We start from the raw sequence: 71,563 nt of genomic DNA on the forward strand, positions 1-71,563 counted from the left end.
AAAACAAAAAAAAAAACGTTCGTTTCTCTACTGCTTCTGTGAAAAAAGAAAACCAGTTGTACTTGTATTAGACAATGGCAACGAAAGAAAATCAAAGCAAACTTGTCTTTTCTATTTCCAATGTCCTTGCAGAAGTTTCTTGGTTCATTTCTTGATGTTTAATTTCTATGGAATACTCCACTGACGAAATCTTTGCTTCCTATAACAACAAAAAAGAACAATTTGAAGATATTCTCTTTAAGTCTACTAACCATTGCATAACATTGATTTCTTTTTAGCAGAGAATAAAGCCTGGAAAAAAAAAAAAAAAATTGAGGCAATAGTCAAGCTTGAACGGGATTCAAAACTATGACCGCTACTATATCGGTGCAGTGCTTTACCAACTGAGTTATCAAGTCAACTGTGAGCTGATCGATTATTTCTGTGTTCATTGTCGTAATATATTCGCAGATGATGAATACAGTTTGTTTCTTGAACTGATGGTATACGCGCCCTATCATCTCTTAAACGTAAGTACCAAATGTTAGGTAGATAAATCACAAGAATAAGGGATCTGATTGCCTTACAAGAAAGTTTTCTGTTAAAAGAAAACATTTTCTCAGTAATTGGAATTGAAAATATGTTGATACACTGTAGCTGCTTTTTATACACAGCTAGATGTTGCCCGTTTAAACACAAAAGCAGAAACTTTTTAAGTTATATTGGTAACCAACGAAGCACATTCCTAAAATCTTTTCTTCGCTAGTGGAAACATACCTTTATTTTTCAAACGCAAATGTGACGTCATCTCCAATCAGCATAAACGGTGCCCATCTGGAAACCTTGGTAAAGCCGTGATCTCTCAACCACTTCATGGCCGCGTGAAGAGATACACTGGCACTTTCTCCACGAACAAGGTGCTCGTAAAAGCGACTCATCAACTTCTTTGTTGTACTGTCGTCTAGAGCCCACAGTGCCACCAACACTGAGCGTGCACCGGCTCCTAGAAACGCGCGAGCGATTCCAACAACTCCCTCGGCTCTAATTTGTCCACGGCCACTGTGACAACAGCTTAGTACCACCAGTTTAGCTCGCACTTTCACTTTTGAAATGTCGGACACTTTCAAAAGGTAGTCGTCTTCTAGTGGAACCCCGGTGGTGGAACGTGGAGGAGAAAGAGCAATTTCTCCTCTTTCAGCATTACCATGTGCAGCAATATGTATCAGACTCACTGAATTTAGCTTCTCAAGTACCGCTTGCTTGGTTGCGTCCTGTCCTAACAAAGGCCAAACGCCCAGCCGTCGTGCGATCATCTCTGCTTCCTTTCTCGCACCAGGCAAAGGTACGAACTCTTTATTGACTTCTTCTCTGTAAATCACCGCACCAACATCAGGATCACCCACTACCAGAGCACCAGTCTCACAGTGATAGTCTGCAGGACTGTCCTGAATGAGCTTCAGAGTCGACAAAGAAGGAACCACGCGGATTCTGAAACGCTCCGATAAATATTTCCCACTTCCATTGAGTAAAGCTGGAAATGGAACACGGTACAGGTTGCGATCAGGAACAATGATGATTTCAGGTTGGTCAAGTAAGTCGGATACAGGATTGACGAGCAGTTCGTAGAACAAAGTTTGACTCGGTTCGGGATCATCCGTATTCCTAGGCTTACCTTGTCGCAAAGTTGTGAGGTTCTCTTCTTGACAAGATTCAGGATTTGTTTCAATGTCATTGCCATTCAAGGATCGATCTTCGCACACCCCCTCGGGTAACTTACCAAAATCTTGGAAGCTTTTAGCCATGATAGCAAAAAATTCATCCAAATCTTCAGCAACCTTTGTTAATCTTGTGTGAAGAGTCTTTTTATCCACATCAAGTTTTCGGAACTGAATAACTCCGCTTGTCTTGAGAATCCACAAAAACACTGTTTGTTCAAAATAAGAAATGTACAGACAAGTAGAGTTACTTTCTTTCTTCATGACATTTTCAACAACAGTCCATGACTGCGGGTCAGCTGATACACGATTTTCAACAGAGTACTGAGTTGCCATCAAGTCCGCTAAGGCTCTAGCTCGTCCAAGCTCTGCAACATAAAGAGCATCCTTAGGATTTCCAGCGAGACGAAACAATTCAGTGAGCAGCTGATAGGGAAAAACATGCTCGTCTGCAAAGCATATCTTAATTTGATCGCTGCCTTGAAGAAAACCTCGCATTGTTTCGGATTGTTCAATACTTCGTAACAAAAAGGAAAAAGCTTCTTGAAAGTTGTGTTGTCGTAACTTCGTCAGTGAAAGATTACAATAGCAAGAAAACTCAATTTCAGCTTTTCCAATATTTTCACTTATGGAGAGTGCCTTGTCAAGATATTCCTCGGCCACGTCATGATCACCGCCAGATTGAAGCACTTCCCCAAGCCTGAGGTAACTTGATGCTTCTAATCCTCTGTTACCAATTTCAACTGCAATCGCAAGTCCTTTCTCGAAGCAGGCTTTAGCTTTATCTTTATCACCGAGAGATTTATGAAAACAACCTTCTTTTAAGTAATAACGTCCTTGTCCTTCTTTATCACCAGTTTTCATGATGATCTCAAGCGCATTATCACAAGATAATTTACTCTGCCTATATTCCCTAAGATCAAGAAACACAGTTGCCAGGGATAGGTAGGTGTGTGCTTGGTCTGTCTGGTTACCAATTTCCCTACTGATCGCAAGTGCTTTTTCGTAATCTTCTTTAGCCTTGACATATTCACCGAGAGAATCAAACACACTTCCTAAGTTTCCATACCAAGTTCCTTCTCCTTGTCTGTCACCAATTTCCATGCTGATCGCAAGTGCTTTTTCATAATATTCTTTAGCCTTGACATATTCACCGAGAGAAAAAAACACATTTCCTAAGTTTCCATACCATGTTCCTTCTCCTTCTCTGTCACCAATTTCCATGCTGATCGCAAGTGCTTTTTCATAATATTCTTTAGCCTTGACATATTCACCGAGAGAACGAAACACATTTCCTAAGTTTCCATACGATGATCCTTCATTCGCTCTGTCACCAATTTCCATGCTAATCGCAAGTGCTTTTTCATAATATTCTTTAGCCTTGACAAATTCAGCGAGATGACGAAACACATTTCCTAGGCTTCCATACCATGTTCCTTCTCCTTCTCTGTCACCAATTTCCATGCTGATCGCAAGTGCTTTTTCATAATATTCTTTAGCCTTGACAAATTCAGCGAGAGAAAAAAACACATTTCCTAGGCTTCCATACGATGTTCCTTCTCCTACTCTGTAACCAATTTCCATGCTGATCGCAAGTGCTTTTTCATAATATTCTTTAGCCTTGACAAATTCAGCGAGATGACGAAACAAATTTCCTAGGCTTCCATACCATGTTCCTTCTCCTTCTCTGTCACCAATTTCCATGCTGATCGCAAGTGCTTTTTCATAATATTCTTTAGCCTTGACAAATGCAGCGAGAGAAAGAAACACATTTCCTAGGGTTCCATAGCATGCTTGTTCTCCTTCTCTGTCACCAATTTCCATGCTGATCGCAAGTGCTTTTTCATAATATTCTTTAGCCTTGACATATTCACCGAGACAACAAAACACAGTTCCTAGGTTTCCATAGCATGCTTCTTCTCCTCCTCTGTCACCAATTTCCATGCTGATCGCAAGTGTCTTTTCATAATATTCTTTAGCCTTGACATATTCACCGAGAGAACGAAACACATTTCCTAAGTTTCCATACCATGTTCCTTCTCCTTCTCTGTCACCAATTTCCATGCTGATCGCAAGTGCTTTTTCAAAATATTCTTTGGCCTTGAGATATTTACAGAGAGAAATGAACACAGTTCCTAGGCCTCCATAAGCCACTCCTTTTCCTCCCCTGTTACCAGTTTTTTGCATCATAGTGACCGCTCTCTCATAAAGTTCTTTTGCCTCAGCATACATAAATTGATTCTGGTATATCTGTGCCAGATTTATGCTAAGCATACCTTCTTGGACAGTATCACCACACTCGAGTTTCCAGCCGCACGCTATTGCATTTGAGTGATCGCTAACACGACGGTACGCCTCAAATATGGTATGATAGATTTGTCTGTAAATTGTTCGCTGTAATGGCTTCTTTACACTCAGCACTTTGTTACTGAGCAAAACTAAGCTTTCTCTGCATAAGTCGATGGCTTTTAAGGCACGACTAGTGTTGAGAAGGAAATTTGCAACAACTATGGCTAAAAAGATAGCATGTAAAATTTCTTCTGCGTAGTTCATGACGCTTTCCGAAGTAGGTCTTGTAACTGAAAAATAAATCAAATAAGGCTGAGTGTAGAATTTTTGCCGTATTACGTAATAAGCTTTTTCAGGAGCCATAATAAGGGACGGAGAAGTCTTGGGATCCGCGCTCACCTATGATATGGGACAATTTTTCTATTTTTAGAACAAATTGCGCCATCCTGACGTCATATATCCGCGCGGATCCACGCATACGTCGGGGGCTCTCGCGTGGATGCTGTCATGTTGCGTGATAAAATGGTGAGAGTTGCGAGATTCTCTTGCAGCGATGGCAGGGAATAAGGCACGAAATAAGAACCCGGACTGTTATATGTAGTTTTACGCTCTTATAGAAAAGGTGAGTTTTTCAGGGTCGAAAACAAGTCTCAATTTCGCGCTGTCAATGGATAATATCTGCTCGCGCTAGTTGTACGAGTAAGATTTTGCGTTTGTTCTGTAAAGAAAAGTTATGCAAAAAAACTCTTTACTCTGGTATCGAGTTAATTTGTGCGTTTCCCAAACAATGCTTAATCATAACCAAACCCTGTTTTTGATAGTTTCTTATTGTTTCTGTTTGTTTGGCGAATTTGAAAAAGGTTTTGAAAGGAAAGTCTGACGCGTACGTTAAGTAGCTCATTTGCATAGTGCAGCGCGAGCACTTTCAAATCCGAGTCGGTGTTTTCAATTGTCAACAAATCTTGACAAAGGTTTCTTTCGTTATCTTTTGTGCTGAGATGCTGCAACAGTTTTCACCAACGCCAAAACGCTCCAACCTCATGTGTGTTTCTTTAACATAGTAAAATTTTACACTGCCAAAATAAAATAGACAAGGAGTTTTAATAACTCAACCAACGAAATCGAAATCGTTATTCGAGTTGATTAAAGAACTCGTCATCGTAACTTTGCTGATTATTTCTGCTGTATTCACATATTTTCAGCTAAGCTTTTAATATGTTCTCAAACATTTATCTTAAACATATTTAAGAACAAGAGATACTATATGAGTTCGATGTATGTTTTCAATTTCACACGAAAGTGCAGAAGTCCAATTTGTCATGTTATATTGACTGTACAAAACACGCATCGGCGTGCGCTCTTCTTCATCGACAACAGACAATTTATTGGATTTTTACACAAACAAAACTGAGCAGCATCTACAGACATAAACTTTATTGCCACCTATTGGCCCTTGATAAAATATCAAGCGTTGCTTACAATTCAGGCGAAACTCAAACTTGCAATTACTTTGTTTTACATTTCGGTCGAGATATACTCTGGCGAAATCGTCGCAAGCGTGTGGCAAGAGGAGGGAAACTCTGAAGTCCTGAAACGCTGCTATATCCAAATATATCCAACTAATGTTTTGCTGTGTTACGGAAAAGCTGTTAATCTTCAACAAATGTGAAACTTAGAGCGGAGTAATGTGGAGGTCTTGTAAAAGAAGCAGCGGAACACAACTTGGTCAGTGATATAAAGCTGGACATAACTAAATTAAACACTGTCTTACTTCACTCAAACTGGAACAGCTTACGACGAAAATACTGAAGCAAAATTCCAACAGACATGAACGTATTGATTTGTGGGCCAAAAGCATTAAACATTTCTGGAATTTTGGACGCCATTTCCCCGCGCTACATCCGCAAAAATCCTGGCAGCATGTATGCGCGTGTGACGCACATGATGGCGCAATTTGTCCTAAAAGTAGAAAAATCGTCCCATATCATAGGAACAGCGCCAATACTAGAAATGGCGCGCGCTTACGGTCTCCGTCCCCGATTATGGCTCCTGGCCTTGTGTTATTACGAGGAAGGTTAGGGACTCGAAAAAGCCAAGTTTGAGCAAATCAGTATTCTGAACCTGTGCATTATATCTTTAGGTCTGATCGACTAAATAAATAAATGGTAAAATAGTGCTTGCTGTAAAAGTGCCGAATTCATTTCGGGTGTACAATTGCAAGTTCAATTTCTCAATTTTGTACTTGACATTTCCGAATCAATCAATCTATAAAATATTGGAATGTACAAATCACCTTTGGAAACTTTTCATGAGTAAATTCATTCAGGTCCATTTGTGAATAAGCTTCTCAAACAGAGAGTTGAAGAATGACGTTTACGGTGAACGACAAATGAAATTAGAAAACGACAAAGGAAATTAGAAAACGAAATTTTCAAGTGTCATTTTTTTACACTTTCCAAAAAAAACTGAAATTATGAAATGTTTGTTTTTAACCTATCTACGTGTATCATTTTGGATTTACTTTGAAATGGGCGCACATAATCTTCCATCCTGAATTGTTTACATAAAAGGCATTAATCAGCGGTTTACAGATTACTGAAGTTATTCTGCTGTAGGTTAATTTCAAGTCAAGCTTATATGTTTTACGTAACCATTACTTTTAAAAAACGTTTTAAGACTTTTATCTTAAATACATTTACAGGTGCAAAAAAAATTTTTCAAACGTATTTTAGTTAAATTTTCTGGAAAATATGATATAAATTTCAACTGGAACCTGCCACCTTGCAAAAAGCATTTCATTTTTTTTTGTAAAAAGAATGATCCAAGTATTTTAGCATATTCAAAGAAGACAGATTGTCATATGACGTAAATATGACGTGAGGATGTAGACAACCCAACCACAACTTGAGTTTTCTTTTCGCATACTCTTTCGATTGAGAAGCGTAAAAAGACACGAGAACTAAAATAGTGACGCGAACTCTAAGGGAGAGGAGGAGGGGGAGGAGGAGGGCAAGGGGGAGGGGGTTAGACGCGCGTCTAAGCGTTGAACTCGACCCACAAGACTCCCGTGCGGAATCATACTGGCGGAGCAATCCATGCTTAAAGTGATCCCTGTTGGTTTAAGCACCACCAAAACGATCAGGCAATGAAAACAGATTGTTTCGACAAAGCCCCACATTCTCAAAAACATTAAATTAAAAGGAATGTATTTTCAACAAATTGTACCTTTCCGGTATGTTTCGACGGCATTTCAGGCAGTTTGGTCGAGCCATGGTTCCTATTCTGGCGAGATGCAGTCCAGTTAAAATACCCACCGAGACAAAATGAGTCTGATATGCCGCCGAAGCGCAGCAAAAAAGTTACGATTAGGTATTTACAGTACACAAATTCCGTCATCCAGCGATATATCATATCAGTGATTTGATATTGCAAGTTATCATGCCCAGAGGGTATCAACGGGGTGGTGGCTTTTACTGCTAACGGTAAATTTATTTTTCTTATGGTTAGCAGAACTCTTAATTAGAAATTTATTACCGTTGTTTTAAAAAGTTATAAATTAACTCTCAGTGTTTAAAATAGTTAATTTGATTACTATAAAACATATTTAAGGTCTTAGTACCATTCCAGGACGGAGAACGGTATTGTTATAAGAATTGTAGACTAATGTAGCTTACAAGACGCAACATGTCGTGACAAGAGATCTTGCCGGACTTTCACTTTCGTGGCTAAAATATTTTTACCGTTAACATTCTTTACGGCTAACGGTTAACTTAACAATTTTTACGCCTTACGGTTAAATTTTTGGCTCGTTTTACGCTAACGGTTATCGCCATCGAGAGCCTCTGCCCAGGACAGTAGACACGGCTTCTGAATTGCGAATCTGGCTACGGTATGATTGTACCTCAAAAATAATTTCGCCCAATTGACTATATTCTCATCACCCGTCTGCTTAAGAGCACACTAATATTGTTAGGAGAAATCAGATATTGGTCAACCTGACGCGTCTTAAAAACAGCACAGTTACAAATGATGATGCCTGCAGCCAAGAGCGGATGATCCATGAACGTCTTCCGGGGTGAATTATCCTAGATCTATAGAGTGTGTTCACGCCGCGGACGTCATCAAATTCTCAAATCCAAAACTAAAGAGTCCCCAAGGGTTTTGTCCTCATCAGGGATAGGAAGTACTAAATTTATATCTGTTTACAACTTTCCAGCTCAATAGCGTCCTTCGGTTGAAAACCAGCGCATTTTGAATTTCGGAGTCATGGCGGTGCGTGACATGAAGCTAAGATCACGTTTGTCGAAAAATATACACTTATCTCGTGATTTTTAGCCATTTTAGGAGTTAAAGTATTAGGAAAAGTGCTTTTGTAGATGTTTTTTTGGTTTGGATCAGATAATCAGTTGTCTAGATAGCCAAAGTAAGTTCCAGATGTCTTTCGGGCCGCCATATTGGAGGAGTAAGGAGGTCCTCCAGCATGGTGGCTCCATACAAGGCACTATAATTTTGTGCGGAACATTTCGACGAATATCTCAACTTTGGAACAACGCACACACCGTAAACTCGGAGAACTGTCTTCTTTATTTATCGTCTATAATATCACAATTTCTTGACTTTATCCACTTTTATTGCGTGACAATGCACACACTCTATTGACAGGGAGTGGCTATTGTAAGCGCTTAGATGCCTCACTGATATAACATTGTCGCATCTGTTGGTTTTATTTTCGTGAGGTCGCTGAAACTGAAACAATATGCGAAAAAAATCTGGTTGCCACGACATATGAGGTCACCAAAATGTGACGACGTAATATGACACAAGCGTAACGCGCACCGAAACTGAAAATAGAGTTCAAAAATTTTGCACCGGGAAGTGCGTATCGTTCTCTTAAACCGCCCTGACTTGTTGCAGCAGAAAACGTAAAACAAATTAAAGCTTCCTTTTAAACAAAGTGCGGGATGATGCAACGCAAATAGATATTCATGCACAAGGATATGATTGTTCCAAAGCTTGAAGAAGAGTTCATTGGTCACCTGTATTGGTGGTTTCACTCCGACACCGTCAGGAATACAGAAAGATATACGGCCTGATTCTGTGCCAATAGCGAAATAATATCTAAAAAGACCATAAACATAGACATCATCAACACCTTAAAATCGCTATACCTTACTACTGGATGAAATGTTTGAGTAACTTTTGCTGCGCTAACGTTGGTTCTCCCAGTAAATGGTCTATAGACAAATGCCCCATTCATACCAACTTAACAAGTTTAACTAAATCAGGTTTAGGTTTTTCCAATTTGTCGACTACGTTTTGAATTCATTTTGAAAAGTCAACTGAATTTCAAACCACCTTGCTTACATACTTTTACCGGCTAGGTTTTTACTTTGTTAATCAATTTGCGGGGTGTGTACGGCATGAGCAACCGAACTTAAGGAAGTTTGCTCGAAAATTTTCCAACATTGATTTTTTTTTCTAAAACTTTTACCACTGTAAGATGATGAGTTAGTTATATCAGAAATTTAAAAAAAATGGGGGGTCACCGACTTCGTTTTGGAGAGAATATGCCCGGAAGAACAAACTAAATCTGAAAAAATCGGGCTTCGTTAGCGAATAAGGCCACAGTGTCTGTAAGCCCAAAAATATTGCAATTAGATCTTTGAAGTGAGATGTGAAGTGATTTGATTTACACTCGCCAAATGTTTGCCTCGCAGAAATCATGAAAATTATTAATGATAATGCTCAAGTTGATAGAAAAGACAATTATAGTAAATCTTCTGTTCTGTTCTAACACAGTTTCTGACAATGTTTGTTGTTGTGGCTGGCTTTTTTAGAGTGGAGAGGAGTGAAGGATTGTGATACCAAACGTTTTGTTGTTATTTATGTTTTAGTTCAATAACGAAGCGTGCGAAGTCTAAAAATATAGAATGCAAATTATTGGAACCCCGCGAGAGTCAGACAACATAAGCGTGTTCTGAGTGAAATAAGAGGAAAATGAACGCCAAACTTTCGTTTTAAAAACTGTTTTAGGAACACTTGCTTAGGCGCTTGAAAAAGCGTCAAATCTTCCAATATTCCGTTTTGTTTGTCTGAGTTTGTCTGAGTTATGACGTCACTCGCGCGCTTCGCTATTTAACACTTACTTAGGAAATGCTGATCAGAAGGAGAAAGCCATGGGAATTTTCATATCCTTTGGGGCCTTGGCACGAGCGATTGGTCCCGACGTGAGCTGTACAGGTAAGCGGTCCGTTCTGATTAACAGTCCAGTTGGACTGCACGCGAAGTTACTAGTCGCCACCTTATTTCATACATTAACTAGAGATACTACGTGTTTCCCTTAAGGACAACATAAAGATGACGACGGAAAAGCTGAATGACATCTAGTGAAAAATGACTGTAGATTTTACCTTTAAAAGTTCCAATTGTCAGGATATGTTGAGAACGCCTGTGGCTGTTAAAAATAGCTCAGGCTAATGATGTATAGCAGCGTTCAATTCTAAATGGGAATACGAAAAATTCGCCGCCGTCGTTCGCGTCCCTAGACTACGCAAACTTAGTCATTTTGCCTAGAGTGGCTCCACATGTACGCACATCTACAGCCATTGTTGTTCTCATTATACACTCTTGTGTTTGGTGCGTTAACTTCCTGAATGCGTCCGTCCATGTATTCGACTTTTTTTGTCGCCTCGTCTGTTTATTGTGTACTGTTTTTTGCTTGTTTGTTTGTTTGCTAGTTTATTTATTTCTTTTCTATCTTTATTTAGTGAATGCATAATTCATTCATACTCTATTTGTGTCCCTCAGTCTACTGGTGTGTAGGGCCCTTCTGGTGTTACTTTGTTGGCGCTCTCCTGTTTATGCTCCCCATGAGGATCTTGGTAAAGTTACCAGCTTAACAAGAGTCAAGCAAGATAGTTTTTATTTTTCAAGAAACAGATCAAGATACGCTGTGTCGGTCTGGAGTTAGTCTTTATGACGCAAGCTGGAATAGCCCTAATTGGTAATTCCTAAACAGTTATTTGGCCCCGAAGACTGCATAATTAATTTCTTACCTCATTGTAGCTAAATTTTGCAAGAACTAGGTGACACTTTCATTGCTTGCTATCGTCGAAGTTGCACAAATCGATGTAAAAAGTTGTAAAACACAAAACTAAGAAAGAAATGGGAAGGTGGTCAACTCGTGTCACGCAATATATTTTTTACATGTGACTGTTGTAATATGCTTCTTCTTAAGCAATAGGTATCGAAGCGGGCAATACTCGTATGTACAATAATTGTGATAATAAAAGCTTCATACTTAGATGTCGTTTTTATTTTATTTTTTTATATTTTCATTTTTTTTCATTTTAGTAGTTGGCATTGTGAGAACGAAATGTTAAAATGGGGACAAGAAAACAAAAATAAATGAGAATATATGAAAGATCGTATATTTCAACTGCGGAATCTTGCGATGACGAACTACAAAATAACACAAAACAATACAATGCAATGTAATGCAATAGAAATTTATTGTGTAATACTCTTAGCTATATGTGAGGTGTGACATCACAGGAAAGATACGATGACACAAAAGTATTCCAGAGACAATCAAATTAAAAGTGATATTATAATTATGATATGCGTAAATGTTTCAAAATTTCTATATATAAGCAAGAATCATGAAATACAATCTAAAATAATCACACGTTGTGCTAAAAGGTAAAAACAATTGTCATATGTACAATCAAGCTGACGCTAGCAATGCCTGCGCAATTGACTTATTAAGACTTTCTTGCTTAAAAGAGCTTTTTGATAATTCTTTTTTTAATTTTGTCCCTTATCCGATGATTTATTTTAAAGTAATGTCATTTTATCTTACACGTTTACATTTGTTAATGAATCACAGGTTCTAAGTAATTTACATTCGCAACTGAACAGTATATCTGCGCCTAACAAAGTCTAAATTGTTATTATTCCTTATTTTGAACAAGTAGAAACTTTTTCCATCCTCTTAGAAAACCAATCAGTCGATTGGCTCGCTAAGGGAGATAAACACGTGAAAGGGGCGTGGAAGTTTCTCGAAAGAAAATTGAATGTTAAAACCCCTAAACACCTCGGGTGTGGCTTAAGCTATATTTTACCCCTTAAAGATGCAACATCTAAAAAAGGCAAATCAGAACTTTAATGACTTTCGTGACAATTTCATCCAGGGCTTTCTTCGGTGAAGACGTTTAAGTACTTCCATGCCCGGTCGATTTAAAACACTTACACAATAAGATGAAATTCAGAATTCAATGATTGCTGAGAAAATTGGCCCAAGTATTGAAAAAATTTCGCAAGAAAATTCTCCAAAAGAGACAACATAAAACATCCCCGCCTCTTTGACATGGGGACCCCTCCGTCCGCCCCATCGAACTGAGAAACTTTGCATCAATATTAGGTAACAAAGTCGCTCGACAGATGCTAGCCTTCATAAGAGATATGCGTGATTAATTTCGACAACAACATTAAGAAAAATTCGTTTGCAACCACGGCAAAAAAAAAAAAACGTTCGTTTCTCTACTGCTTCTGTGAAAAAAGAAAACCAGTTGTACTTGTATTAGACAATGGCAACGAAAGAAAATCAAAGCAAACTTGTCTTTTCTATTTCCAATGTCCTTGCAGAAGTTTCTTGGTTCATTTCTTGATGTTTAATTTCTATGGAATACTCCACTGACGAAGTCTTTCCTTCCTATAACAACAAAAAAGAACAATTTGAAGATATTATCTTTAAGTCTCCTAACCATTGTATAACATTAGTTTCTCTTTAGCAGAGAATAAAGTCTGAAAAAAAAAGGAGAAACAAAAGTCAAGCTTGAACGGGACTCAAAACTATGACCGCTACTATATCGGTGCAGTGCTTTACCAACTGAGTTATCAAGTCAACTGTGAGCTGATCGATTATTTCTGTGTTCATTGTCGTAATATATTCGCAGATGATGAATACAGTTTGTTTCTTGAACTGAAGGTATACGCGCCCTATCATCTCTTAAACGTAAGAACCGAATGTTAGGTAGATAAATCACAAGAATAAGGGATCTGATTGCCTTACAAGAAAGTTTTCTGTTAAAAGAAAACATTTTCTCAGTAATTGGAATTGAAAATATGTTGATACACTGTAGCTGCTTTACATACAACACAGCTAGATTTTGCCCTTTTAAACACAAAAGCACAAACTGAAAGTAGCGTTCTTTTAAGTAATATTGCTAACCAACGAAGCACATTCCTAAAATCTTTTCTTCGCTAGTGGAAACATACCTTTATTTTTCAAACGCAAATGTCACCTCATCTCCAATCAGCATGAACGGTGCCCAGCTGGAAACCTTGGTAAAGCCGTGATCTCTCAACCACTTCATGGCCGCGTGAAGAGATACACTGGCACTTTCTCCACGAACAAGGTGCTCGTAAAAGCGACTCATCAACTTCTTTGTTGTGCTGTCGTCTAGAGCCCACAGTGCCACCAACACTGAGCGTGCACCGGCTCCTAGAAACGCGCGAGCGATTCCAACAACTCCCTCGGCTCTAATTTGTCCACGGCCACTGTGACAACAGCTTAGTACCACCAGTTTAGCTCGCACTTTCACTTTTGAAATGTCGGACACTTTCAAAAGGTAGTCGTCTTCTAGTGGAACCCCGGTGGTGGAACGTGGAGGAGAAAGAGCAATTTCTCCTCTTTCAGCATTACCATGTGCAGCAATATGTATCAGACTCACTGAATTTAGCTTCTCAAGTACCGCTTGCTTGGTTGCGTCCTGTCCTAACAAAGGCCAAACGCCCAGCCGTCGTGCGATCATCTCTGCTTCCTTTCTCGCACCAGGCAAAGGTACGAACTTTTTATTGACTTCTTCTCTGTAAATCACCACACCAACATCAGGATCACCCACTACCAGAGCATCAGTCTGACAGTGATAGTCTGCAGGACTGTCCTGAATGAGCTTCAGAGTCGACAAAGAAGGAACCACGCGGATTCTGAAACGCTCCGATAAATATTTCCCACTTCCATTGAGTAAAGCTGGAAATGGAACACGGTACAGGTTGCGATCAGGAACAATGATGATTTCAGGTTGGTCAAGTAAGTCGGATACAGGATTGACGAGCAGTTCGTAGAACAAAGTTAGACTCGGTTCGGGATCATCCGTATTCCCAGGCTTATCTTGTCGCAAAGTTGTGAGGTTCTCTTCTTGACAAGATTCAGGATTTGTTTCAATGTCATTGCCATTCAAGGATCGATCTTCGCACACCTCCTCGGGTAAATTGCCAAAGTCTTGGAAGCTTTCAGCCATGATGGCAAAAAATTCATCCAAATTTTCAGCAACCTTTGTTAATCTTGTGTAAAGAGTCTTTTTATCCACATCAAGTTTTCGGAACTGAATGACTCCGCTTGTCTTGAGAATCCACAAAAACACTGTTTATTCAAAATAAGAAATGTACAGACAAGTAGAGTTACTTTCTTTCTTCATGACATTTTCAACAACAACCCATGATTGCGGGTCAGCTGATATACGATATTCAACAGAGTACTGAGTTGCCATCAAGTCCGCTAAGGCTCTAGCTCGTCCAAGCTCTGCAACATAAAGAGCATCCTTAGGATTTGCAGCGAGACGAAACAATTCAGTGAGCAGCTGATAGGGAAAAACATGCTTGTCTGCAAAGGATATCTTAATTTGATCGCTGCCTTGAAGAAAACCTCGCATTGTTTCGGATTTTTCAATACCTCGTAACAAAAAGGAAAAAGCTTCTTGAAAGTTGTGTTGTCCTAACTTCGTCAGTGAAAGATGACAATAGCAAGAAAACTCAATTTCAGCTTCTCCAATATTTTCACTTATTGAGAGTGCCTTGTCAAGATATTCCTCGGCTACGTCATGACCACCGCCAGATTGAAACACTTTCCCAAGGCTGAGGTAACTTGATGCTTCTAATCTTCTGTTACCAATTTCAACTGCAATCGCAAGTCCTTTCTCGAAGCAGGCTTTAGCTTTATCTTTATCACCAAGGGATTTATGAAAAGAACCTTCTGTTAAGTGATATTGTGCTTGTCCTTCTTTATCACCAATTTTCATGCTGATCTCAAGCGCATTGTCACAAGATAATTTACTCTGCCTATATTCCCTAAGATTAAGAAACACAGTTGCCAGGCATAGGTAGGTGCGTGCTTGGTCTGTCTGGTTACCAATTTCCCTACTGATCGCAAGTGCTTTTTCATAATATTCTTTAGCCTTGACATATTCACCGAGACAGTGAAACACATTTCCTAAGTTTCCATACCATGATCCTTCTCCTTCTCTGTCACCAATTTCCATGCTGATCGCAAGTGCTTTTTCATAATATTCTTTAGCCTTGACATATTCACCGAGACAGTGAAACACATTTCCTAAGTTTCCATACCATGATCCTTCTCCTTCTCTGTCACCAATTTCCATGCTGATCGCAAGTGCTTTTTCATAATATTCTTTAGCCTTGACATATTCACCGAGAGAACCAAACACAGTTTCTAAGTTTCCATACGATGATCCTTCTGTCGCTCTGTCACCAATTTCCATGCTGATCGCAAGTGCCTTTTCACAATATTCTTTAGCCTTGACATATTCACCGAGAGGAAAAAACACAGTTCCTAAGTTTCCATACAATGATCCGTCATTCGCTCTGTCACCAATTTCCATGCTGATCGCAAGTGCTTTTTCACAATATTCTTTAGCCTTGACATATTCACCGAGAGAAAAAAACACAGTTTCTAAGTTTCCATACAATGATCCTTCATTCGCTCTGTCACCAATTTCCATGCTGATCGCAAGTGCTTTTTCATAATATTCTTTAGCCTTGACATATTCACCGAGACGACGAAACACAGTTCCTAAGTTTCCATACGATGATCCTTCATTCGCTCTGTCACCAATTTCCATACTGATCGCAAGTGCTTTTTCACAATATTCTTTAGCCTTGACATATTCACCGAGACAACGAAACACAGTTCCTAAGTTTCCATACCATGATCCTTCATTCGCTCTGTCACCAATTTCCATGCTGATCGCAAGTGCTTTTTCATAATATTCTTTAGCCTTGACATATTCACCGAGAGAACGAAACACATTTCCTAAGTTTCCATACCATGATCCTTCATTCGCTCTGTCACCAATTTCCATGCTGATCGCAAGTGCTTTTTCATAATATTCTTTAGCCTTGACATATTCACCGAGACAACCAAACACAGTTCCTAAGTTTCCATACAATGATCCTTCATTCGCTCTGTCACCAATTTCCATGCTGATCGCAAGTGCTTTTTCATAATATTCTTTAGCCTTGACATATTCACCGAGACGACGAAACACAGTTCCTAAGTTTCCATACGATGATCCTTCTGTCGCTCTGTCACCAATTTCCATGCTGATCGCAAGTGCTTTTTCATAATATTCTTTAGCCTTGACATATTCACCGAGACAACGAAACACAGTTCCTAAGTTTCCATACCATGATCCTTCATTCGCTCTGTCACCAATTTCCATGCTGATCGCAAGTGCTTTTTCATAATATTCTTTAGCCTTGACATATTCACCGAGAGAACCAAACACAGTTCCTAAGTTTCCATACTGTTTTGCTTCTCCTTCTCTGTCACCAATTTCCATGCTGATCGCAAGTGCTTTTTCATAATATTCTTTAGCCTTGACATATTCACCGAGACAGTGAAACACATTTCCTAAGTTTCCATACCATGATCCTTCTCCTTCTCTGTCACCAATTTCCATGCTGATCGCAAGTGCCTTTTCACAATATTCTTTAGCCTTGACATATTCACCGAGAGAACCAAACACAGTTCCTAAGTTTCCACACAATGATCCTTCTGTCGCTCTGTCACCAATTTCCATGCTGATCGCGAGTGCCTTTTCATAATATTCTTTAGCCTTGACATATTTACCGAGAGAAATGAACACAGTTCCTAGGCCTCCATAAGCCACTCCTTCTCCTCCCCTGTTACCAGTTTTTTGCATCATAGTGACCGCTCTCTCATAAAGTTCTTTTGCTTCAGCATACATAAATTGACTCTGATATGTCTGTGCCAGATTTATGCAAAGCATACCTTCTTGGACAGTATCACCACACTCGCGGAGAATGGTGAGAAGTTTCCAGCCGCACGCTATTGCATTTGAGTGATCGCTAACACGACGGTACGCCTCAAACATGGTATGATAGATTTGTCTGTAAATTGTTCGCTGTAATGGCTTCTTTACACTCAGCACTTTGTTACTGAGCAAAACTAAGCTTTCTCTGCATAAGTCGATGGCTTCTAAGGCACGACTAGTGTTGAGAAGGAAATTTGCAACAACTATGGCTAAAAGGATAGCATGTAAAATTTCTTCTGCGTAGTTCATGACGCTTTCCGAAGTAGGTCTTGTTACTGAAAAATAAATCAAATAAGGCTGAGTGTAGAATTTTTGCCGTATTACGTAATAAGCTTTTTGAGAAGCCATAATAAGGGACGGAGAAGTCTTGGGATCCGCGCTCACCTATGATATGGGACAATTTTTCTATTTTTAGAACAAATTGCGCCATCCTGACGTCATATACCCGCACGGATCCACGCATATGTCGGAGGCTCTAGCGTGGATGTTGTCATGTTGCGTGATAAAATGGTGAGAGTTGCGAGATTCTCTTGCAGATTTTTCACAGCGATGGCAGGGAATAAGGCAGGGAATAAGAACCAGGGCTCTTATATGTAGTTTTATGCTCTGAGCTTATAGAAACGGTGAGTTTTTCAGGGTCGAAAACAAGTCTCAATTTCGCGCTGTGAATGGATAATATCTGCTCGCGCTAGTTGTACGAGTAAGATTTTGCGTTTGTTCTGTAAAGAAAAGTTATGCAAAAAAACTCTTTACCCTGGTATCGAGTCAATTTGTTCGTTTCCCAAACAATGCTTAATCATAACCAAACCCTGTTTTTGATAGTTTCTTATTGTTTCTGTTTGTTTGGCGAATTTGAAAAAGGTTTTGAAAGGAAAGTCTGACGCGTACGTTAAGTAGCTCATTTGCATAGTGCAGCGCGAGCACTTTCAAATCCGAGTCGGTGTTTTCAATTGTCAACAAATCTTGACAAAGATTTCTTTCGTTATCTTTTGTGCTGAAATGCTGCAACAGTTTTCACCAACGCCAAAAGGCTACTAACCTCATGTGTGTTTCTTTAGCATAGTAAAATTTTACACTGCGAAAATAAAATAGACAAGGAGTTTTAATAACTCAACCAACGAAATCGAAATCGTTATTCGAGTTGATTAAAGAACTCGTCATCGTAACTTTGCTGATTATTTCCGTTGTATTCACATATTTTCAGCTAAGCTTTTAATATGTTCTCAAACATTTATCAACCTTAAACATATTTAAGAACAAGAGATATTATATGAGTTCGATGTATGTTTTCAATTTCACACGAAAGTGCAGAAGTCCAATTTGTCATGTTATATTGACTGTACAAAACACGCATCGGCTGGCGCTCTTCTTCATCGACAACAGACAATTTATTGGATTTTTACACAAACAAAACTGAGCAGCATCTACAGACATAAACTTTATTGCCACTTATTGGGCCTTGATAAAATATCAAGCGTTGCTTACAATTCAGGCGAAACTCAAACTTGCAATTACTTTGTTTTACATTTCGGTCGAGATATACTCTGGCGAAATCGTCGCAAGCGTGTGGCAAGAGAAGGGAAACTCTGAAGTCCTGAAACGCTGCTATATCCAAATATATCCAACATATATGAAACTTAGAGCGGAGTAATGTGGAGGTCTTGTAAAAGAAGCAGCGGAACACAACTTGGTCAGTGATATAAAGCTGGACATAACTAAATTAAACACTGTCTTACTTCACTCAAACTGGAGCAGCTTACGACGAAAATACTGAAGCAAAATTCCAACAGGCAATGAAAACAAATTGTTTCGACAAAACCCCACATTCTCAAAAACATTAAATTAAAAGAAATGTATTTTCAACAAATCGTACCTTTCCGGTATGTTTCGACTGCATTTCAGGCGCTTGGTCGAGCCATGGTTTCTATTCTGGCGAGATGCAGTCCAGTTAAAATACCCACTGAGACGAAATGAGTCTGATATGCCGCCGAAGCGCAGCAAAAAAGGTACGATTAGGTATTTACAGTACACAAATTCCGTCATCCAGCGATATATCATATCAGTGATTTAATATTGCAAGTTGTCATGCCCAGAGGGTATCAATGGGGTGGTGGCTTTTACTGCTAGTTAAGAGAGTTAAGAGTTAATTTATTTTTCTTACGGTCAGCAGAAATCTTAACCAGAAATTTATTTCCACTGTTTCAAAAAGTTATGAATTAACTTTCAGAGTTGAAAACAGTTAATCTGATTACTGTAAAACATAGTTAAGGTCTTAGTACCATTCCAGGAAGGAGAACGGTTTTGTTATAAGAATTGTAGACTAATATAGTTTACAAGCCACAAGACAAGGCACAAAATGTCTTGACAAGAGATCTTGAGACTTTCACTTTCGTGGCTAAAATGTTTTTACCGTTAACATTTTCTACAGCTAACGGTTGACTTAACAATTTTTTCGCCTAACGGTTAAATTTTGACTCGTTTTACGGCTAACGGTTATCGCCATCGAGAGCCTCTGCCCAGGACAGTAGACACGGCTTCTGAATTGTGAATCTGGCTACGGTATGATTGTACCTCAAAAATAATGTCGGGCAATGGATTATATTCTCATCACCCGTCTGCTTAAGAGCACACTAATATTGTTAGGAGAAATCAGAAATTGGTCAACCTGGCGCGTCTTAAAACAGCACAGTGACAAATGATCATGCCTGCAGCCAAGAACGGATGATCCATGAACCTCTTCTGGGGTGAATTATCCCAAATCTATAGAGTGTGTTCACGCCGCGGACGTCATCAAATTCTCAAATCCAAAACTAAAGAGCCACTAAAGATTTTATCCTCATCAGGCATTAGAGGGACTAAATTTATATCTGTTTACAAATTTACAGTTCAATAGCGTCCTTCGGTTGGAAACCAGCGCATTTTGAATTTCGGAGTCATGGCGGTGCGTGACATGAAGCTAAGATCGCGTTTGTCGAAGAACATACACTTATCTCGTGATTTTTAGCCATTTTAGGAGGTAAAGTATTAGGAAAAGTGCTTTTGTAGATGTTTTTTGGTTTGGATCAGATAATCATTTGTCTAGATAGCCAATGTAAGTTCCAAATGTCTTTCCGGCCGCCATATTGGAGGACTAAGGAGTTCCTCCAGCATGGCGACTCCATACAAGGCACTATAATTTTGTACGGAACATTTCGACGAATATCTCAACTTTGGGACAACGCACACACCTTAAACTCGGAGAACTGTCTTCTTTATTTATCGTCTATAATATCACAATTTCTTGACATTATCCACTGAATGGCTTTTACTTTTATTTTTTATTGCGTGACAATGCACTCACTCTATTGACAGGGAGTGGCTATTGTAAGCGCTTAGATGCCTGACTGAGATAACATTGTCGCATCTGTTGGTTTTATTTTCGTGAGGTCGCTGAAAGTGAAACAATATGCGAAAAAAATCTGGTTGCCACGACATATGAGGTCACGAAAATGTGACGACGTAATATGACACAAGCGTAATGCGCACCGAAACTGAAAATAGATTTCAAAAATTTTGCACTGGGAAGTGCGAATCGTTCTCTTAAACCGCCCTGACTTGTTGCAGCAAAAAACGTAACACAAATTAAAGCTTCCTTTTTAAACAAAGCGCGGGATGATGTTTTTTTCGTACAAGCCTTTGCCTTTACATTTGAATAGATTTTCATGCACAAGGATACGATTGTTCCAAGCTTGAAGAAGAGTTCATTGGTCACCTGTACTCGTGGTTTCATTCCGACACCGTCAGGAATACAGAAAGATATACGGCCTGATTCTTTACCAATAGCAAGAAAATATCTAAAAAGACCACAAAAATAGACATCATCAACACCTTAAAAGCGCTATACTTTACTACTGGATAAAATGTTTGATTAACTTCTGCTGCGCTAACGTTGGTTGTCCCCGTGAATGATACATAAATAAAGTCTTTACTTACTTACTTATCTATAGACTAATACCCAAATCATACCAAGTTATCAAGTTTAATCAAATCGGGTTTAGGTTTTTCCAATTTTTGGACTACGTATTGAATTCATTTTGAAAAGTCAAATTTCAAACCACCTTGCTTACATATTTTTTTCAACTAGGTTTTTACTTTGTTAATCAATTTGCGGGGTGTGTAGGGTATGAGCGGCCGAACTTAAATTAGTCAACTTAGGTCTTTTTCCAGCGGTGAGAAATAGGAAGCAAGCTAGAATAAATTGTTTACGAAACTGACTTAAATCAAAATAGGCTGCTGACAGTCTGTCTGTTGTTCAGCAGGAATCCTCCGTGGGAAAAAAGATGGCGACTGGTACATATACCCATAGTTCTTAGCGCACGAAAACCGTAACAACGTTCATAAAAACGTACAGAAACGTCATAAAATCTTCAAACCTAGGTTACTTAATGAACTTGGTACAGGAACAAATATTGTAAAAGTTTGGCTTTCTTTTTGCCTTTAAGGCTCTGCTAGGTTCGCAAGGCATTGTGGTAAAATGTACAGCCGCCATCATTTTTCCTACGGTGGATTATGAGGCGAGACGCTTTAGCCTAGAGGGGAATGGGACGAGCATACCGGCCTTGTCTCGCCCTCTTCCCTACTCGGCCACGGCCATACAACCCTTTTGCGTTTGCGATGGCTGAACACTCGTCTAAGTCACCCTTAGGGGAAAAAAAACCGTCTGCCAGCGGGCCTGAATCAAAATAGGTCTTAAAGATGATTTCCAGTCCGTACTGCGCACTCTCGAGAGTTTGTTTGCATTATTTGTTTCGTCTCATGTAGGACATCACAAAGACCAAAAATTCGAAACCCTATTTGACCTGACCCTTAAATCAAAACCTTGTTTCAGACCTGCGTTATGATTGGTTCCCTAGTTCAGACCAATGTTAAGTTACCATAAACATAATTTGTGAAGGGCTTTTCTCGTTTTTCTTTTCGATAATGATGAAAAAGTGGCTTCTTCTTAAAAACTTACCCATATGAAGTACCCTGTTTATGAACAAAATGGCTGAAAAACCACACCATTTGGGGCCGCACATACCCTATATAGCCCATATAATGGAGTATCCCCCTCCCCTCCTCCGCTGACGTACCGTCGCAACTGCCAGTCCCTCTCCGCTGATTTGGAGGTAGAACATCGGGTTGTAACCGTCAACAAAAGGAGTAGACATGTGGAAGAATGTAGGGTTAATCAGGGTTTCTATGAGCTCTACAAAGAGCTCCCGATCAACTCGCTGCGATTCTTGAACGGAACACATTTGATTTACTTCGCAGCGAAGAGACTGTTGGTGAACTTCTTTCGAATGCTTTGTAAATGAAGATGGTTAAGTTAACTGGTCTCAACGCACAAGATACAGTTGCGGAATTTATGCAAGCATAGACGTCGCCAATTACTTTCAATAAAATACTTTCACAACAAAACTCGCTAGACCGTAAAATGTTAGCCTTCGTTTATCCCCTCCACTAACTATGCCGCCATTTCACAGCTATTACTGATTTCGTGCTTGCATGAGCCGAAACATTGCCATTGTTCATAGAGGCGGAGCTTAGAGTCATTAATATGCTCGCACGAGGTTCAAAATGAATCAGTTCAACTCCCAAAGGCTCTTGGGACGGCGAGGAATCAAAGAGAGAAAATGTATGTTCCAGAAATGTTGGATTTGATACTATTTCTAGACATTGGATTCCCTTCATATGTTGCATGAGTCCTTTATACGTTTTAAGAAAACATATCCATGTGGGACCCAACGAGCTGACATCTTCATTTAGAAGAAATTCGGTCTCAAAGTTATCATACAGCTATTTCCCATACTCAAATTTACCCAGAGTAGGTCAAGTTGAACACAAAATTGATAAAGGTTAACGAGATGGTACCGAGTCAAAAATGGTTGTTATTTTATTATGAAAATATTTTCTTTAAAAGCCATATGCAACCCTTTCCATATTTTATAGTCGAGCCGTGACAGAATAAAACGCAGGGGAACCTTTGCCTGTTACGGCCATTTTTCTTTATTGTGTCATGCCATTTGTCGTCTCGGTCTTTCAAATTTAGCGCCATTGCACCCGTAAATATCCCAGATGTGTCACACAATTCTGCGCGATGAGAGTCACATATAGAAGGGAAAGGGGGCAATACAATGTTACATTTTCACGACTGTTCTACATTCCATTTCCTTAGTCTATGACTCCCTGGTCAGTTCTGCTGCAGATTTCTCTTTATGCTGCAAAATTGTTTTTGTGGCTTCCATAAGGAACATCTTAGTAAACCTGCAAGTAAAAGACATGACAAAGTGGTTTTGATATTAATGCCACAACGTTAAAATCACGGTACAGTGGCCAAAGCCCGGGGGGTGACTTCGCTGTTGAAGGGGTGGGGATGCTCCTTGTCTCGTTTAGGGGTGTAAAATTGCGGTTTTTGATTTATCATACCAACACCAATGAAACACCAGGTGAGCTTTCGCGCGAGTACATGATACATTCACAGGTGAAACGATGACCTTTCCAATGGCTACGTAATAAATCGCGCCTTTCATAGTAAAAGTAAAATGGTTTGGTATGCGTATTTTGTTGGTGTTTAAGTAATTAATTGGACATCACATCCCAGCCTAGTGATTTGGACTCTGCCACTGCCGGTCCCAAACCCAAATGAGACAGGAGGAGGGTTGGGCGTGGGGCTAACAAACCCTCCCCATAAAAAGGTAGCCTGCTACAGAAACAGAAATTACTCAAGACGCCTCAGCTCTCGGGAGAGAAGGTCCTTAAGAAGACGGATCAATGGTCATTGATCAGTGACCATTTCAATCGAGAATGGTTCACAAGACCACGAAGATATCACCAGACCACTCAACAGAAAATCAGACTGACCATGTTTGCATTGGAAAGAAATTCAGAAGTCGCTCCAGGACGTGAGAGTAAAAAGAGGTGCGGATGTTGCTTCAGACCAGACTTAGCTGTTGCACATCTCAAGCTAAAACTAAAGAAAAACTGGACTGGAGCAGCGCCTCGACGTAATAGCTTTGAAATCGGGCAGCTGAAAGAATGATGCAAAGAAGCTAAAGGAGTTCAGGGTCACAGTTAAAAACAAGTACCAACTTCTCTAGGAACGGATGAAAGATGACGAGGCTGTTGATTGTATTTGGATGGGAGTGAAGGAGTCTTTAGTTTCAACTTGTAGGTAGGTACTTGCCCCCAAGAAACACAAGGATAGGATAGCACATACATACTAACAACTTGTGACAATGTGGAAGGTGAATTGATCAACATGACACGAGCGTGGGACAAAGAAAAAATCCGAGGCCCTGACAAGAATCGAACCCATGAACTCCCGAACAACGGGCGGGAAGCGAGCTATGAGAACTGATGGAGAGCAAGGCCAGTTCATATGTGACAGGCGTCTTGCATACTGCTACAATCTGCACTGTTGTAGCCATTGCGAGTGGTGATAAGTGAATTCACATCTTTATTCACTTATCACAACTAGTCACTAGTTTTTCAAGTGCTTTCAGGAAAGCTTGATCATAACTTATATCACATCACAATTAAACAAACTTGATACATTAATTAAGCAACACATACCATCTATAAAGGTTTGGGAAGTACTGGTTTAAATAGACCATCAGTAGACCCGGTTCACTTGAAATCCAAACTTCATCCAAGTTGTTTGCCATGCTCACTACCATTAACTCTGCACAGCGCTCAGTCGACATTAATTGTAAGCCAGATATATCAGGTGGATCCTTAAACTTCTGCAAGGGCAAAAGTCACTGGAAATTTATTTCAAATGGCGATTACACTTACAGTTACGTTACTGAATGCCAGTTGCTGATAGCTCTTCATTGTAAACACACAAAGTCGGTTTCTGTCCCGTAGACACGACTCAGCACTGTAGTACTCATGTCTAGATGCCTTGGGCATTAGAGTTACATGACACGCTGTTCTCATTTCAATTGGCCAATCAAAGTCTAAGATAACAAGTAGAAATAGAAACTAGGAAAAATGTACCTTGGATTGGCTGCGTTCAGTCAACTCACATCATTACGCCAGCGTGGTTGCCCGAAGGTGTAGTGGATATCACGCCCAACTAGTAGTATGCAGAGAGACGCAGGTTCGAATCCTGCTCGGGATACGAAGTGTTTCTTTCATTTCAGAGACACGTGTCAAAAGCCGCTTAACCCTTGCAAGTTATTTACACCTTTTTATTTAAGTCTGAGATGTCTAACATAGTTGACATCCCAGACAAGCCATTGTTTGTCTAAAAATTGTCAGTATAGATTTTCCTCGATCGAACTGCCGAAAATGAACTTGGAGTTTGGTCGTCGGAGTTTTTCGTTTTTAGGGGCTTCAATTTTTAACAGTTTACCGGCGGACATAAGAACTCTGAACTCTAGGCTTTTATTTAGGCAAAAGGCCAACGAACATTTTTATTTGTAATTTTTAATCGTGCGTTTTTATATGTTTCCCAATGTACTAGTTTTGCCTTTTTAACTTTTTATCTTTTTTAAATTTTTAAATTTTTAAATCTTACAGGACCCCTTTGATAACAGTACTTTATAGGGTAACCGCGGGTTTCGCCCATAACGAGTTTCGCCCATGAGGCGCTTCGCCCAGAACGAGAATGGTTTCGCCCAGACAGACACAGTCGCCCAGACGAATTTTGTTTTCTGTTCATACGTGGGAAGACTCCTAGGCCTCTGGCCTCCCAGGCCTCTAATTTCCTTTTCCATACCGCACGCTTTGTCGGAGTAAGCTATTCCACGCGCGCGCACTCATGAACTATACTAGTTTTAATCTCATTTCAAAATATATGTTGCCATTACCTATGTCAGAAATACAATCTTTAAAAACTCTCGATTCCTCTCTTTAGTATTCGCGAATCCGTATTCGTAACTTATCTTTCGTGTACGTTTCAACAGTGAAAGTGATAACTTGTTCGTTTCAACAGTGAAAGTGATAACTTGTTCGTTTCAACAGTGAAAGTGATAACTTGTTCGTTTCAACGGTGAAAGTGATAACTTGTTCGTTTCAACAGTGAAAGTGATAACGTGTTCGTTTCAAAACCTTTATTCTGTGCATACGCACGTTTAGGTTGACGCTTTTTGAGTTAGATTGTAGACGTTTTACTTCTGGGCGAAACCATTCACGTTCTGGGCGAAACGATGTGGGCGAAACTCGTTATGGGCGAAACTCGCTATAACCCTTTATAGCACTGATGGGTTAATCCTGTCAAAAGATTCGTTTATTATTATTATTATTATTATGGCACTACCCATAAGAGTCAATGTATGTTAGGGTATAAACCCTCTCAACTATGGAGAGCTAACCACTGTCCAGTTGGTGATATTTAGACTAACCTAACCAAGAAGTGCCATTTCGTTATTTTGTCATTTTGTGTTTTCTACACGCCCCTGGACATACAAGGTACTAGGCAACGCTTCGTGGTGGTATACCATGATATTCCACGAGTCACTTTTATTTTGTTGGCACACACAAAAGCCTATAGATGTGTGTATACCAAGAAAATACAATTGGCAAGTGGGATATTCCATTTTATATAATACGTCAAATTATTTGTTGCATTTTGATTCGTTCTCACCTATGATCTATTAAAGGGAAGACGAATTGATGACATCAATATAACAAACATTTTCCCTGTTTTTTTTTTTTTTTAATGACGGAAAGCTTTCAGAATTTGGATAATATTTTACAAGATTGGGTGAAAGATAACTAAGGTACAAAATGCCTTGCCAAGGCCGTGAGAAGATAAAAAAAGCCGTTTCTTTTTAGAAAATGACCCAGAAAAAATACTCAAGCTGTCCCATTCAGCATTCGAGTGAGACTAAGCCAAACACAAAATTGGTCTTGTAAGAAACCAGGATTGCTTTGTCTCGAATTTAACAAACCCAATAAAATGAAAATGTTTAGGAGAATATATTTTTTAAAAAATTCAACTTTTTTCAGTCTCAAAATAATTGTTGACACAGACTGATGTCAGGAATGAAACATCAAAACATCACTTCTTAAAATCAGTTAAAGTAAAGTTAACACAATTAACCTTGCTTTCCGACACAAAATGTTCCAGTCCGTTTCAGGGCACAGCAGTCAGGCAAAGTATAGGCTCACCAAAGCTCACGGCCAACTGTATCGCAGCTAGAAAGTGTCTCCGACAGTACATCAAACTGATTTGAGAATCACCAAACACAGAAGTCACAGAAGACACAAATTTCCACCTTCACTAACGCTCCTTTCATTCAAAACTCTAATTGAATAGCCTCCAATGTTGACTGCAACTGCAAGTTTTGAACCAAGCATATATTTTCCTCCTGCAATATTCAAGGCAACGTCCGGGTTTTCAGCTCACAGGGCTGCTCTGATGACAAAAACTGACTTGATTTTTCAGGCTTTTTCTATAAGACTTGTAGATTTCGCAGTGAAATTCTGCTTTCCCAGTAAGTTTTCATTCTATGAGAAGTGATGCTCTATTCAAGGTTGACAGTGCCAATTGATTTCCCTGAACCAATCACAATTCTTTGCTATGCATAATAATCAATCAGATTACTTCATATTGTGTAGACCATAGATTTTCTCAAATTGTTATTTCTGTGTTACTTTGTCAAAGTGGGCAACTGAGGCCCAGCTTTCGAGTTTATATAAGTTGAGAGATTGTGAATTAAAAAAGCTTTTCCTGTGGTACCTTGTTTCATTATTACATAAAACAAATAGATCATTTCCATGTTACCATGAATCTGTTCAGTAATAGATCACAGACAACGTCAAAATGTGGTAAGAACATCAGTGACACACTCGGCTATCGCCTTGTGTGCCACATTTTTGTTATCACCAGATTTTGATGTCATCTGTGATCAGTATTACTGAGCAGATGCAAGGCAACATGGAATCTGTTTGTTAAGTATATCATGAGAAAGTGTTGCATGACCATTTAATACCATGTCTACTGGTGTAAATGTATATCAATAGCTCCATGTTACTTCATATTACATGTTTTACTAAATTACACTTTTATTTAGTATTTTATCTACTTGATGGATATTTAACTAGTTTTTTTCCTCTCATTTTATTATTACCGGTATGTTTGTCATGCATTTTATACATGAGCCCCTGGCTCAGATACTGAGGGCAACCTAATCCCATGCACGACATCAATAAATTAATTGATTGATTGATTGATGTCAGTATCTGTCATAGAACATACAGTGGCCAACACAAACACTGCAGTGCGTGATGGGAGGATTGGGTGTAAAACAATGGCTTTCCTGTATCCTGATTGAGCGATCCTTAAAGGGTTACAAGTCTTTATAGATATATCGATCAAAAACACATTGTTTTCTTACTTCATCAATGTTCTCAGTGAAAAAATGAAGAGAGATGTTTGTCTTGACAGGTCCTGGCAGAACAGTCTGTACATGGATGTTGTGCTCAGCCAGCTCCAGCTGTGCAGTATCAAAGTAGCCCTACCAAAATGATAATGGCCATAAGTACCTGATGCATTTTCTGGCCATTAGACTTAGTGTTGTTTCCAAGACAGAGCCATTAGGGAGCACTGGCCAGGGGTTGGAGGGGAAACAGAATTAACTGTTTCCTGTGGGATCAAGCAAGCATATAATTCTGAAAGAACTAAAGAATGTTTCAAAATTTTCTATTTGACTTGAGACTTAACAAGCTTGATTTTCACCACTCTCTCAAGTCTAGTCTGTGGGTGATTGAAGCCTCACTTGAGACACGACCTGATTATACCCCATTCAAGCTATTGTTTCCTCATGAAGTTCAATTTAAATATTGTTGTTTCCTTGGACATTATTATGTGAGAAAAGAAGATAAAACAAGAAATAGACAGTCTTAATTTAACAAAAAAAAAAAAATAAGTAAAAAGGTATGTTGTTGCGCAATTTAGCCATGTGCTTAGATCTGCTAGTAATTTCTACAGGTAGCTTGCAGATGCACTTTGATTAGCAGCATTTGTGTCCTATTAGTACATACCTGCAATGCATGTTTACTGGCACAATAAGTTGCTGAAAAAGGTACGCCTATGAAGAATGTTTAATTTTACACATAGTTATCAGTATTACTACAGAATTCACTCACAAAATTATTTCATCATAAAAATCAGCTGCACGTTCGGTTGGTCGGTCAGTCATTCAGTCAGTCAGTCAGTCAGTCAGTCAGTCATCCAGTCATTCATTCATTCAGTCAGTCAGTCAGTCAGTCATTCACTCATTCAGTCCATCCATCAGTCAAATTGAGTCAGTCAGTCAGTCAGTTAATCAGTCAAATTGAGTCAGTCAGTCAGTCAGACTGCATAAGTCATTCAGTCAGTCAAATTGAGTCAGTCAGTCATTCAGTCAGTCAGTAAGTCATATTAAGTCAGTCAGTCAGTCGAATCGAGTCAGTCAGTCAGTCTGTCAGTCAGTCAGTCGGTCAGCCAGCCATTCAGTCAGTCAGTCAGTCAGTCAGATTGAGTCAGTCAGTCACTCAATCAGTCACTCAGTCAGTCAGTCAGTCAGTCAGTCAGTCATCTGGCACTCCTTTCAAGACTTTTCAGTTTTATAAAACAAGTTTAACAATAAATTATTTAAACCCATGCAGTTAATACATATTTTATAAAACCCAAAACTTGTCAAATTTAGTCATTCCAACAAATGAATTAAAATTAATGACATTACATGTCTTTCCAGCAGTACTGCTCACCACCACAATCTGCCCCTCGTGACGTTCAATCATATGCGGGAGGACTGCTTTGGTCAAAGAGATGGGTCCAACAAGGTTTAAATCCAAAAGTGCTCTATCCACCTCTAATGATGTTTTTTCCACCAAAGCTATCTGTGACCTACCAGCATTGTTCACCAGAATGTCAACCTAATACATTGAGAAAACAACTGAACTGGTAGTCCTGCTTCAAATGCCTCATGTTAATCTGCTGTTGTTTTCTTGGGCTTTGTTTTTTTATTTCTATTAAGGTTCAGTGCATGACGATCGATTGTGCAAAATTGGGAATGCACTTGGGCATGAATAAAGAAATAATGACACCGGAATGTTCTAACTACAAAAGTTATACTAAACCAGTCTATTGCACCTGAGTATATGACTGTACCTCATAGAACAAGAAAATCACTTATTTATAAATATTAATATAAATTATAATATCATATTTCATGGCAATATCAAAACATCAAACAAAACTTGTCTCTGTTAAAACTTCATTACATAATTCGTGAGTCTATCTAATATAAAAGTCATTATTTTTATTGTAACTGTGCACAGTAAATTTATTGGACAGATTATGAAATACACCTGTACACACAGCTGGTCTATCACAAAACACCTTTTTGTAATGTCATCTGACTACTAATTTAACCCAGGTTCCAGCGGAGTATTGGACCTCTCTCCTTCCAAAACATAATTGTTGTTTTCATTGCAGAATCAGTGTATAATACCAGCAAAATTGCCTTGTTTGACAGTCTGAAACCCTGTCTTTACATTATCAAGAAAAAAACACTGTATACCTTTCCAAAGTGTTTGAGGACATCTTGGGTCAGTTTTTCATGTGTGTCATATTTTAGCAAGTCCAAGGGAAGGACAAGAATATCTTGATCTGTTTTAAATGAGGAATCATGAGCAATGGCAATGGCTGAAATATAAAAATTTACATAAAATTTATTATGAAATGGGCATTAGAAATTAGCCAATAACAGTAAAATTAATTAGAAAAGAGGGTTTACATGAATTTTTTTTTTACCTGTTAGACGTGGCACAAAGAGCCCAAAGTCTAAAAGTTATCATATAAAGGTATCTAGCAAGTGGATTTTAAAACAATGAGATTAACATCAACTCGGGAAATGGTTGCTGGTGAGATTTCATTCTAACTTGTAATATTATTGGTTTTTATTATATGGCTGTGTCTTGCAACGACTGGGAACTATCGAGTTCACGAATTTGATTGGCTGAAATCGATATTGACCGCGGCCTAGATTTTCCCATCTAGACCGGCATCTAGACCGCTTTCATTTTGCATTGAAAAAGTAGCAAACTCAAATACAAAAATGTTCACCGTTTTCTTTTATTTTTTCTCAATCATTTATGGAGGTTGCAAAAAGCCTGATGACAAAAAAAAGTAACGAGGACGAGCAAATTTTGGCAGGTTTAAGTTAAGCTCATCTCCGTTTGCAAGCAAAATGTCAGCAAACCAGTTACATTAAACGAATTAAATTTCTCTTCTTTGCCATAAAATAAACATCTTATTAACCAAGCTAAGTCAGTCTGTATGGGAGAATCTTGACCTAGGTCGTGTGTACAGAACTCACTACGTTTGGTCTGTACTCACGACCTCGGTCAAGATTCTCCCATGCAGACCCCCTGCTTGGTTAATAAGAGCTAACTAATAATATTGTAATAATATTGTAATATTATTGGTATAAAGCCGACATGCATCATGCTGTGTAATCTAATGGCAAGACAATTAACCCTCACAGTGCCTCTCTCCACCCAGGTGTATAAATGGGTACCAGCAAACTTAACACTGGGGGTAATCCAGGGGGGAGTAGAAATACTCCTAGTCACTTCATGCAACAGAAACTGAGATAAGCTGTGGCTTGATGAGCCACTTTGCTCGTATGCAGACTTTATCTTTTACCTTTACCCTTGCAAGGCTGCTCTTCTATGAAAAACTGTGGTGACATAATCAAATCATTCAGGGACCTTGACCCGATGTGTGTGTGTCTGAGTGTGTATGTGGGGGGGGGGGGGGGGGGACTCCCAAATAAAAAGGATGGGGAGTCTCCTCGTACCTTTTTGGGGTTAAAAACGCAGTTTTGGTCCCTCTTAGGATGCTTAGCCTCAAAAGGTCCACAGCGGGAGCTTTTACAGTACCTTTAAGAGTACTGAGCCGGGAAAATGTGGCAGGAGATAATGTGTTATGTAAGAATTTGTACCTCTTTATAGGAGACAAGAAAATTCCGACGAGCACCCCCGTCAGGGAGTTTGCTTGTCGCGAATCAGATGGCAAGCTGTTCCACAGCTCAGCTCTAGACAATAAATCGGGGAGCTATCGTTTGTTTGGGCAGAGATTGCGCCAGAGAGTCCGGGGCTGGGCAAGTGTCCGTCCTCTGGCCGTGGTAAAATTTTCAAAGGCCCGGAGCTTTAAGGCGATCTCAAAAGCTTACCATTAAAATAGTACGACGTACTTAATTTATGCAAACCTATTTTGCCCAAGTTATTTTATCTTAATTCAACCCACCTGCACAATTCTTCTTGACTCTCTCTAATTCTGCCTTCCTTCTCGCAGACAGTACTAATTTGCAGCCATATTTGACTAGTTCATAAGCCAAATATTCACCGATACCGCTCGAAGCGCCAGTAATCCAGACCACTTTCCCGCGCAAGGCAACCGCTGGATCTTGACCGATCCTCTCATAAATCATCAATAAAAAATCACCATCTTGGAATTTGAAAAGTAAGAAACAAACAAGAGGAACAAGAACTGCAGCGATCAGGAAATCTCGGCCCATTACGATGACCTTGCAACTTATGACCACGTCTGTAACAAGACACGTGACCAATCGATGGTAAAACAAAAAAATATTGGAATAGGAATCGGGACCAAGGACTAAGGAACGAAAGAACAGTGAACAGGGAATGGGAAATACGGAGTTTTGGTTTTACCTAAACGTGTTACACCACAAAGAACATATAATCGATAAACCTGCGGAATTTTATCTATTTATTTTTTTGTCATTATTCGAGAACTTTGTGTTTAGAGATTCCCTCAGTTGCTATACATTATTTGGCATGGGAGAGATTTGTCTGATTTTGCCACTTAGTCCCCGTTTAGTCCTTAATAAATTAGTTGAAACTCACTATTCCAAACTCTCAGGGAATAAAAAAATAGCTCGAAATAGCAGGAGGTCGAAATAACCGATAGTAAATGACTGAAGCGCAAATCCAAGGATATGGTTTTAAGTTCGACATAACCGAATTCGATTTAGCGAGGTCCAACTGAAATGCTATATCTTTGCTGCTTGTATTTGGTCTCGATAGAAAATAGATTAGCATGGAAATGGTTGTTTGAGTTGTCTGCGAGAGTAAAAGTAACGTGCAAGGTAAATCTGTGAGCCCAAGAGAAAAATTCTTTTCGCTAGCGTATTTTTTCCACATGCGACTTTAATAAGTATCCCTCTGCGCGAACTGCTGAATTTATTTTTTTGCAAAATTAAAGGTGATTAATAGGAAAGATATTTGCTTACAAAAATTGTTTTTGTTATGTAAATGTACAAACCGTTAAACAAAAGAATTCTTTGTTTCACCAACCAATAGTTCTCTGGTTGGCATCTTAATAACAATAGATGACGTCACTGAATCTTTGCTATTCTGTCTCAAATGGTTGGCCGATCGTTTGAGACTATTATTGCAGCATAAAGTGATAAAGATTGGTAGTAATCCATCAGATGATAAGCGAGAGAGTGCTGCAAAGGGTTGTCATGCACCTTGATTAAAACTAAGCAAACATGGACAATAGACGTATTGGGTTAACATGTTTACAGCTTGTTGCCACCCAATTCATACCACGTGATGATTCATTTGGGAGGTTGCAATTGTTCTGTTTGTACATATACTCATGCACTCAGTTGCGCGTGACAAATTGCACAATTAGAACCACACGTGATCTGAATTGGGTGGCAACAAGGATAAACACTTTAACCGAATACGTCTATAGCTTTTTTTTTACATTAAAGCCGAAACATGATTAGAGTAAAGCTGCAACAAGTCGCGGGGACAAGTCCCATCGTGTGAACTGGCCATTTGTGCTTCAAAATCTAGTCGCAGGGGCTAATTTTGGTCCCTGTGACTAGTCCCACGAATTCAAACCAGTTTGAATTTTTGGGACAAGTCCCTGCGACTTGTTCCTCAGAACGCTTCGTGTGAACTGTTCGTGGGACAAGTCCCTGCGACCAGTCCCTTCGTGTAAACTCTTCAGGCGACTAGTTGCAGGGACTAGTGGCAGGGAATAGTCCCCTCGTGTGTGCCGACAAATATTCTGCTTTCTATTCATCGCCGATAACTGCCGTCGTATTTCTTCATCGGTCCATATTTCAACTAGACATTTGGCCTCATAATAGCCCCAATTTTGGTTCTTTAGGGCAGTCGCCTCCTCTCCGCATCCATCCGCCATTTTGAACGTGTTTGGTCTGATCATAATTGAAGGTTGTTTTAATCATGCTCAGAATAATCATGTTTCATTCGCGCAATGCACTGTCTGATGTGAACACTTTTCATAACGAAACACGTTTCATTCGTGATCAGACTGATCATGTTTTCGGCCTAGTGAAAACACAGTTTAGCTCTTCTAATAAAAGTCTGGACACCCCATCTACTTGTACAGGGGCGGATCCAGGAATTTCTGAAAGGGGAGGGGGGGGGGGGTTGTACACCTTTAAACTTTCGACGCCATCGGCGAGGATAACGAATGCTGCAGGTGAGAGCTTCCAAGGGGCTCCGAGGTCATCCCATTTTTTTTTCCGATTTTGTCTTCTAAAACGCGATTTCCAATGTTCCTGACACTTGAAAAGCGTTCGTGAAAGCATGATATAAAATCTGGAGTTTACCTTACTTCTCAACCAGAAAAACACAACTAATAATTCAGTCGTGAAATGTACATTATCTTCAGTTCCTAAAGCCTGGTTCACACTAGCGACAACGACATCGTCACTAACGACAAAAAAGGAACGTTAATTCGACGTAAAAAGGACATTATATTTGTAGTGTGAACATGTAGACATAACTAGAATGACATATTAGCAACATGACAGCATGAACATAACGACATAAAGATCAAACTGATCTTTTCCTTATGTCTTTATGTCGATGTCGTTATGTCGCTAATGAGAACCGGGCTTAACTTGACAATCAGTCACTTGGTGGAAGTGAAACAACTTCAATTCGTATACAACAATTTTATTCTATAACTTTTATGAAAAGTCGAAGAAATAAAAATTAAGCATTAAGAAATGTTTAAACTGGAGAGCGAAACAATCTAATTATTTTAGTGCAAATCTACTAGTAGTTTGCTTTATCAAGTCCTCTTCACAGACACTTTTCTTGGCAACTTGCACGGCTCCGTAGAAGATCACAATTATGTGAGATGAACTTGTAATTATATTATTACACGTGAAGTAACTTTTGGTTGGTCTAGAGAACGCCTCGGGTGTAGGTGAAACACGTAAACAGGTATTTGAAATTGTTTATTGGAAGCAGATTATGAATCGAGAACATATGCATTTAAAAAAACGTTTGTAACTTCACTTGGAGGAAAACAACTTCCACAGTACAGCAAAGTTAACGTAATTTGGAAATATATAATTTTAACCTACACTGACAAAGATAATAGAAGCAAAACGGTATATACTTCTTTTATACCCTAAAGTTTACCTTCCGGTGCTTTTAAATGAATAAACAATTGAGATTAGCGCTCACCGGCGTGGGAGGGGGGGAGGGGGGGGGGAGGGGGGGGGGAGGGGGTACTCCCACATAAAACGGACGGAGGCGCCCGTCCGAAATTTTGAAAAGAATACCTAAGAGGTACCAAGATCCTGTTTTGTGGGCGTGGCTTTGAAAATTTTTCTCCCCTAAGAGACACCAATTCTTACATAAAACATTAACTCATGTCAATTTTTTTTGACTCAAAACCCTTAAAGCTACCATAAAAGCTCCCGCTGTGGACCTTTTGAGGCTAAACACCCTAAAGGTCGGATTCACGGTACAATATTGCCCCCACAGGCTCAACTGCATCGTGTATCCACCCCTGAAATTGTTGCGCGCAATATTGCAGCAGTAGAATTTCGTCCAACTTCTGCCACGTTGCGCGCAACAAATTTCTTCGTGTACCCAAATTTCAGGGTTCAGCCAATCAAATCTCACATTCAAATTTAACCGCTCATCCGAATGTTGCCCGTCGTACGTTCCACATAAATTCAAGTCAAGTTTACGGGTCGTCAAAAAAGAAAGCGATGGCTTGGTCAGCCGCAGAAGAAACTATGCTAATTGACGATTACAGAGGTAAGTAATCTTTTTCCTAAGCCTTACCTGTGGTTCGGAGTCCAAACGTTTTGTTCTGGATATTTTCATTCACTTCTTTTACCAGCTTTTATATTGCTCGCGTGGTGGCAAGGAGTAGTCGTAGCGCGCGGAATTTTGCTCCGTTTATCGATATACAAAGGCAGGAAAGGATTTTGGATTGCGCGATGTAAACATGGTTGGATGAGAGCTTGGTAGCCGCTCATCATATATTGCGCGAAATATTGCAACCGTGTAGCCACGTCGAGTAAATAATCGTGCGCGCAATATTGCACTGTACATACGGGCCTTAAAGAGGTACCAAAACCGCTGTTTTGAATTGACCCCTGAAAGATACGACGAGCACCCCCGTCCTTTTTATATGGGATTGCCTTATCATCCTCAACACAGATTGTGTCGGGAACTACACTGGAATTTCGTTTTGCCGCATGTGATTGCGAAAGATGGTAGTCGTTTGTTATTGTTCTGTCTGAAAGGGAAAAAAATGTATGTATTAATCGCGGTGTGTACTGAAAAGATAAAGATCGATAACGGGAGAATTTTATTTTATAGGATGGCTTATCACGAGTGAGGCATAATTGTCATAATAAAACATTAAAAATGTGAGAGAGCATGTGAATACTGTGTCGCCAAGTAGAATTAGGCTATAGCGGTGGAAATTCAGTGATGTCTATCAGCTGCTAGCGTGATGGCGCGATAGTAGAAACGATGACAGTAAGGGAAATTGTCTTATCAACAACGGAAATACCAGGGAATTAGTAAGCAAGTGGTAAATGATTCGTGATTTCACAGGTCGATTTCAAAGGTACGTGGGTGACCTCATATAAAATAGATCTAAAAGAAAATTTGAGACAGTGTACTCTTAACTCGTTCTATCCATTATTTTTAAAATACAGATATTTATATATTCGTCTTTGCATTTGGCTGACTGTTGGTTCAAATTGCCGCAATATACCACTCCTGTCAATGTTTCAGGGCCATTTTCGTGTCACCTTTTCCACCCTCCCCGGCCCTCCCCTACACCCTCCCCTTCCCCCATAGATGAAGAAAATACCTACCCACCCCTCCCTAAGAGTTAATTTTTGATAAAAACAGGTCTAGAAAATGGTCCAAATAATAGTCCAACAGTTCAATGGTCCAAGGGTCCATTGGTCCAGTCCATATCTTACCCTATGCCGTCGCCAACAGTTCAAATGCCTTTTTAGTACAAGTTAATACTTTGAAGTAAAAACTACTGGGAAAAGAGCGCGACGTTTCGACCGAACTTCGGTCATTATCAAGCTTAAAAGTGAAGACAAAAATTTTGCATAAATATAAATATAAAACAAAGAAGTGAAAGTATGTAAAGTATGAAAATGTAAAAAAGGGGTGTTAAGAACAATAAAATGCACGCTCGTTTACCCGTAGTTTTTACTTCAAATTGTTTTAAAAAACCTTTACTTATAAGTTGATACTTAATTAATTAAAAATACTTTTACCTCAGGCTTCGATTTCACGTGCAGATCGTTATCTGTCATTCGATCAAACTTACAGGTTTTCTATCGAGCCATTCGAACGCCACCAAAGCAACCGCTAGCCATGATAACCATGAGAAAATCAATGCATGGGTTTCCTTTTCTTTCCTATATGGGTATGGGGCTCCGCTTAGGGGTCCTTCGGGCCGCCGGAGCTCCGCTAATATTACAACTGTATGCACCATAACCTCCGTTACCAAATAAAGGATTGATTGATTGATAAATTGATTGACTGATATATTGATATGTAGCTCAAATTAACCGAGCTTACTCGGTCTGTATGGGAGAATCTTGACCGAGGTCGTGAGTACAGACCAAACGCAGTGAGGTCTGTACACACGACCGAGGGAATTGTCCTTGTTTATTCAATGAAACTGGTTTGTTAACTAGCCGAACTTTTGCTTGCGAACGGTGATGAACTGAACTTAACTCTGCCGAAGTGTTCTCGTCCTCTTTGTAAATATTGTTAGAAGAAAATAGCCAATAATTTTGGATTAAAGTTTGCGACTTTTTCACCGCAAAACATTACCGGTCTAGATGGAAAATCTAGACCGCTTTCAATATCGATTTCAGCCAATCAAATTCGTGAATTCGGTAGTTCCCAGTCCTTGTGAGACAGAGGCATGTAATAAATTGATAAATTGATAAATTGATATATTGATGTATTGATGTATTGATAAATTGATGTATTGATGTATTGATGTATTGATGTATTGATGTATTGATGTATTGATGTATTGATGTATTGATGTATTGATGTATTGATGTATTGATGTATTGATGTATTGATGTATTGATGTATTGATGTATTGATGTATTGATGTATTGATGTATTGATGTATTGATGTATTGATGTATTGATGTATTGATGTATTGATGTATTGATGTATTGATGTATTGATGTATTGATGTATTGATGTATTGATGTATTGATGTATTGATGTATTGATGTATTGATGTATTGATGTATTGATGTATTGATGTATTGATGTATTGATGTATTGATGTATTGATGTATTGATGTATTGATGTATTGATGTATTGATGTATTGATGTATTGATGTATTGATGTATTGATGTATTGATGTATTGATGTATTGATGTATTGATATATTGATATACTGATATATTGATGGATAGATGGATGGATGGATGGATGGGTGGATGGATGGGTGGGTGGGTGGGTGGATGGATGGATGGATAGACTGATTGATTGATTGACTGACTGACTGACTGACTGACTGACTGACTAATTGATTGAAAAATGATGTAAGTCAACAATCAAACAACGCGTCTACAAGACCACCTCTTAAAAAACGCGCACTTGCGCTTCTGACTTAGCTACTTTCTTATAAAGCTTACGGTAGCTAATCTGCTGACCCCAGTTCTTCAAAGCGCCGAAAAATCTACCCAGCGGATAAATCACCATGCAGTGCATAGTGTAGTTTGTTTCGTCAACACTTATCTACTGGAGGGCGATTTATCCCATGAATAGCGTAATCCACGCTTTGAAAAACTGGCCTTTGTATGTTGCATATCAAAAAGTACATGATCGGTGGAAGGTCTCTAAAATTGTACATATTTGATGTACAGAAGGGAAAGGGGGAAGTACAATGTTACATCATTTTCCCGACTGTTCTACATTCCATTTTCCTAACTCTTTGACTTGTTGCTTTCTGATGAAGATTTCTTGTCCATGTAAAGACTTTTTATGAGTTCCATAAAGAACATCTTAGAAAACCTGGAGATAGGTGACAATGCCACAACATTCAAATCAAGGTACGGTAGTCTGAGCCGGGGGAGGGGGGTGACATTCCGCTGTTAAAGGGGTGGGGATACCCCCATCTCGTTTAGGGGTGAAAATTGTAGATTTTGATTATATGCACACTTGTCAAATTGAAATACCAAGTAAGCTTTCGTGTGGAAACGATATCTTCACTCGTTAAAGTAACATGTTACCTTCACACACACTATGATTACGTAACAAATCGTGCCTTCCGCAGCGAAAATGAAATGGTTTCAATTAGTAATTCGTTGGTGTTAAAATAATAAATTGAACATTACATGGCCGCTTGGAGATGCGAAATTACTCTTCAAATGTCGAAAATACTTCACTCATTCACTGCATTCGCACATGAAATATTTTTCAACACTCGGAGAGAAATTTTGCATCTCCAAGTGGCCATGTAATATCCTCTAACATCATTTACGCCATTTAATAATAATGTTCAGAACAAAACACCTAAATATGTTTTTACCCATCAAGATATCGTTTAGGGCTGCATATGGTGGTCATGGTGATCGACGAGGAATGAGGTCTGCAAATTTCTTCAGAGATGGAAACATTCGATGGCCGTGCCTTAATTTATGTGTAACTTGTGAATGGAATCTTTTTTGGGGGGTCAAATTGCACGTACTAACAAAGAGTGACTATTTTTGTGGTTTCAAAAAGGCTTGATCATAACAACATTGAGCCGAATGTTTAAACGAAGTTTGGGTTAGACCTGGTTTTTGACTAAATCGAGGTTTAGACAAGGCCTCCAAAGACCACGGCTAGGCGTGGTCTAAATCGCATTATTTAAATGCAGTCGAGCCGCATTCCGCGGAGACCAAGTTTAAGCGTGGTTTAACGAACATTTCTATTGTTTTCCAAAAACCGCGTGTTCAGAATTTTGAAGAGGCCAGATGAAAAATTGGCGTCAAAATCTCGAAATGCAAATTTTAGCCAAGAAGAAAAACTTCTACTTGCCGAGCTCGGGAAGCTATATCCCGATATAGAAAACAAAGGATATGACAATGTCAGCTTAAAAAGGAAACAGTCATCATGGGAAAAAGTTTCAACGCTGGAAATCCCGATGGTAACAAAAATTGGCGTCATCATATTCTTCTAAAGGATTAAGCCTATCCCGCAAGTGTCGGATTCTTTGAACACGTCGAGTATTAGCCCATTGCTGTAGGCGTTTATATCTCAACCTTCCATCCATGACAAAAACCTTCACTAATAAAACGTTAGGCTATGTCTAAACCTACTCAAGACCAGGTCTAAGTTACTATTGTTTGCAAGGCTGTGTTTAGACTCCGTTTAAGTGGGGTTTAAGATAAGTGCCGTTTAAATAACCCGGTTTACCGGTTGAGACTTCGTTTAAATATTCGGCCCATTAAGTTTAACTTAATATCATCACATAAACTGACTTGTGACATTGTACAGCACATACCATCTATAGAGGTTTGGGAAGTACTGGTTTAAGTAGGTCATTAGTAGGGCTGGTTCCCTTGAAATCCAAACTTCATCCAAGTTGTTTGCGATGCTTACTACCATTAACTCTGCACAGCGCTCAGTCGACATTATTTGAACGGAGTCAGATGCACCTGGTGGATCTGTAAGCTTCTGCAAGGACAAAAGCCTTGAGTTACTGGAAATTTTTTCACAAATATGCGAACTGTCGCAGTTACATTACTGATTGTCAGTTGTTGATAGCTCTTCATTGTAAACACGCAAAGTCGCTTTCTGCCCTGCAGACACAAGACAGCACTGTAATACTCATGTCTAGATGTCTCTGTTCCCATTTCAATTGACCGATCAAAGTCTAAGATGTCTAATGTAGCTGACATCCATGACAAGTCAATTAGGAAGAAAACCCTGCTACTGGCATTGTTTCTCTAAAAATCGAGTCAGTATAACAAACTGGTATGAACCCTTACAACTATTGAGAGCTAAACACTGTCGAGTTAGTGGCATTTCGGCTAATCTGTGTGCTTTTTAGGCTGACCAAAAGGTTACAAGGTAGGCAATGCTTCAGAATGGCATACCATAATATCCCAGGAGGCACTTTTATTTTCTCTCTATACACAGAAGCCTATAGGCAAGAGTGTAATACCAAGAAAACACAAGTAACAAGTGGCATATTCCACAATTGTACACCACAAGAAAGTACTGCATAACCATTTTATACCATGTCATAGAAAATACAGCGGCCAACACAATCAATGCAGCACATGATGGGGTAGCTGGTTGTCTGATACCATTGAGCATATTTAATGGCTTTCCTGTATTCTGTTTGGCTGTATTTTCTATGCCAATTGGTACTAAAATACACAATTGATTGCAAGTTGCATAGATATCAATTAAGAAACATTATCTGTTTTCTTACCTCATCAATGTTTTCAGTGAAAGCATGAAGAGAGATGCTTGACTTGACTGGTCCTGGCAGAACAGTCTGTACATGAATGTTGTGCTCAGCCAGCTCCAGCCGTGCAGTATCAAAGTAGCCCTACCAAAATGATAATGGCAGTAAGTACTATGCATTTTCTGGCCAAGGTTTAGCGTTGTTCTCAAGACAGAGCCATTAGAGAGCACTAGCCAGAGGTTTGAGGGGAAACAGAACTAACTGTTTCCTGTGGGATCAAGCAAGCATATAAATTCTGAAAGAATTCATACATGTTTCAAAATTTTCCATTTGACTTGAGACTTATTAGCAAGCTTGATTTTCGCCCCTCTCTTAAGTCTAGTCTGTCAGGTGGGTAATTAAGCCTTTCTTGAGACACAACCTGATTATGTGCCATTCAAACTATTGTTGAACCTTATGAGGTTCAATTCAAATACTCTTGTTTCCTTGGACATATAAGACAAAATCAAATTTGGATAATGATTTATGAAAGGCTGAGAATGGAGTTTTTGTATTAATTAAATAACGCAAGTCCATTCATAGCATATGTCCAAACGAAGTTGTTCAAAGATAGATTAGCTGTACATTCTCCCGCTACTCCAGCTCCATTGAGTTTGTGACAAATGATGCCACCGTCAAACATCTAAACATCCACAAATGTACGAATGAGAAACATTTCCAGAAAAACCACAATTCACTTCCACTCGAACGAGCTCAGCCACATTTTACTTGAAGGATAAGCTGGAAACAGCCATCCATTGGTACGACTTTCTCGCAACTCTTTTCACGTGAGCCTGCTGTTCTAACAACCCGGTGTTTCCGTAGAAACCAATATAATGAATATGTTTCACCAATTTTCCTTCAATGCGGATGTGGCAAAGTTGAGTAGATGGTAGCCTGAAACGCGAGAGGCCACCCGGAGATCAAATCCTCCAGGACACAAAATTATCTTTTTTCACTTTTTTTCCTTATTAATGGATATGTGTATATATATATATATATATATATATATATATAGATATATATATATATAGATAGATAGATAGATAGATAGATAGATAGATAGATAGATAGATAGATAGATAGATAGATAGATAGATAGATAGATAGATAGATAGATAGATAGATAGATAGATAGATAGATAGATAGATAGATAGATAGATAGATAGATAGATATATATATATATATATATATAAAACGTTTACCAAAACACAGAGTTTGCTTTCCGAAGCTTAAAAAGCATTATAAAAAAACTTTCACCAAAACACAGCCTTTGCTTTCCGATGAAAAAATCATCTAGAGCTTTAATCATTCGAGAATTTGTCCAGCACATTGATCGATTTCGAACTCAAAATATGCTAGCCTTTGTCAAGCCCTAAGTTACCACTAATGTCAGATAGGATTGCAAAGGAAAAACAATGATAACTTTCCCGTACAATCGAATTGAGGAGGATGAACCTTGAAGTCTTCCCCAAGCTTAAATGCGACTTGTATCCTGGTGTTACATTCAGGTCAATCATACAGGGTACTACTTCCATTGAACAGCACTGAATTGGTTTCACAGTGAGAACTTCAAGCCAAAAAACATACGCACGTAGACCGTGCAGAAACGATCCACGAATAAGAGACATTGCCACAGAGGCAAATCACTTGGTGAATAAATCTTTTCAACTTGGTCGCAAGAGAGTGCAATTGCTTTATATATTGGCCAGCGGATGTAGAAAAAGTTAACAGGAATCGAAGGGAGGACGAAAAGAAAGAAGACAGGAAGAGTTAAAAACTGGACAGAAGACAAAACAAGAAATAGACAGTCTTCCCCCAGAAAAAAAAAATTAAGAAAAAAAAGTGTGATTTAGCCATGTGTTGAGAAGTGCTAGTAATTCCTACATGTAGCTTACAATGGTTGCAGAACTTCACGATACCAATTACATACCTGCAATGCATGTTTACTCGCACCATAAGTTGCTGCAAAAGGTAATTCTACGAAGAATAATTTAATTTATACATAGCTATCAGTGTTAACACAGATCTACTCACAAAATCTTCTTGAAAATCAAGTTGCAAGTTTGGGGTAACCCCTTTAACTGCAAATCATTAAATCACAATTTCATGCTCTACAGGATCGGTCATTGCTTTAATGATGCTGATCCTGCATACCTATTTTAACCTTCAGAATTAACATTAAAATTGCGTCATCAATAATCTCAAGAGCTTCGACCTGTCAAGCTACTTACTGTTAAGGTAATTCCTCTGAAATAAAAGTGACAATAGATTTTCGTTCAAACTTTGTCCACTGAATATTTGTCATATGACAACTTCAATTTTGAAATAAAAAAGGGGGTGCCCATGCTCATCAAGGAGCAGTGAGGCATTGAAAATGCCCCATTTTGGCATTATTTAATACTTATTATAAAAATGCATTCCCAGTAATTGTAAAATCTTTGTGAGCCCAGACTCATAAGAATACACATTAAACCACAGTCAATACATTGTGTCGGACAGAACTAAACATTTTAAGTTTGATTCAGACAGAAAGCTAAATCCTTGATTAAAAATTTAAACCAAATTTCTTGACGTGGTTACCGACTGCAAAATAGAAAAGGCCACAGTGTATCTGCTATTTTTCTTATTTATTCAATTTTCAGCAATAGAAATTAGATCAGTCTTTTCTCATGCAAAGCTTATGATTAGTTGATTACAATTACTGGAAAAAAAATTGGGGTGCCCGTGCTCGTAGGTGAGCTAAAGCCATTTTTCAACTGACAGAGATCAACATCAAGGTAAATCCATCATGTTTTCAATATGCGCGTGCACGAGCGTGCGCTAATGACGCCATAAATTATGCGCAGTAAGGATGCGGGATGCAAATGTGAGGAATGACCTTAAAGTACATGTATGGAAGCTGACAATTCAAAGGACGTTTTGACAAAAAACTACATGAATTCTACTTCCACATTTTGATGTACCATCATAATTCAGTCAGTCAGTCAGTCAGTCAGTCAAGCAGTCAGTCAGTCAGTCGAATAGCCCCTTTGTACAAAACAACCATATGATATAAGATCTGTCACGCTGGATGGCAAATTTTGCACTGGGACTTCTTACACACAGAAGCTATTAACTCACTCAGGCACAAAATTTTTTTGTTTTGGATTTCTCAGTGTGCAGTTTGCTATCCAGCATGGCAGATCTTATACCTTGTGATCGTATTGTGCAAAGGGCCTATTGAGTGAGTGAGTGAGTGAGTGAGTGAGTGAGTGACTGAGTGAGTGGGTGAGTGAGTCAGTGAGTCAGTCAGTCAGTCAGTCAGTGAGTCAGTGAGTCAGTGAGTCAGTGAGTCAGTGAGTCAGTGAGTCAGTGAGTCAGTGAGTCAGTGAGTCAGTCAGTGAGTCAGTCAGTCAGTCAGTCGGTCGGTCGGTCGGTCAGTCAGTCAGTCAGTCAGTCAGGAGTCATGTCATCAGCCACTCATTTCAAGACTTTTCAGTTTAAATTTATAAAACAAGTTTAACAATAAATTATTAACCCCTGCAGTTAATGAATATTTTATAAAACCCAAAACTCATTAAATTTATTCATTCCAACAAATGAATTAAAATTACCAGTTTTTCCAGCAATACTGCTCACCACCACAATCTGCCCCTCATGACGTTCAATCATATGTGGGGGGACTGCTTTGGTCAAAGAGATGGGACCAACAACATTTAAATCCAAAAGTGCTCTATCCACCTCTAATGATGTTTTTTCCACCAAGGCTTTCTGTGACCTACCAGCATTGTTCACCAGAATGTCAACCTACATTAAGAAAACAACTGTACTGGTACCAGTGCTTCATTATTGCCTCATGTGAATCTGCTGAACACTGTTTTCGTGGATTTTACTTTTTGATATTTATTAAGGTGCCTAAAGTAACAAGAGTTCAGTGCATGGCGATCAATGGTAACTGTGCTATTTTTTAACGAAGACTGGTGAACAGCACAAAGGAAGACTTCTTTTAGTTGTAAGAGGCATTTCGTCTCTATCTGAGACTTCTTCAGGGAATGATTACAACTAACATTGAACAGCACATGTAGCACATAAACGTGCCTAAGTTTAACTTCCCATGGAAGTGTTGGCCTGTCACTTGTACCTAGGCCCTCCCTGAGGGAAACTGCATCCGGGCTCCCCAGATCATGTTGTTGTTGTAACACGAAGTCCTCGTGGTCAAGCTCAGGAATAAAGACTGTTCATTGAGCTCTCGATATTTTTTGAGTCGTCTGTACCGCCCGACATGGTGTCAGAAGTGGGATCGATCCGATAAATCGACAAGAGAAGCATTCACGGAGAGTAAACGTACATTTAGCGAATTCAACGACCACAGCCGACTCGTCAAACAGCGATGGCGAACCTCAAGCGACCCGAATTGAAACTCGGGGGGAATATGTCAGAAAATTTCAAGAACTTCGAACTCAGATTCCACGACTACTGTATCCAAGCCGACTACAGAAACTTGGCGAAAAATCCCGAGACAGAGAGAGCAAATTACTACAAGAAACCATTACTGGAAATATCAGCGCTCCGATCGTCAATGCCGGACGAAGCTTTGCAGGTGATCCGTTACACAATCGAACCCCAGATAACAGCTGATGATCAGAAAAAACCATGGATCTGGATGGACAAATTACGACTTCATTACACTGGATCTATCGGAAGCTCCCTACTGGCAGACAGATTTAAATTCTGGAACACTCAACAAAGCCCACACGAATCTGTTCAAGAATGGGAAGTTAAGGTCAGACAGGCGGGCAGCCTGTGCTCGTACAATACACTGACAGACGAAATGTGCCGCGACAAATTCGTTTTTGGCTTGCACGATGGCACAATGAGAGCTGAGTTACTAAAAACGCATTTAAAGTCGGATGGAATGCCTAAGAACATGCAAGACGTCGTCGCCAAGGCCCTCGAGTCAGCCCAAAAAGCCAACAAACTCATTACAGACGCCACAAAAGGAATTGAGGAACAAGTAAATTGGATAAGCCACAAACAAATGAAACTAAAGCGGGAGCCTGGAACCTGCTTTTGGTGCGGAGACCGACGTGGACCCCACCCTTGGAAAACATGCCCTGCAAATGGTAAAACCTGCACTAAGTGTGGCATTAACGACCACTTCTCCAGAGTCTGTCTCGAGACAGGTCCCTCTCAACAAGAACAACCACGGAGAACTACTCAATGGCAAGCTCAGGGCAGGGGTCGAGGCCACAGAGCACCTCGCGGCCGGTCTCAACCAAAACCCCCCTGAACAAAACATACATCTGCTGCAGACGGCAAATGATCACCACCCTGTGGAATACTACACTGATGACTACGAAGAACAGTGCTACTCCCTGGAAACACGGCAAATACACAGCATCCACACAAACCACGCAAAGAAAAAGTACTTTGTTACACTGCCCATGTCTGCAACTGGGAACAAATTCACCCCAGTGACATTCCAGATAGACACCGCCGCCACCTGCAATATATACCTTGTCTGAAGATACCCTTCTCACGCTCATGCCAAACATGAAGCTTAGAAAGTCACCCTACCTACTACACCCCTATGGCGACTCCCAGCCGCTGAAACCACTTGGGCAGATTGACCTTCTGTGCGAAAGAAACGAAAGATACGAATCGCTCACATTCCAGATACTTCCTAGAGATGTCATGATGAACAAACCAGCCCTTCTCTCTGGCTCCGACTGCGAGGCACTGGGGCTCATCACCATCAGGGCACACGAAATATTTTCACTCACATCAGCAGTAAAAGACTCGTCAGGCAAGAGAGCCCCTGCCTACCCAGCCAGCTCATCACAAACCAATCCAGACCCAGGCACCCCAACAGCTCAAACCAACAGTACACTCAATGGAGTAAAAGGCCACCACCCTGACCAAACCAACAGTGCCAGCCCATACGGTGACCCAGCAACGCCCTCACCTTCTAAACCTATAATGATCCCTTCCAAAAGACGCCTGGCCCCACCCGGGAAACTCACAAAGGAAGACATACTCAAACAGTATCCTGAAAACTTCGAAGGCCTTCCCTGTGGCGAAACGCATCAAAGAAAAGGAAGCCCTTGACAGATATACTGCAGCTGGTATCATAAAGAAAGTAGAGGAACCCACCTCGTGGTGCTCCAATGAAGTCATTAAAGAGACACCAAAGAAGACAAGAATCTGCATTGACCCCAGTCAAACAGTCAATAAAGGTATTCTCAGACCAGTGTATCAAATGCCAACACTGTCTGAACAACTCCATAAACTCTGCCATGCCAACTGTTTCTCACTAGTTGATGTCAGAGAAGGTTTTCTACACGTACCCCTTGATGAAGAATCGTCACTGATGACGACAATGCACACGTCCTATGGGAGATACCGATGGCTCCGCCTCCCATTTGGCATATCAAGCGCCCCCGAGGAATTTCAAAAGCGCCTCATGTCAGCTCTAGAGGGCCTTGATTGAGTATTGTGCATCGCAGATGATATACTTGTCTTTGGAGACGGAACAACCTACCAAGAAGCTGAGAAAGATCATGACCGCCGTCTTGTCGCGCTTGTGGAGCGCTGCTCAAAAAAGAACATAAAATTAAACCAGAGCAAACTACAGTTCAAACTAAAACAAGTCAAATTCATGGGCAATGTCATAACTGATCGAGGAATGCAAGCAGACCCAGACAAGATAGTAGCAATGTCAGCAATGGCCCCACCCCGAAACAAAGCAGGTGTTCAGCGATTCGTAGGAATGGCCAACTATCTCTCACCCTATTGTCCGAACCTCAGCACCGTTATCCGACCTCTCACCCAACTCACCAAGTCAGATACCCCCTTTATGTGGGCACAAGCACAAGACGACGCATTTAACAAAGCCAAACACCTCATTTCCACTGCACCAGTGCTCCAATACTATGACCTCAGCAAACCGGTCACACTTCAAGTCGATGCAAGTGAAGAAGGCCTGGGCGGTGCTCTTCTTCAGCCCAATAGTGACGGACGCCTCCAACCTGTAGCATACACATCAAACAGCCTCAACGCAACAGAGCAACGATACTCCCAAATCGAAAAAGAGTGCCTGGCCATTTGTAACGCATTTGGAAAATTTGACCACTGGCTCTATGGCAAATCTGACATAGAAGTTCGGACCGACCACCAGCCACTTGAGACCATCTGCAAAAAGCCTCTCCATAAAGCCCCAGCACGGCTACAGAAAATGCTAATGAGACTGCAGAGATACCGCTTCACCATCAAATGCAAGAAAGGAACCTCACTCTACCTGGCAGACACTCTTTCGAGAGCAGCACTGCCTACCCCAGTACATGCCAGGGTCACAGACTTTGAAGTATTCAGGACCGAACTCACAGAGGAATCCGATATCCACAACCCTCGCCTCACAGAAACCACCGAATCTCGCCTACGCGACGAGACCAAAAAGGATGAACACCTCTCCAAGTTAATGGCCACAATCGCCCAAGGCTGGCCAGATGACAGAAAGCAGCTACCACAACCACTACGAGCATACTGGACCTACAGAGACGAGCTAACCACTGACATTGGCCTCATCTACAAAGGCGCACAAGTTATGATACCGCAGTCCATGCAAGCTGAAATGCTGCTGAAAATCCATGAAAACCACTTTGGTCCTGATTCAAATGTACGCATGGCACGAGAAGTACTATTCTGGCCCGGGATGAGACAAGCAGTTTTTGATATGTGCAACAACTGCAGTACCTGCGCACAGTATGGATCAAAGTCAACAAAAGAACCTATGTGATCACTCCCGATTCCAACACTGCCATGGCAGATCATCAGCCAAGACATCTTCATGCACAGACAGAAAGCCTACCTTGTAACAGTGTGCCATTTTTCTGCCTGGATCGAAGTGGATGAACTTGACGACACTTTGGCAGCATCAGTCATCAACAAAACCAAAGCTCATTTTGCCAGGTTTGGCGTTCCACGTATCTGCCACACAGACAACGGACCACAATTCACCAGTAAGGATTACATGGACTTCAAACATACCACCTCAAGTCCCTACCACTCCCAAGGCAACGGTCGAGCAGAGGCAGCAGTGAAAGTATCGGAGTCAATGCTAAAGAAATCAGATGACTTCCAAATCGCCTTGCTCAACTACAGAAACACACCACCAAAGGGCCACACCTACTCTCCGGCCCAACGCATGGTGAGCCGCCGGACACGCACGACGCTCCCAACACCTGACCACCTTCTCGAACCCATGTTAATCAACCGTGACACTGTATCAGCAGAAATCAAAGCCAAACGCAACGCCAGTAAAGCTCACTATGACAAGACAGCGGGTCCAGAGCACAATATTATCAACATTGGTGAATTTGTGTATGCACGACCACCGACAAACAAACCAGGCAACCCATGGGCATATGGCCGTGTCGCTGAAAAACGCCACTCAAGATCCTACACCATACAAACGCCCCACAGCACCATTCGACGAAATCGGATACACATCAGGCGTGCAGCACCTGCTCCTCCCCCAACACCACCCTGCACTCCACCTACACTCCTGCCTCAACCAGGACACAGTCCTGCACATCACTACAATCCTCTAGGATCAGCGCTGAACATGCCCACAAATCAGCCTAAACAGCAACCACCTCCCTCATCGGACACAAGTAACAGCGGCCCTGATCTCGACACCTCTTCCCCGCCACAACCACAAGAACTCAGCACACCAGACACGGGCCAAAGTGAGCGGCCTACCGACACACCCCTTGCTACAATCCAAGAACCGCCCAGGGATCACCAACCCGAAGTGAGAACACGCACAAGACTCATCAAACCACCAACTAGGTTCAAAGACTTTGAACTCAAGTAATGCCTGCCATTAACGTTTGCGCTGCATAACAGCATGGTTGCAGGACCTTTCATGATAACAGTCAGAACAGAATCTTATATAAGGCTAATATTGCCTACTTTATTCTGTTTTATTTATTATTACTATTTTTTTTTTCAAAGAAGGGGGGATGCTGGCCTGTCACTTGTACCTAGGCCCTCCCTGAGGGAAACTACATCCGGGCTCCCCAGATCGTGTTGTTGTTGTAACACGAAGTCCTCGTGGTCAAGCTCAGGAATAAAGACTGTGTTCATTGAGCTCTCGATATTGTTTGAGTCGTCTGTACCGCCCGACAGAAGTGAATAACTACTGAAACATGCTGTAAACGGATGTTACAAGAAATGCCTTAATGCATACTTGTATGTTGATAAAAAATTAAAAAATTAAATTTTTTTGTAAAAAAATTAAAAAATTAAAAACGAAAATGCACTTGGGCAAGAGTTAAAGAAAAACACTAAGTATTGTACTCTGTACATAGAAATAATGACATTGTTAATATTCAATCAAAAAAACTCTGCAGAATTTGAAGTTCTTTAACTACAAAAGTTATTGCCCCCGCAGGGTTTTGGCCGGCACCCTAGGATTCCCCGCGTGTATACATACAACGAATTTCAAAAAAGTAATAAATGTGTTGGTAGTATGTGAAGCGTTCTCGATTTGATGAAACTACAATCCCGGCCAAAAGTAGTTGGGACACTTGAGCTGTATCACGTATCCCCCTTCCCCCCTAATCAATGTTGGAAAATATCGCGTTTTCTCCAACAAAAAAGGGAAAAATCACCTGATTATCAACATTGAAAGTGGGGGGAGGGGAGAACTTGCTTCGTGTCCCAAGTCTTTTGTCTGAGATTGTCTGAAAGAAGAATTTAAAGAATGTCACACCACTCGCTCTAACAAAGCTTGGAGAAGAGGGGAGTTGTAACGTCTCGCGGGTACAGCTAACGAGCGCTACTAAAAAGAAACAACATACAATGACAAGTTTTACCTGGTCGGGCACTAAGAAACGTAAAGTCATCTTTCTAAATGACCTTCTACGGTAGGGGATTGGTAAGTCCGTGGCATGAACTTCTGTTGCCTCTTGAGGGGCAAACGGCCCACTTGCTTGCCCGTAAAATGCAACTTTGCACAAGATGTTGTGTTTAAAAAGGATGTTTCTATTTCCTGCACTGAAAAATACGACCTTGTCTACGTCTTTAGAGGGGTGGTTGATTGGCGCGAAACAGAAATGATGCAAATTCGGTTGAAACAGTAGCTGCCGGGCAAGTGGATATTTTCGCCTTGTCCTCGCCGTTTCGCGGAGTTAATCTGTGGACAGCAATAAAGCGTCGCTGCTACCTAAACGCGGTTAAATTATGCATGTCTTTCTTCGTTTTCCCCTCTAATACCGGAACGCGTATAAAGCGAGGTGTGTTTTCGGCTTCAGAAGTGCCACCGGGTTAACCGCCGCCATTAACCCTTACGGTTAACCATTCTGGTAACACTTTTTGGTTCCAAACTGCTACGTGTCATTCGAATTATACCTTTTTCCGCTTTATAGGAATTACGAAAAACCATTGAACATTGTCTGGGATCAAGAACTAGCAACAGAGAGCTTTCCGAGAAGGTTGATATGGTTAACCGTTCAATTGAAATAAAAAGGGTAGTTACGTAGTTAACTTATTATCTACGGCAAACGGTTAACCATATTTCAAGTGTCAAACTCGACTATTTTGCCACCAACTTGCTTCCATCCTGCATTTCAAATAATGTGAAGTGAGAAATTTTTGAACCTTCTGCCAATTGGGAAGAACAGGGAAGGTTAGGTTGCAAAACGCTGACTTTCAAATGGTTAACCGTTGTGGTTAACCGTTGTGGTTATTCGTGCGCGTTCATAAAACACATGGAACCCGGAAGCTGTCGTGTCGCGTGTAATGGTGATATATATGATTACTCTACACCGATAAGCATTTCATTGGGTTTAAGTCAATTTATTTAACACTATTCCGTTAAACAACACAAAGATCTGCTACTTTGCGAATTGATAATCCTGGAAAATGTCTTAAGTAATAGACACGAGTTCTAACCTTTCCTTAAATGCCATTTTGCTTGAAGCAAGTCCCAAATTTCGCTTTGCTACAGGCGGTTACGGGTTATATTCCACGAATATCTGCACCGAAGCTTAATCTAGATTAACGTAGAAACGTTCTGTCCAATTTCCAGAAACAAAGTGTACGTCATTAAGCCGAAATCAAATTCTAAAATATCGTGACGCCATGACGATCGCTGGCGTTACCTTTATTGGAAAATTCCTCGCATATCTCTTTCAGACAATCCCGGCCAAAAGTAGTTGGGACACTTGAGCTGTATCACGTATACCCCTTCCCCCCTAATCAATGTTGGAAAATATCGCGTTTTCTCCAACAAAAAAGGGAAAAATCACCTGATTATCAACATTGAAAGTGGGGGGAGGGGAGAACTTGCTTCGTGTCCCAAGTCTTTTGTCTGAGATTGTCTGAAAGAAGAATTTAAAGAATGTCACACCACTCGCTCTAACAAAGCTTGGAGAAGAGGGGAGTTGTAACGTCTCGCGGGTACAGCTAACGAGCGCTACTAAAAAGAAACAACATACAATGACAAGTTTTACCTGGTCGGGCACTAAGAAACGTAAAGTCATCTTTCTAAATGACCTTCTACGGTAGGGGATTGGTAAGTCCGTGGCATGAACTTCTGTTGCCTCTTGAGGGGCAAACGGCCCACTTGCTTGCCCGTAAAATGCAACTTTGCACAAGATGTTGTGTTTAAAAAGGATGTTTCTATTTCCTGCACTGAAAAATACGACCTTGTCTACGTCTTTAGAGGGGTGGTTGATTGGCGCGAAACAGAAATGATGCAAATTCGGTTGAAACAGTAGCTGCCGGGCAAGTGGATATTTTCGCCTTGTCCTCGCCGTTTCGCGGAGTTAATCTGTGGACAGCAATAAAGCGTCGCTGCTACCTAAACGCGGTTAAATTATGCATGTCTTTCTTCGTTTTCCCCTCTAATACCGGAACGCGTATAAAGCGAGGTGTGTTTTCGGCTTCAGAAGTGCCACCGGGTTAACCGCCGCCATTAACCCTTACGGTTAACCATTCTGGTAACACTTTTTGGTTCCAAACTGCTACGTGTCATTCGAATTATACCTTTTTCCGCTTTATAGGAATTACGAAAAACCATTGAACATTGTCTGGGATCAAGAACTAGCAACAGAGAGCTTTCCGAGAAGGTTGATATGGTTAACCGTTCAATTGAAATAAAAAGGGTAGTTACGTAGTTAACTTATTATCTACGGCAAACGGTTAACCATATTTCAAGTGTCAAACTCGACTATTTTGCCACCAACTTGCTTCCATCCTGCATTTCAAATAATGTGAAGTGAGAAATTTTTGAACCTTCTGCCAATTGGGAAGAACAGGGAAGGTTAGGTTGCAAAACGCTGACTTTCAAATGGTTAACCGTTGTGGTTAACCGTTGTGGTTATTCGTGCGCGTTCATAAAACACATGGAACCCGGAAGCTGTCGTGTCGCGTGTAATGGTGATATATATGATTACTCTACACCGATAAGCATTTCATTGGGTTTAAGTCAATTTATTTAACACTATTCCGTTAAACAACACAAAGATCTGCTACTTTGCGAATTGATAATCCTGGAAAATGTCTTAAGTAATAGACACGAGTTCTAACCTTTCCTTAAATGCCATTTTGCTTGAAGCAAGTCCCAAATTTCGCTTTGCTACAGGCGGTTACGGGTTATATTCCACGAATATCTGCACCGAAGCTTAATCTAGATTAACGTAGAAACGTTCTGTCCAATTTCCAGAAACAAAGTGTACGTCATTAAGCCGAAATCAAATTCTAAAATATCGTGACGCCATGACGATCGCTGGCGTTACCTTTATTGGAAAATTCCTCGCATATCTCTTTCAGACAATCCCGGCCAAAAGTAGTTGGGACACTTGAGCTGTATCACGTATACCCCTTCCCCCCTAATCAATGTTGGAAAATATCGCGTTTTCTCCAACAAAAAAGGGAAAAATCACCTGATTATCAACATTGAAAGTGGGGGGAGGGGAGAACTTGCTTCGTGTCCCAAGTCTTTTGTCTGAGATTGTCTGAAAGAAGAATTTAAAGAATGTCACACCACTCGCTCTAACAAAGCTTGGAGAAGAGGGGAGTTGTAACGTCTCGCGGGTACAGCTAACGAGCGCTACTAAAAAGAAACAACATACAATGACAAGTTTTACCTGGTCGGGCACTAAGAAACGTAAAGTCATCTTTCTAAATGACCTTCTACGGTAGGGGATTGGTAAGTCCGTGGCATGAACTTCTGTTGCCTCTTGAGGGGCAAACGGCCCACTTGCTTGCCCGTAAAATGCAACTTTGCACAAGATGTTGTGTTTAAAAAGGATGTTTCTATTTCCTGCACTGAAAAATACGACCTTGTCTACGTCTTTAGAGGGGTGGTTGATTGGCGCGAAACAGAAATGATGCAAATTCGGTTGAAACAGTAGCTGCCGGGCAAGTGGATATTTTCGCCTTGTCCTCGCCGTTTCGCGGAGTTAATCTGTGGACAGCAATAAAGCGTCGCTGCTACCTAAACGCGGTTAAATTATGCATGTCTTTCTTCGTTTTCCCCTCTAATACCGGAACGCGTATAAAGCGAGGTGTGTTTTCGGCTTCAGAAGTGCCACCGGGTTAACCGCCGCCATTAACCCTTACGGTTAACCATTCTGGTAACACTTTTTGGTTCCAAACTGCTACGTGTCATTCGAATTATACCTTTTTCCGCTTTATAGGAATTACGAAAAACCATTGAACATTGTCTGGGATCAAGAACTAGCAACAGAGAGCTTTCCGAGAAGGTTGATATGGTTAACCGTTCAATTGAAATAAAAAGGGTAGTTACGTAGTTAACTTATTATCTACGGCAAACGGTTAACCATATTTCAAGTGTCAAACTCGACTATTTTGCCACCAACTTGCTTCCATCCTGCATTTCAAATAATGTGAAGTGAGAAATTTTTGAACCTTCTGCCAATTGGGAAGAACAGGGAAGGTTAGGTTGCAAAACGCTGACTTTCAAATGGTTAACCGTTGTGGTTAACCGTTGTGGTTATTCGTGCGCGTTCATAAAACACATGGAACCCGGAAGCTGTCGTGTCGCGTGTAATGGTGATATATATGATTACTCTACACCGATAAGCATTTCATTGGGTTTAAGTCAATTTATTTAACACTATTCCGTTAAACAACACAAAGATCTGCTACTTTGCGAATTGATAATCCTGGAAAATGTCTTAAGTAATAGACACGAGTTCTAACCTTTCCTTAAATGCCATTTTGCTTGAAGCAAGTCCCAAATTTCGCTTTGCTACAGGCGGTTACGGGTTATATTCCACGAATATCTGCACCGAAGCTTAATCTAGATTAACGTAGAAACGTTCTGTCCAATTTCCAGAAACAAAGTGTACGTCATTAAGCCGAAATCAAATTCTAAAATATCGTGACGCCATGACGATCGCTGGCGTTACCTTTATTGGAAAATTCCTCGCATATCTCTTTCAGACAATCCCGGCCAAAAGTAGTTGGGACACTTGAGCTGTATCACGTATACCCCTTCCCCCCTAATCAATGTTGGAAAATATCGCGTTTTCTCCAACAAAAAAGGGAAAAATCACCTGATTATCAACATTGAAAGTGGGGGGAGGGGAGAACTTGCTTCGTGTCCCAAGTCTTTTGTCTGAGATTGTCTGAAAGAAGAATTTAAAGAATGTCACACCACTCGCTCTAACAAAGCTTGGAGAAGAGGGGAGTTGTAACGTCTCGCGGGTACAGCTAACGAGCGCTACTAAAAAGAAACAACATACAATGACAAGTTTTACCTGGTCGGGCACTAAGAAACGTAAAGTCATCTTTCTAAATGACCTTCTACGGTAGGGGATTGGTAAGTCCGTGGCATGAACTTCTGTTGCCTCTTGAGGGGCAAACGGCCCACTTGCTTGCCCGTAAAATGCAACTTTGCACAAGATGTTGTGTTTAAAAAGGATGTTTCTATTTCCTGCACTGAAAAATACGACCTTGTCTACGTCTTTAGAGGGGTGGTTGATTGGCGCGAAACAGAAATGATGCAAATTCGGTTGAAACAGTAGCTGCCGGGCAAGTGGATATTTTCGCCTTGTCCTCGCCGTTTCGCGGAGTTAATCTGTGGACAGCAATAAAGCGTCGCTGCTACCTAAACGCGGTTAAATTATGCATGTCTTTCTTCGTTTTCCCCTCTAATACCGGAACGCGTATAAAGCGAGGTGTGTTTTCGGCTTCAGAAGTGCCACCGGGTTAACCGCCGCCATTAACCCTTACGGTTAACCATTCTGGTAACACTTTTTGGTTCCAAACTGCTACGTGTCATTCGAATTATACCTTTTTCCGCTTTATAGGAATTACGAAAAACCATTGAACATTGTCTGGGATCAAGAACTAGCAACAGAGAGCTTTCCGAGAAGGTTGATATGGTTAACCGTTCAATTGAAATAAAAAGGGTAGTTACGTAGTTAACTTATTATCTACGGCAAACGGTTAACCATATTTCAAGTGTCAAACTCGACTATTTTGCCACCAACTTGCTTCCATCCTGCATTTCAAATAATGTGAAGTGAGAAATTTTTGAACCTTCTGCCAATTGGGAAGAACAGGGAAGGTTAGGTTGCAAAACGCTGACTTTCAAATGGTTAACCGTTGTGGTTAACCGTTGTGGTTATTCGTGCGCGTTCATAAAACACATGGAACCCGGAAGCTGTCGTGTCGCGTGTAATGGTGATATATATGATTACTCTACACCGATAAGCATTTCATTGGGTTTAAGTCAATTTATTTAACACTATTCCGTTAAACAACACAAAGATCTGCTACTTTGCGAATTGATAATCCTGGAAAATGTCTTAAGTAATAGACACGAGTTCTAACCTTTCCTTAAATGCCATTTTGCTTGAAGCAAGTCCCAAATTTCGCTTTGCTACAGGCGGTTACGGGTTATATTCCACGAATATCTGCACCGAAGCTTAATCTAGATTAACGTAGAAACGTTCTGTCCAATTTCCAGAAACAAAGTGTACGTCATTAAGCCGAAATCAAATTCTAAAATATCGTGACGCCATGACGATCGCTGGCGTTACCTTTATTGGAAAATTCCTCGCATATCTCTTTCAGACAATCCCGGCCAAAAGTAGTTGGGACACTTGAGCTGTATCACGTATACCCCTTCCCCCCTAATCAATGTTGGAAAATATCGCGTTTTCTCCAACAAAAAAGGGAAAAATCACCTGATTATCAACATTGAAAGTGGGGGGAGGGGAGAACTTGCTTCGTGTCCCAAGTCTTTTGTCTGAGATTGTCTGAAAGAAGAATTTAAAGAATGTCACACCACTCGCTCTAACAAAGCTTGGAGAAGAGGGGAGTTGTAACGTCTCGCGGGTACAGCTAACGAGCGCTACTAAAAAGAAACAACATACAATGACAAGTTTTACCTGGTCGGGCACTAAGAAACGTAAAGTCATCTTTCTAAATGACCTTCTACGGTAGGGGATTGGTAAGTCCGTGGCATGAACTTCTGTTGCCTCTTGAGGGGCAAACGGCCCACTTGCTTGCCCGTAAAATGCAACTTTGCACAAGATGTTGTGTTTAAAAAGGATGTTTCTATTTCCTGCACTGAAAAATACGACCTTGTCTACGTCTTTAGAGGGGTGGTTGATTGGCGCGAAACAGAAATGATGCAAATTCGGTTGAAACAGTAGCTGCCGGGCAAGTGGATATTTTCGCCTTGTCCTCGCCGTTTCGCGGAGTTAATCTGTGGACAGCAATAAAGCGTCGCTGCTACCTAAACGCGGTTAAATTATGCATGTCTTTCTTCGTTTTCCCCTCTAATACCGGAACGCGTATAAAGCGAGGTGTGTTTTCGGCTTCAGAAGTGCCACCGGGTTAACCGCCGCCATTAACCCTTACGGTTAACCATTCTGGTAACACTTTTTGGTTCCAAACTGCTACGTGTCATTCGAATTATACCTTTTTCCGCTTTATAGGAATTACGAAAAACCATTGAACATTGTCTGGGATCAAGAACTAGCAACAGAGAGCTTTCCGAGAAGGTTGATATGGTTAACCGTTCAATTGAAATAAAAAGGGTAGTTACGTAGTTAACTTATTATCTACGGCAAACGGTTAACCATATTTCAAGTGTCAAACTCGACTATTTTGCCACCAACTTGCTTCCATCCTGCATTTCAAATAATGTGAAGTGAGAAATTTTTGAACCTTCTGCCAATTGGGAAGAACAGGGAAGGTTAGGTTGCAAAACGCTGACTTTCAAATGGTTAACCGTTGTGGTTAACCGTTGTGGTTATTCGTGCGCGTTCATAAAACACATGGAACCCGGAAGCTGTCGTGTCGCGTGTAATGGTGATATATATGATTACTCTACACCGATAAGCATTTCATTGGGTTTAAGTCAATTTATTTAACACTATTCCGTTAAACAACACAAAGATCTGCTACTTTGCGAATTGATAATCCTGGAAAATGTCTTAAGTAATAGACACGAGTTCTAACCTTTCCTTAAATGCCATTTTGCTTGAAGCAAGTCCCAAATTTCGCTTTGCTACAGGCGGTTACGGGTTATATTCCACGAATATCTGCACCGAAGCTTAATCTAGATTAACGTAGAAACGTTCTGTCCAATTTCCAGAAACAAAGTGTACGTCATTAAGCCGAAATCAAATTCTAAAATATCGTGACGCCATGACGATCGCTGGCGTTACCTTTATTGGAAAATTCCTCGCATATCTCTTTCAGACAATCCCGGCCAAAAGTAGTTGGGACACTTGAGCTGTATCACGTATACCCCTTCCCCCCTAATCAATGTTGGAAAATATCGCGTTTTCTCCAACAAAAAAGGGAAAAATCACCTGATTATCAACATTGAAAGTGGGGGGAGGGGAGAACTTGCTTCGTGTCCCAAGTCTTTTGTCTGAGATTGTCTGAAAGAAGAATTTAAAGAATGTCACACCACTCGCTCTAACAAAGCTTGGAGAAGAGGGGAGTTGTAACGTCTCGCGGGTACAGCTAACGAGCGCTACTAAAAAGAAACAACATACAATGACAAGTTTTACCTGGTCGGGCACTAAGAAACGTAAAGTCATCTTTCTAAATGACCTTCTACGGTAGGGGATTGGTAAGTCCGTGGCATGAACTTCTGTTGCCTCTTGAGGGGCAAACGGCCCACTTGCTTGCCCGTAAAATGCAACTTTGCACAAGATGTTGTGTTTAAAAAGGATGTTTCTATTTCCTGCACTGAAAAATACGACCTTGTCTACGTCTTTAGAGGGGTGGTTGATTGGCGCGAAACAGAAATGATGCAAATTCGGTTGAAACAGTAGCTGCCGGGCAAGTGGATATTTTCGCCTTGTCCTCGCCGTTTCGCGGAGTTAATCTGTGGACAGCAATAAAGCGTCGCTGCTACCTAAACGCGGTTAAATTATGCATGTCTTTCTTCGTTTTCCCCTCTAATACCGGAACGCGTATAAAGCGAGGTGTGTTTTCGGCTTCAGAAGTGCCACCGGGTTAACCGCCGCCATTAACCCTTACGGTTAACCATTCTGGTAACACTTTTTGGTTCCAAACTGCTACGTGTCATTCGAATTATACCTTTTTCCGCTTTATAGGAATTACGAAAAACCATTGAACATTGTCTGGGATCAAGAACTAGCAACAGAGAGCTTTCCGAGAAGGTTGATATGGTTAACCGTTCAATTGAAATAAAAAGGGTAGTTACGTAGTTAACTTATTATCTACGGCAAACGGTTAACCATATTTCAAGTGTCAAACTCGACTATTTTGCCACCAACTTGCTTCCATCCTGCATTTCAAATAATGTGAAGTGAGAAATTTTTGAACCTTCTGCCAATTGGGAAGAACAGGGAAGGTTAGGTTGCAAAACGCTGACTTTCAAATGGTTAACCGTTGTGGTTAACCGTTGTGGTTATTCGTGCGCGTTCATAAAACACATGGAACCCGGAAGCTGTCGTGTCGCGTGTAATGGTGATATATATGATTACTCTACACCGATAAGCATTTCATTGGGTTTAAGTCAATTTATTTAACACTATTCCGTTAAACAACACAAAGATCTGCTACTTTGCGAATTGATAATCCTGGAAAATGTCTTAAGTAATAGACACGAGTTCTAACCTTTCCTTAAATGCCATTTTGCTTGAAGCAAGTCCCAAATTTCGCTTTGCTACAGGCGGTTACGGGTTATATTCCACGAATATCTGCACCGAAGCTTAATCTAGATTAACGTAGAAACGTTCTGTCCAATTTCCAGAAACAAAGTGTACGTCATTAAGCCGAAATCAAATTCTAAAATATCGTGACGCCATGACGATCGCTGGCGTTACCTTTATTGGAAAATTCCTCGCATATCTCTTTCAGACAATCCCGGCCAAAAGTAGTTGGGACACTTGAGCTGTATCACGTATACCCCTTCCCCCCTAATCAATGTTGGAAAATATCGCGTTTTCTCCAACAAAAAAGGGAAAAATCACCTGATTATCAACATTGAAAGTGGGGGGAGGGGAGAACTTGCTTCGTGTCCCAAGTCTTTTGTCTGAGATTGTCTGAAAGAAGAATTTAAAGAATGTCACACCACTCGCTCTAACAAAGCTTGGAGAAGAGGGGAGTTGTAACGTCTCGCGGGTACAGCTAACGAGCGCTACTAAAAAGAAACAACATACAATGACAAGTTTTACCTGGTCGGGCACTAAGAAACGTAAAGTCATCTTTCTAAATGACCTTCTACGATAGGGGATTGGTAAGTCCGTGGCATGAACTTCTGTTGCCTCTTGAGGGGCAAACGGCCCACTTGCTTGCCCGTAAAATGCAACTTTGCACAAGATGTTGTGTTTAAAAAGGATGTTTCTATTTCCTGCACTGAAAAATACGACCTTGTCTACGTCTTTAGAGGGGTGGTTGATTGGCGCGAAACAGAAATGATGCAAATTCGGTTGACACAGTAGCTGCCGGGCAAGTGGATATTTTCGCCTTGTCCTCGCCGTTTCGCGGAGTTAATCTGTGGACAGCAATAAAGCGTCGCTGCTACCTAAACGCGGTTAAATTATGCATGTCTTTCTTCGTTTCCCCCTCTAATACCGGAACGCGTATAAAGCGAGGTGTGTTTTCGGCTTCAGAAGTGCCACCGGGTTAACCGCCGCCATTAACCCTTACGGTTAACCATTCTGGTAACACTTTTTGGTTCCAAACTGCTACGTGTCATTCGAATTATACCTTTTTCCGCTTTATAGGAATTACGAAAAACCATTGAACATTGTCTGGGATCAAGAACTAGCAACAGAGAGCTTTCCGAGAAGGTTGATATGGTTAACCGTTCAATTGAAATAAAAAGGGTAGTTACGTAGTTAACTTATTATCTACGGCAAACGGTTAACCATATTTCAAGTGTCAAACTCGACTATTTTGCCACCAACTTGCTTCCATCCTGCATTTCAAATAATGTGAAGTGAGAAATTTTTGAACCTTCTGCCAATTGGGAAGAACAGGGAAGGTTAGGTTGCAAAACGCTGACTTTCAAATGGTTAACCGTTGTGGTTAACCGTTGTGGTTATTCGTGCGCGTTCATAAAACACATGGAACCCGGAAGCTGTCGTGTCGCGTGTAATGGTGATATATATGATTACTCTACACCGATAAGCATTTCATTGGGTTTAAGTCAATTTATTTAACACTATTCCGTTAAACAACACAAAGATCTGCTACTTTGCGAATTGATAATCCTGGAAAATGTCTTAAGTAATAGACACGAGTTCTAACCTTTCCTTAAATGCCATTTTGCTTGAAGCAAGTCCCAAATTTCGCTTTGCTACAGGCGGTTACGGGTTATATTCCACGAATATCTGCACCGAAGCTTAATCTAGATTAACGTAGAAACGTTCTGTCCAATTTCCAGAAACAAAGTGTACGTCATTAAGCCGAAATCAAATTCTAAAATATCGTGACGCCATGACGATCGCTGGCGTTACCTTTATTGGAAAATTCCTCGCATATCTCTTTCAGACAATCCCGGCCAAAAGTAGTTGGGACACTTGAGCTGTATCACGTATACCCCTTCCCCCCTAATCAATGTTGGAAAATATCGCGTTTTCTCCAACAAAAAAGGGAAAAATCACCTGATTATCAACATTGAAAGTGGGGGGAGGGGAGAACTTGCTTCGTGTCCCAAGTCTTTTGTCTGAGATTGTCTGAAAGAAGAATTTAAAGAATGTCACACCACTCGCTCTAACAAAGCTTGGAGAAGAGGGGAGTTGTAACGTCTCGCGGGTACAGCTAACGAGCGCTACTAAAAAGAAACAACATACAATGACAAGTTTTACCTGGTCGGGCACTAAGAAACGTAAAGTCATCTTTCTAAATGACCTTCTACGGTAGGGGATTGGTAAGTCCGTGGCATGAACTTCTGTTGCCTCTTGAGGGGCAAACGGCCCACTTGCTTGCCCGTAAAATGCAACTTTGCACAAGATGTTGTGTTTAAAAAGGATGTTTCTATTTCCTGCACTGAAAAATACGACCTTGTCTACGTCTTTAGAGGGGTGGTTGATTGGCGCGAAACAGAAATGATGCAAATTCGGTTGAAACAGTAGCTGCCGGGCAAGTGGATATTTTCGCCTTGTCCTCGCCGTTTCGCGGAGTTAATCTGTGGACAGCAATAAAGCGTCGCTGCTACCTAAACGCGGTTAAATTATGCATGTCTTTCTTCGTTTTCCCCTCTAATACCGGAACGCGTATAAAGCGAGGTGTGTTTTCGGCTTCAGAAGTGCCACCGGGTTAACCGCCGCCATTAACCCTTACGGTTAACCATTCTGGTAACACTTTTTGGTTCCAAACTGCTACGTGTCATTCGAATTATACCTTTTTCCGCTTTATAGGAATTACGAAAAACCATTGAACATTGTCTGGGATCAAGAACTAGCAACAGAGAGCTTTCCGAGAAGGTTGATATGGTTAACCGTTCAATTGAAATAAAAAGGGTAGTTACGTAGTTAACTTATTATCTACGGCAAACGGTTAACCATATTTCAAGTGTCAAACTCGACTATTTTGCCACCAACTTGCTTCCATCCTGCATTTCAAATAATGTGAAGTGAGAAATTTTTGAACCTTCTGCCAATTGGGAAGAACAGGGAAGGTTAGGTTGCAAAACGCTGACTTTCAAATGGTTAACCGTTGTGGTTAACCGTTGTGGTTATTCGTGCGCGTTCATAAAACACATGGAACCCGGAAGCTGTCGTGTCGCGTGTAATGGTGATATATATGATTACTCTACACCGATAAGCATTTCATTGGGTTTAAGTCAATTTATTTAACACTATTCCGTTAAACAACACAAAGATCTGCTACTTTGCGAATTGATAATCCTGGAAAATGTCTTAAGTAATAGACACGAGTTCTAACCTTTCCTTAAATGCCATTTTGCTTGAAGCAAGTCCCAAATTTCGCTTTGCTACAGGCGGTTACGGGTTATATTCCACGAATATCTGCACCGAAGCTTAATCTAGATTAACGTAGAAACGTTCTGTCCAATTTCCAGAAACAAAGTGTACGTCATTAAGCCGAAATCAAATTCTAAAATATCGTGACGCCATGACGATCGCTGGCGTTACCTTTATTGGAAAATTCCTCGCATATCTCTTTCAGACAATCCCGGCCAAAAGTAGTTGGGACACTTGAGCTGTATCACGTATACCCCTTCCCCCCTAATCAATGTTGGAAAATATCGCGTTTTCTCCAACAAAAAAGGGAAAAATCACCTGATTATCAACATTGAAAGTGGGGGGAGGGGAGAACTTGCTTCGTGTCCCAAGTCTTTTGTCTGAGATTGTCTGAAAGAAGAATTTAAAGAATGTCACACCACTCGCTCTAACAAAGCTTGGAGAAGAGGGGAGTTGTAACGTCTCGCGGGTACAGCTAACGAGCGCTACTAAAAAGAAACAACATACAATGACAAGTTTTACCTGGTCGGGCACTAAGAAACGTAAAGTCATCTTTCTAAATGACCTTCTACGGTAGGGGATTGGTAAGTCCGTGGCATGAACTTCTGTTGCCTCTTGAGGGGCAAACGGCCCACTTGCTTGCCCGTAAAATGCAACTTTGCACAAGATGTTGTGTTTAAAAAGGATGTTTCTATTTCCTGCACTGAAAAATACGACCTTGTCTACGTCTTTAGAGGGGTGGTTGATTGGCGCGAAACAGAAATGATGCAAATTCGGTTGAAACAGTAGCTGCCGGGCAAGTGGATATTTTCGCCTTGTCCTCGCCGTTTCGCGGAGTTAATCTGTGGACAGCAATAAAGCGTCGCTGCTACCTAAACGCGGTTAAATTATGCATGTCTTTCTTCGTTTTCCCCTCTAATACCGGAACGCGTATAAAGCGAGGTGTGTTTTCGGCTTCAGAAGTGCCACCGGGTTAACCGCCGCCATTAACCCTTACGGTTAACCATTCTGGTAACACTTTTTGGTTCCAAACTGCTACGTGTCATTCGAATTATACCTTTTTCCGCTTTATAGGAATTACGAAAAACCATTGAACATTGTCTGGGATCAAGAACTAGCAACAGAGAGCTTTCCGAGAAGGTTGATATGGTTAACCGTTCAATTGAAATAAAAAGGGTAGTTACGTAGTTAACTTATTATCTACGGCAAACGGTTAACCATATTTCAAGTGTCAAACTCGACTATTTTGCCACCAACTTGCTTCCATCCTGCATTTCAAATAATGTGAAGTGAGAAATTTTTGAACCTTCTGCCAATTGGGAAGAACAGGGAAGGTTAGGTTGCAAAACGCTGACTTTCAAATGGTTAACCGTTGTGGTTAACCGTTGTGGTTATTCGTGCGCGTTCATAAAACACATGGAACCCGGAAGCTGTCGTGTCGCGTGTAATGGTGATATATATGATTACTCTACACCGATAAGCATTTCATTGGGTTTAAGTCAATTTATTTAACACTATTCCGTTAAACAACACAAAGATCTGCTACTTTGCGAATTGATAATCCTGGAAAATGTCTTAAGTAATAGACACGAGTTCTAACCTTTCCTTAAATGCCATTTTGCTTGAAGCAAGTCCCAAATTTCGCTTTGCTACAGGCGGTTACGGGTTATATTCCACGAATATCTGCACCGAAGCTTAATCTAGATTAACGTAGAAACGTTCTGTCCAATTTCCAGAAACAAAGTGTACGTCATTAAGCCGAAATCAAATTCTAAAATATCGTGACGCCATGACGATCGCTGGCGTTACCTTTATTGGAAAATTCCTCGCATATCTCTTTCAGACAATCCCGGCCAAAAGTAGTTGGGACACTTGAGCTGTATCACGTATACCCCTTCCCCCCTAATCAATGTTGGAAAATATCGCGTTTTCTCCAACAAAAAAGGGAAAAATCACCTGATTATCAACATTGAAAGTGGGGGGAGGGGAGAACTTGCTTCGTGTCCCAAGTCTTTTGTCTGAGATTGTCTGAAAGAAGAATTTAAAGAATGTCACACCACTCGCTCTAACAAAGCTTGGAGAAGAGGGGAGTTGTAACGTCTCGCGGGTACAGCTAACGAGCGCTACTAAAAAGAAACAACATACAATGACAAGTTTTACCTGGTCGGGCACTAAGAAACGTAAAGTCATCTTTCTAAATGACCTTCTACGGTAGGGGATTGGTAAGTCCGTGGCATGAACTTCTGTTGCCTCTTGAGGGGCAAACGGCCCACTTGCTTGCCCGTAAAATGCAACTTTGCACAAGATGTTGTGTTTAAAAAGGATGTTTCTATTTCCTGCACTGAAAAATACGACCTTGTCTACGTCTTTAGAGGGGTGGTTGATTGGCGCGAAACAGAAATGATGCAAATTCGGTTGAAACAGTAGCTGCCGGGCAAGTGGATATTTTCGCCTTGTCCTCGCCGTTTCGCGGAGTTAATCTGTGGACAGCAATAAAGCGTCGCTGCTACCTAAACGCGGTTAAATTATGCATGTCTTTCTTCGTTTTCCCCTCTAATACCGGAACGCGTATAAAGCGAGGTGTGTTTTCGGCTTCAGAAGTGCCACCGGGTTAACCGCCGCCATTAACCCTTACGGTTAACCATTCTGGTAACACTTTTTGGTTCCAAACTGCTACGTGTCATTCGAATTATACCTTTTTCCGCTTTATAGGAATTACGAAAAACCATTGAACATTGTCTGGGATCAAGAACTAGCAACAGAGAGCTTTCCGAGAAGGTTGATATGGTTAACCGTTCAATTGAAATAAAAAGGGTAGTTACGTAGTTAACTTATTATCTACGGCAAACGGTTAACCATATTTCAAGTGTCAAACTCGACTATTTTGCCACCAACTTGCTTCCATCCTGCATTTCAAATAATGTGAAGTGAGAAATTTTTGAACCTTCTGCCAATTGGGAAGAACAGGGAAGGTTAGGTTGCAAAACGCTGACTTTCAAATGGTTAACCGTTGTGGTTAACCGTTGTGGTTATTCGTGCGCGTTCATAAAACACATGGAACCCGGAAGCTGTCGTGTCGCGTGTAATGGTGATATATATGATTACTCTACACCGATAAGCATTTCATTGGGTTTAAGTCAATTTATTTAACACTATTCCGTTAAACAACACAAAGATCTGCTACTTTGCGAATTGATAATCCTGGAAAATGTCTTAAGTAATAGACACGAGTTCTAACCTTTCCTTAAATGCCATTTTGCTTGAAGCAAGTCCCAAATTTCGCTTTGCTACAGGCGGTTACGGGTTATATTCCACGAATATCTGCACCGAAGCTTAATCTAGATTAACGTAGAAACGTTCTGTCCAATTTCCAGAAACAAAGTGTACGTCATTAAGCCGAAATCAAATTCTAAAATATCGTGACGCCATGACGATCGCTGGCGTTACCTTTATTGGAAAATTCCTCGCATATCTCTTTCAGACAATCCCGGCCAAAAGTAGTTGGGACACTTGAGCTGTATCACGTATACCCCTTCCCCCCTAATCAATGTTGGAAAATATCGCGTTTTCTCCAACAAAAAAGGGAAAAATCACCTGATTATCAACATTGAAAGTGGGGGGAGGGGAGAACTTGCTTCGTGTCCCAAGTCTTTTGTCTGAGATTGTCTGAAAGAAGAATTTAAAGAATGTCACACCACTCGCTCTAACAAAGCTTGGAGAAGAGGGGAGTTGTAACGTCTCGCGGGTACAGCTAACGAGCGCTACTAAAAAGAAACAACATACAATGACAAGTTTTACCTGGTCGGGCACTAAGAAACGTAAAGTCATCTTTCTAAATGACCTTCTACGGTAGGGGATTGGTAAGTCCGTGGCATGAACTTCTGTTGCCTCTTGAGGGGCAAACGGCCCACTTGCTTGCCCGTAAAATGCAACTTTGCACAAGATGTTGTGTTTAAAAAGGATGTTTCTATTTCCTGCACTGAAAAATACGACCTTGTCTACGTCTTTAGAGGGGTGGTTGATTGGCGCGAAACAGAAATGATGCAAATTCGGTTGAAACAGTAGCTGCCGGGCAAGTGGATATTTTCGCCTTGTCCTCGCCGTTTCGCGGAGTTAATCTGTGGACAGCAATAAAGCGTCGCTGCTACCTAAACGCGGTTAAATTATGCATGTCTTTCTTCGTTTTCCCCTCTAATACCGGAACGCGTATAAAGCGAGGTGTGTTTTCGGCTTCAGAAGTGCCACCGGGTTAACCGCCGCCATTAACCCTTACGGTTAACCATTCTGGTAACACTTTTTGGTTCCAAACTGCTACGTGTCATTCGAATTATACCTTTTTCCGCTTTATAGGAATTACGAAAAACCATTGAACATTGTCTGGGATCAAGAACTAGCAACAGAGAGCTTTCCGAGAAGGTTGATATGGTTAACCGTTCAATTGAAATAAAAAGGGTAGTTACGTAGTTAACTTATTATCTACGGCAAACGGTTAACCATATTTCAAGTGTCAAACTCGACTATTTTGCCACCAACTTGCTTCCATCCTGCATTTCAAATAATGTGAAGTGAGAAATTTTTGAACCTTCTGCCAATTGGGAAGAACAGGGAAGGTTAGGTTGCAAAACGCTGACTTTCAAATGGTTAACCGTTGTGGTTAACCGTTGTGGTTATTCGTGCGCGTTCATAAAACACATGGAACCCGGAAGCTGTCGTGTCGCGTGTAATGGTGATATATATGATTACTCTACACCGATAAGCATTTCATTGGGTTTAAGTCAATTTATTTAACACTATTCCGTTAAACAACACAAAGATCTGCTACTTTGCGAATTGATAATCCTGGAAAATGTCTTAAGTAATAGACACGAGTTCTAACCTTTCCTTAAATGCCATTTTGCTTGAAGCAAGTCCCAAATTTCGCTTTGCTACAGGCGGTTACGGGTTATATTCCACGAATATCTGCACCGAAGCTTAATCTAGATTAACGTAGAAACGTTCTGTCCAATTTCCAGAAACAAAGTGTACGTCATTAAGCCGAAATCAAATTCTAAAATATCGTGACGCCATGACGATCGCTGGCGTTACCTTTATTGGAAAATTCCTCGCATATCTCTTTCAGACAATCCCGGCCAAAAGTAGTTGGGACACTTGAGCTGTATCACGTATACCCCTTCCCCCCTAATCAATGTTGGAAAATATCGCGTTTTCTCCAACAAAAAAGGGAAAAATCACCTGATTATCAACATTGAAAGTGGGGGGAGGGGAGAACTTGCTTCGTGTCCCAAGTCTTTTGTCTGAGATTGTCTGAAAGAAGAATTTAAAGAATGTCACACCACTCGCTCTAACAAAGCTTGGAGAAGAGGGGAGTTGTAACGTCTCGCGGGTACAGCTAACGAGCGCTACTAAAAAGAAACAACATACAATGACAAGTTTTACCTGGTCGGGCACTAAGAAACGTAAAGTCATCTTTCTAAATGACCTTCTACGGTAGGGGATTGGTAAGTCCGTGGCATGAACTTCTGTTGCCTCTTGAGGGGCAAACGGCCCACTTGCTTGCCCGTAAAATGCAACTTTGCACAAGATGTTGTGTTTAAAAAGGATGTTTCTATTTCCTGCACTGAAAAATACGACCTTGTCTACGTCTTTAGAGGGGTGGTTGATTGGCGCGAAACAGAAATGATGCAAATTCGGTTGAAACAGTAGCTGCCGGGCAAGTGGATATTTTCGCCTTGTCCTCGCCGTTTCGCGGAGTTAATCTGTGGACAGCAATAAAGCGTCGCTGCTACCTAAACGCGGTTAAATTATGCATGTCTTTCTTCGTTTTCCCCTCTAATACCGGAACGCGTATAAAGCGAGGTGTGTTTTCGGCTTCAGAAGTGCCACCGGGTTAACCGCCGCCATTAACCCTTACGGTTAACCATTCTGGTAACACTTTTTGGTTCCAAACTGCTACGTGTCATTCGAATTATACCTTTTTCCGCTTTATAGGAATTACGAAAAACCATTGAACATTGTCTGGGATCAAGAACTAGCAACAGAGAGCTTTCCGAGAAGGTTGATATGGTTAACCGTTCAATTGAAATAAAAAGGGTAGTTACGTAGTTAACTTATTATCTACGGCAAACGGTTAACCATATTTCAAGTGTCAAACTCGACTATTTTGCCACCAACTTGCTTCCATCCTGCATTTCAAATAATGTGAAGTGAGAAATTTTTGAACCTTCTGCCAATTGGGAAGAACAGGGAAGGTTAGGTTGCAAAACGCTGACTTTCAAATGGTTAACCGTTGTGGTTAACCGTTGTGGTTATTCGTGCGCGTTCATAAAACACATGGAACCCGGAAGCTGTCGTGTCGCGTGTAATGGTGATATATATGATTACTCTACACCGATAAGCATTTCATTGGGTTTAAGTCAATTTATTTAACACTATTCCGTTAAACAACACAAAGATCTGCTACTTTGCGAATTGATAATCCTGGAAAATGTCTTAAGTAATAGACACGAGTTCTAACCTTTCCTTAAATGCCATTTTGCTTGAAGCAAGTCCCAAATTTCGCTTTGCTACAGGCGGTTACGGGTTATATTCCACGAATATCTGCACCGAAGCTTAATCTAGATTAACGTAGAAACGTTCTGTCCAATTTCCAGAAACAAAGTGTACGTCATTAAGCCGAAATCAAATTCTAAAATATCGTGACGCCATGACGATCGCTGGCGTTACCTTTATTGGAAAATTCCTCGCATATCTCTTTCAGACAATCCCGGCCAAAAGTAGTTGGGACACTTGAGCTGTATCACGTATACCCCTTCCCCCCTAATCAATGTTGGAAAATATCGCGTTTTCTCCAACAAAAAAGGGAAAAATCACCTGATTATCAACATTGAAAGTGGGGGGAGGGGAGAACTTGCTTCGTGTCCCAAGTCTTTTGTCTGAGATTGTCTGAAAGAAGAATTTAAAGAATGTCACACCACTCGCTCTAACAAAGCTTGGAGAAGAGGGGAGTTGTAACGTCTCGCGGGTACAGCTAACGAGCGCTACTAAAAAGAAACAACATACAATGACAAGTTTTACCTGGTCGGGCACTAAGAAACGTAAAGTCATCTTTCTAAATGACCTTCTACGGTAGGGGATTGGTAAGTCCGTGGCATGAACTTCTGTTGCCTCTTGAGGGGCAAACGGCCCACTTGCTTGCCCGTAAAATGCAACTTTGCACAAGATG

The 71,563-nt window shown here is 40.6% G+C and overlaps 5 protein-coding genes, 1 long non-coding RNA gene and 1 pseudogene across 12 annotated transcripts; 2 read left to right on the plus strand and 5 right to left on the minus strand.

The window, feature by feature from the left end:
• Nucleotides 1-758: 758 nt before the first annotated feature.
• On the minus strand, nt 759-4,564 carry LOC149117689 (uncharacterized). Of its 7 annotated transcripts, XM_089284513.1 has the most exons (3): nt 3,880-4,564; nt 2,717-3,759; nt 759-2,356 (listed from the first exon to the last, which is right to left on the minus strand). In XM_089284513.1, exons 1-3 carry the CDS (start codon nt 4,344-4,346, stop codon nt 759-761), a joined length of 3,108 nt encoding a protein of 1,035 aa, XP_089140639.1. In that variant the 5' UTR covers nt 4,347-4,564. The 7 variants fall into 7 exon arrangements, with proteins under 7 accessions (XP_089140639.1, XP_089140647.1, XP_089140630.1 ...); XM_089284521.1 differs by having other exon boundaries at nt 759-2,333; nt 2,934-4,564; XM_089284504.1 differs by having other exon boundaries at nt 759-2,333; nt 2,814-4,564.
• Nucleotides 4,565-10,188: 5,624 nt separating this feature from the next.
• LOC149117690 (uncharacterized) lies at nt 10,189-11,288 on the plus strand. Its single transcript, XR_016205938.1, has 2 exons — nt 10,189-10,223; nt 10,791-11,288. It is a non-coding gene; the product is annotated as an uncharacterized LOC149117690 (long non-coding RNA).
• Nucleotides 11,289-13,264: 1,976 nt separating this feature from the next.
• Nucleotides 13,265-17,259, minus strand: LOC149117691 (tetratricopeptide repeat protein 28-like). Its single transcript, XM_089284542.1, has one exon. It carries the CDS (start codon nt 14,285-14,287, stop codon nt 13,265-13,267), a length of 1,023 nt encoding a protein of 340 aa, XP_089140668.1. The 5' UTR covers nt 14,288-17,259.
• Nucleotides 14,406-17,389, minus strand: LOC149117692 (uncharacterized). Its single transcript, XM_089284552.1, has one exon. The coding sequence runs from the start codon at nt 17,366-17,368 to the stop codon at nt 14,414-14,416; it is 2,955 nt and encodes a 984-aa protein (XP_089140678.1). The 5' UTR covers nt 17,369-17,389; the 3' UTR covers nt 14,406-14,413.
• A 5,619-nt stretch (nt 17,390-23,008) lies between these two features.
• Nucleotides 23,009-32,681, minus strand: LOC149117693 (dehydrogenase/reductase SDR family member 7-like). The gene is made up of 7 exons (XM_089284559.1): nt 32,385-32,681; nt 30,655-30,779; nt 29,815-30,007; nt 29,132-29,178; nt 28,486-28,605; nt 24,713-24,882; nt 23,009-23,404 (listed from the first exon to the last, which is right to left on the minus strand). Exons 1-7 carry the CDS (start codon nt 32,653-32,655, stop codon nt 23,317-23,319), a joined length of 1,014 nt encoding a protein of 337 aa, XP_089140685.1. The 5' UTR covers nt 32,656-32,681; the 3' UTR covers nt 23,009-23,316.
• Nucleotides 32,682-38,983: 6,302 nt separating this feature from the next.
• LOC149117694 (dehydrogenase/reductase SDR family member 7-like) lies at nt 38,984-45,962 on the minus strand. Its single transcript, XM_089275605.1, has 6 exons — nt 45,942-45,962; nt 45,496-45,688; nt 43,833-43,879; nt 41,883-42,002; nt 40,947-41,119; nt 38,984-39,472 (listed from the first exon to the last, which is right to left on the minus strand). Exons 1-6 carry the CDS (start codon nt 45,960-45,962, stop codon nt 39,385-39,387), a joined length of 642 nt encoding a protein of 213 aa, XP_089131731.1. The 3' UTR covers nt 38,984-39,384.
• Nucleotides 45,963-46,185: 223 nt separating this feature from the next.
• LOC149117695 (uncharacterized) lies at nt 46,186-47,406 on the plus strand (annotated as a pseudogene).
• Nucleotides 47,407-71,563: the final 24,157 nt, after the last annotated feature.

Source organism: Orbicella faveolata, unplaced genomic scaffold (assembly GCF_042242905.1).
Source record: "Orbicella faveolata isolate gen_17 unplaced genomic scaffold, um_ofav_v1 contig_1, whole genome shotgun sequence".
In the NCBI taxonomy this organism is placed as follows: Eukaryota; Metazoa; Cnidaria; class Anthozoa; order Scleractinia; family Merulinidae; genus Orbicella; species Orbicella faveolata.

Excerpts from the sequence above, each read along its gene's own strand:
- LOC149117694 (XM_089275605.1), bottom strand. The coding sequence starts at position 45,962 with ATGTGCTGTTCAATGTTAGTT. Across the intron at positions 41,120-41,882 it reads TCACTGAAAACATTGATGAG|AAGCTTACAGATCCACCAGG; the intron begins GTAAGAAAACAG and ends TTGTCCTTGCAG. Across the intron at positions 39,473-40,946 it reads TTCCCAAACCTCTATAGATG|GTTTTCTAAGATGTTCTTTA; the intron begins GTATGTGCTGTA and ends ACCTATCTCCAG.
- LOC149117693 (XM_089284559.1), bottom strand. The coding sequence starts at position 32,655 with ATGGGCCGAGATTTCCTGATCGCTGCAGTTCTTGTTCCTCTTGTTTGT. Across the intron at positions 30,008-30,654 it reads TCCTCAAACACTTTGGAAAG|GTTGACATTCTGGTGAACAA; the intron begins GTATACAGTGTT and ends TCAATGTATTAG. Across the intron at positions 29,179-29,814 it reads CAGTACTGCTGGAAAGACAT|GCGTACCTTTTTCAGCAACT; the intron begins GTAATGTCATTA and ends CATTCTTCATAG.
- LOC149117691 (XM_089284542.1), bottom strand. The coding sequence starts at position 14,287 with ATGGCTGAAAGCTTCCAAGACTTTGGCAATTTACCCGAGGAGGTGTGC.
- LOC149117692 (XM_089284552.1), bottom strand. The coding sequence starts at position 17,368 with ATGAACTACGCAGAAGAAATTTTACATGCTATCCTTTTAGCCATAGTT.
- LOC149117689 (XM_089284483.1), bottom strand. The coding sequence starts at position 4,346 with ATGGCTCCTGAAAAAGCTTATTACGTAATACGGCAAAAATTCTACACT.